Here is a 71436-nt window from a genome sequence, read left to right on the forward strand (position 1 = left end):
AAAAAATATAAAATAAATTTAGTATTTATGGCCTACTAATCCTGCTTCATGATTTCTTCAATTGCACCCCTATTAAAGTACATGGAATGTTTATATACTCATTTGTTTCCAGCAATTTGAATAAATTAGGCCTAATATTATTAATATGCCTCGTTTTATAATTCCGGTAGTCTTTAAATGCTTTATTTTCTTTATTGGGCACCCAATAATTTTTTGAATTGATTTTATCCAAAAAACTATGCCTCTCTTTCGTGACCTGAATATCCCTGCACCTAATTTGTTGGTTTTCTATATTGCTTACATGTTGCCCAAACTCCGATAATTCTTATTTAATTTTAAAGGTTGTCTTTATCTACTGTTAAATATTTACTAACCTCTCTAGTTCTAAAAAATACCTACCATTTTATAAATGTACCTATTTGCTTGATGTTAGCCAAGAATGCCCCAAAATATTTCTTCTATCTTGTATTGTGTGTTTTGTTCCTGAAGATGAAAATAACAGATGCAGTTTCAATGTTGTTGTATATCTTATGACAATACTAACCAGAGTGTATGCTAGACTCTGTATATAGGATTACACGGACGCCAAAATTAAAGTAATGCATAAGTCATCGAGATTTTCTTCTCTACAAATCATCAACAGCTGTAAAAGAGATACCGGGTATAGTCGATACATCTTCAGTATATAGGCCGCTTTTCAGTTATCCAGAGCATCCGAAAGTTAAAAACCGGTGATATAGCAAATACACAGATTTATTATTTTCGCACATCATCACCTTTCTTCACAAGCTTAGCGCCTAACTAGTTAAACCAGTAACTATAATTTTATATATTTTAATATTACTGTACACAAACTTAAAAATATAAAATATCATAATTATAGTTTTAAAAATGTTACAATTACCCCTTGAAGTTAGCTTCTTACAGAAACCCGATCTCCCTTTAAAAGCTTAATAGAGTGAAACAGAAATTACCAGCCAATAATACATGAACATTAAATTACCGTTACATACACTCAATGCTTCGTACACTATACAATGGGGTCTTTAGGAAGTCAACCCATATGTTATGTATAAAGTGAAGTGAAAAAGAAAGAAACATACAAGTGATCAGAAGCTAGATATGAAGAGCTACTACGTGACATAATCGCTCTATCTCCAGTGTGTGTGCCACTTTTCAGTTATCCAGAGCGTCCCAAAGTCGTAAACAGGTGAAGAGTCAAAATGGAGATTTATTATTTTCTTTCGTCATTATCTTTCTTCAACGAGCCTAATGCCCGCCTAGTCCTAGCAGTAACTATAGTTTTATCATAATTTCATAGAGCAAAACAGTCTTTACGATCTTTGACGACCTATTTTAATATTACTTTATGCAAAATTTATAAAGCTTTAGAATACACTCTACAACTCATGTACGCCATCCTATAAAATAAACAAACAAATATTAAGAAAAAAAAATAGATAAATAACAAGCTGTATAAGGTTGACTGCTAAATTTCAAAAAAAGGAACCATTAGTGAGGGATGGAAGTGGACATATCACTTGATCCTTCTAAAGATCACATGACAGAGTCTAAGCCGTCTTGATTTTAACCAGCTTAAGTGATATGTCCACTTCTATCCTTACCTTGTTTGGTTCATTTTTTTTCACGTTCAATGACTAACCCTTTCTCATTTAACAATACTTTTTTCCTGATACTTGTGATAATAAAAGTAAGGGAAGAATAAGAGGTTCTCTCACTTGTTATTTTAACTTGACTTGTGTGTCTTGGTTCTCAGCTTCATGTGGCTGAGTTCTTTTATAATTTGTAGTTTCTCACAACAGCATATAAGGTACAAAACTGACATAAAACGATCCCTTTCGGAAATGGTGTGTATTACTGCTCTGACTCTGTATTTTAACTCTGTATATGTTAGAAGCATTTCATAGCTGTATATAAACATATGCAGATGACTACGATGATCCTAATTTTATGTATCCTTTACAATGTTATATTACAGATGAAGTACAGTATTTACCTATAGTTCCATTTACGACGGCATTAACTAACCAATCAAGTGTTTCGTAGTCCTTCAGGATATACACGTGATCTTTCTTGGACGAAGCAACCTCTCTTAATTTATTGATATCATAGTCCCCTGTCAGTGCAATACTGTAAATTTCAGCTTTAACGTCTGCTTTCAATCCTTTGCCACCTGCTTTGGATCACCTCTCATATTTCGCCTTCCCTGAAAATAAAAGTATACGTTCAAAATTCCTCTTATTATAAAACTGGTGAAGGACTTTTTCCTTATTACAAAGATCACCATGTCATTCAATAGCCTACTGGTTAAAGTGTCGAATGCACATTCCAGACACACTAGCCACATACAACATAAGCCTAATTTGATTCACAAGAATAAGTAATTGTCACTGATTGTATAAGTTTACTCTGGACCAGTAGGCTTAAAATTTTTGTTCATGAATTGGATCAATATAATTTCAGGCTTCTTCTTAAAATCCTACGGTATATTGGGAAATACTGAGAACTTATTAATAATTGTTCGAATATTACAACTGATATTAACATTATGGTACAAACTAAAGAATTGAAGTAAAGTACACAGAAGGTGAAGAAAGATGGATTACCTGATAAAGACACAGAGTTATTTTCAACGTGATTTAAAGTTTGTTTTAAGATGAAGTATTTGCCACAACGTCAGGAGGGCCTGGCAATGCCAGGTGGTAAGGGCGATTTACTCATACTCTGACGGTCGCGGGTTCGAATCCCCTTCGAACCAAAACAAGCTTGCACTTTAGCCGTGGTAGCGTTATAATGTTACGATCAATCCCACTATTTGTTGGTAAAAGTGTACCTCAAGAGTTGGCGGTGATGACTAGCTGCCTTCCCTCTAGTTTTACACTGCTAAATTAGGGACGGCTAGTTCTGATAGCCCTCGTGCAGCTTTGCGCGAAATTCAAAACAAACAAACAAACAACATCAGGAAACTTATTTGTATATATGTAACTCGAAATGTTATGTAAAATGTTCCAATCAAGCGGATATAATTGAGACTAATCAATCTCTTAAATGTAATGATTAACTTCGTTTAATAAACATCTTTGAGTTTTGACAGTCTGAAAAGTTTTTCGTTTTTTTAAAATACATCATAAACGAATACGATGAAGTTGTGTGTGCGAAAATGAAGCCTGTGGAAGGTTTTAAAGTAATTACTGGGTTTAGCGTATATTTCAAGTCCTATACATATCAAACAAATAGAAATATTCAGTTCATTTTTAAACAAGTAAAGTAAAACTATTCTTATGAAAACCTACATTTACTTATACTGGCATTAATTTTGCTTTATTCATGTTTCAACAAGAAACTGTAGTTTGAGAATACAGTTGTAGTTAAATTTACATTTTTTTGTCAAGATTGGCAACCAGTGAGAAAAAAAATGAGATATAAAATAAGGATACTTCCAGGAAATGAATTTTGTTTTAAAAAAGCTGTTCGTCAGTAAGCATGTCGGTGTATAACGCTTAAAACTGGGTTTCGATGTTCGTTGCAAGCACAGCACATATTCTCCATTGTGTAGCTCTGTGCTTAACAATAAAGCAAACAAAAATTGTTCACTATTTCCAAGGGTATAAATAGCGTAAGTTTTTGTGACTCCTTCCTCCATGGAAACGACACATATATAAAATGGCGATGTTCTTTCTAAAGATTTGGTTTGAATTTCTGCGCAAACTACACGAGGGCTATCTGTGCTAGCCGTCCCTAATTTAGTAGTGTAAGACTAGAGGGAAGGCAGCTAGTCATCACCACCCTCCGCCAACTCGGGGTACTCTTTTACCAACGAATAGTAGGATTGACCGTAATAGTATAACGCCCCCACGGCTGGGAGGGCGAGCATGTTTGGTTTGACGAGGATTCGAACCCGCGACCATCAGATTGCGAGTGCAGTGCCTTACCCATCTGGCTATGCCGGGCTTGCTTTTCGAAGAAATAACATCTAACAATATTGGTACACTTCTTTACTGATAGCACAAACGACCACCACCCACTCTGTGCATACACATGGTGTGAATATGTCAGATATGTTCAGGGCAGGACAAGTTTTTTTAATAGGATTGCGTTATTTCATTATAAACTGACGAAAGCGAAAGAAAAGAAATAAGCCAAAACTTTTCAAATTATAACTTCTGCTTGTGTCATTACATGATCAACAACCGTTTTAAGTATACTGGAGAAACAGAAATAATTATTATTATCTTTAAGTGGATGTAAGATTACAAAATATAGAACCAACTTACCATCTGTCAGAAGGAATATGATGGTTTTCATTGGTCGGTCAGCAAAGGTATGCTTCGAGAGCGGAATCATCTGAGTCTTAACAAAATCTAGAGCTGAGCTTATAGCTGTCCCGCCCTCTACAGGTAAAACAAAACATTTGTCATTCTTTAAAAAACTCAGGTTACTTGAATTAGGTAGATCATAGCTTATAACCCTGAATGTGTTGTTTATTCAATAATATGGTTAGTAATCAGATAATTTTTTAGATCTTTCACAATAACTCAGTGGAATTTTTTTCTCAGTAAAAGCTGTGAGTGTGTAACATAATACAAGTAATTATGAAAACATCAAGTGATACATATTAGAAATCACAAACAACCAGTAAAGGTAACTAGATGGTAAATTTGTTAATGGTAAAGACCATAGTCAAAGAAAATATAAAAGTGATTAAACTGTGCAATGTGCTAATGTTCTGTATGTGAGCTCTCTTTACACAGACCATTACGACGTACTTTCATGCTGCCGTTTCGTTTACAAACGTATTAATGAAAATATTGTTTCAAAGGTCCATTATTACACCCCACAATTTCTGCCTTTTAACCCTCCCAGTTTTTAGGTACGTCCATACAGTTTCAACAGTATTCATATCGAAACTTTATGCATACCAAATCAGAGCTGTAAGCATTTCATTGGTCCTTTTTACTGTGAAAACACTATTTCGCCCTGTTTGAAAATCACTGTGCTGCTAGAGGATGATTCCTCTAGAGGATGATAAGTTTCTCATAGAATTATATAACGGAATAGAATACGTCAGTGCTTTCAGTAGTCACGAGTACTATCAATTCACCAACACTTCTTGATTAAGTTTCAACCCTAAAATTGTACTGATCCTTCAACATACTTCGCTGTACATGTCGTATATTAACCACGATACCGTCCTGCTCTTTGCGAACAATCGGACAAACTGTCACTGACTGCTGTTAAATTATTTGAACTTGGATTCATCCTGCTTCTGTAGCTTTGGTTATTGCAATGTGTGTGGTCCTATACTCATTCCAAGGTATTATTTTGCCTACCTCTTCTCAGCGGCAGTTTTCGAGCATTTACACACTCACCGAGAACATTATATTAATGTGCAACTTAATATTCTCGGGATAAAAATTCACACCTACATTTATAGCAAGATAGTTGGTAAAATCTGCACTTGTCTCTCATCTACTTTTAAAGAACGTCACAAGATAACAAGCATCATATCCGGAGAATTTCCGTTTTCTTTCTCTATCACTTCTATTACTGAGGCATTTATGTTCAGGAAACCTTGATTAGTTCAAATTACCACTACTGGTATACCTACCTATACTTTTATTGACTTCATACTCGTGATAGAACACTTTCTAATTGGTTATATTACAACCAATCATAATGTATTCTATCATCAAAGAATTATTATCTACAGTAGTCACTTCTTATAGGGTAAAATATTAATAAACGATTACAATATTGCGCAGTTAAAGAGGTAGGATGCCCTTCATATCCCTTTTCCTTGCCGTAAATCACAGTAACGATACCATCAAGATACCACGAATATTTTATATTTTTTTTGCGTTACATGAGACATTATGGAAGAAGTATGAATCAGTTGTACTCTTCACATCTCTGATCCCCGATTTGACGGCAATAATTCTACGGACTCAGGACGCTTACATCTGGAATTCGATTCTCCGCTGTAGACATACCAAACAGACCAATGTGGTTTTGCTCTAGAACAAACAAACAGCCTTTACGTTTACCTAAGTAACGACATGAAACTTTTATTAAAACAAAAAATGCTACACATTAGTTGAACTGAAAGTTCCAAAATGTCTTATCTGGAATACTTTTCTTTAAATACGATGACTAACAAAATCTATCAATCAGTGAATCGAATTAGAATATCTGTAATAAACTGTTATGATAAATATGGTAAAGGCATGTCGTGTGCCAAAATTCAGTATTTCTACAACTAGGGTTCTACAGACGTTGAAAAAATTCAAATAGTCTTGTTTTATATAAATACACACAAAGGAAAGAGTTAGGAATATGTAAAAGGCATACCTTTAATAGTTAAACTGGTATTCTAATATACGCAAAATTAATACGTAAGTTGATACTAGGACCTGAACATGTTTAGAGTTTATATACCAATGACAGCGTTTCTTATTAGATAAACAAATATCCCTGTAACAGTAATTTTTTACTTGATTAAATTAACCAAGGAAACGTAAAAACGTATTCTGTATATTCTTAATTTAAGAAAAAAACTGTTCTTTTACACGTTTATTTTCTCGACTTCGGTATTTTTCTCCATCAAACTGTTGACTTCAAATACCTCCTAAACTTGATTGATACGGCCTGGTTAAAACACCAAGTCGATTTCTCTGGCATTTCTCTCCTGAATATCTAAGTTTTCATTATTATAACTTTCGTAGCTCTTGTCCACCATATATTCCTTGCTTCACTAAGGTATTTTAATAGATTCTGGTGAGACACCGAAGCTTTCTAATCAATTTTCAATACATGTTTTTCAAAGTGTTCTTTGACAAATGATAACGTTCTCCTAACGGTAAGAAAACAAAATATGACAAATATTGTACCATCTTTTTTATCAATTATGTTTACTGATTAAAATATGCGCATAAACTATGCATTCCATATAAACAAAAGTCAAGAAGTGAATAGGTTATCGTCAAAACCATTATTTAACACGTACACCTTAACCCACAAACGGTAGGGTGGAGTCAGGATGACCCAGGTCGATTAAGTTTCAACCCATATATTCCTTGTTCTTCACCCGGTACTTTCTGTACCACATCCTCAATAAGTTTTTCAGTCAATTATTAGGTGTTGAGAGGAACAGATGCGCTGTCTCATTTCTCTTTTTCACTGGTATAATCATTTGTTTTTCGTCTGAAGTTAATTTATACACGGGTCATTCTGGCCCATCCTATCACTTATATCACTTATCAATTCAAGGTTAACTACGTGCTGTTTTAGAATTAGTATGTTCAGCAAAACTTCATAATTTTCTATACTTCCCAATTACAATAGGTTTTGTAAGCGATGGGTGACAACAAGCATGCTTTAACAATAAAACGAAACCCATGGTAGGCTTCTAAAACGTTATGATATAAATACTGTACAATTAGCCATAGATACAACTCCAAAATAACCAAACTCCTGTAATAGGATTTTGTAATGATAAAGATTTAGTGCGCAAGACAAGTGATGCTACTGGATTGTAAAGCTGGGGACGTGAGTGCATTATAAAAGTAACAGTTAATTTTCACTACTCGTTTGACAAAAATTAGAGGTGCGTCCTGTTGATTGGCTTCCTTCTAGATTGTCACTACAAAATTAACATGGGCTGGTGCCGATAACCCTCGTGTAGCTTCACGCAAAGTCCAAACAAATAAAAACATACCATAATGATAATGTACAATATACGTATAAGAGTTTAAACCTGGTGTTATCGGAGTTTTTCTTCGTGCTATAACTTTCACCAACAAACCATAACGATAATGTATAGTATACGTGTAATAGTTTAAACCTGGTGTTATCGGAGTTTTTCTTCCTGCTATAAGTTTTCACCTACCCGTAAAATCAAACTGATCCAAAGCATTCAGCACTTCTTCCTCAGTGGTGTAATCTTGTGGAAGAAAAGATGCTGACACGGTTGAACTAAAGCTAACTGCTCCAAATCTTGTTCCAAACTCCTTGACACCCATCTACCAAAAAATATTTGTTCATTTTTTTATTATTATTATTCATTACTGACCAAAGTACGGAATATAAGACCTGAAGTACTTATTATATTGTACTGATTAAAGTACGAGATAAAATAAGACAGGTGGCAGCACTGTGTAGGTAGGAATGGCTCGGATTGGTCAACTAAATGACATTTTAAATATACTTCTCAATAGGTCATCAGGACTTTATAGTATTATAATATTATTTCCTTTTACAACGATGTCTATGTAACGACTGAAGAACAAGTTCTGGTTATATCTGTAAATATCACAGTTTGAATTTATTGAAGTTAGTTTCCTCACATCAATTTAGTGTTCCTTCAAAAGCTCAAGTAGAGTGAAACGGAATTAACAAGCAATAACAGATACAATAATACATATTACAATTAGAACCTCATTCTATTTATCAATACAACCTTTCTATCTCTGTTGAAATGCTGCATTAAAAACAAGCAAAGAAGATAAATTTTGCAAAAAAATAGTACACATAAGGATGGCTAATATCAATGCAAATGAGGTATTAGGGATGGCAAGAATTAACATACAGTAATATATATGTATATCTTCCATCACAATCGAGTTCAATTTATCCTGCTTCTGTCTGTTAACGTTCTACTATACAGTGTGCCTGTAAGTACGAATGGTGCCAATACCGTCCCTACTACCTCGTTTGTATTGTCTTTGAAGGATTGATACCAGCCATCCTTACATCTACTCTCTTTTTTAAAAGTTTTCTTCACTTATACCTAAAGCACTTGTTAGATTGCTTTACGAAAGTATTACACCTAAGATGCTAGATAGCGCTAACGGATAATACGAGATATTATCACACCTACGGTGCTAGATGGCGCTAACGGATAATATGATATTATAATACCTAAAGTACTCGCGAGGTTGTACTGACAAAAATACGGGATATTACAATAACCAAGGCACATACTAGACGGTGCTAACGATAATACGAGATATTATAACACCTCAGGTACTTGCCACATGATACTGATAGTATGTGATATTATAACGCCTAAGGTACTTGTACATGGTGCTGATGATAGTATATGATATTACAGCACCTAAGGTACTTGCCAGATAGTATTAACGAAAGTTCGGGATATAACACCTAAGGTATTTGTTGAATCGCATCGAAACTAAAGGATATTAGCCTAGAACACAAGCTGGACTATTCTTGTTTAAAACAAAATAATTGGTGACGAAAGATCGAAGTTTACATAAGTTGTAAATTTCATGAAATTATTCAATAAGTTATGTATGGAAGAGAAGGTTAACTCTAATTTTAAGCCTAAGTAGGCCTAGGCAATCGAAATGAGGATTATTTAAAAAAAAAACACTAAAAACAAAAACATCTGAATAAGGAACGAATGTCAAACTAAACTACTTTCTGCATCGCTTTGTAAAACCATTTACATCCTCTAACTGAAAAACAAACGTACAGTAAATACGTTCGGTAATTTTACGCTACATACAAAGTTGTTTCCAAAGTACACTTATTTGATTCCCCATCGTAAAATTACTTAGCAGCTAAAGCTCCGTCAAATGGCGATTACTTATATAATGAATAAACACAATATGTGAAAAAAAAGGGCTTTTCAAAATTGTCCTATAACGCAAGAAAATACATCGCAATAAGTGAGTGCTTCAGATACTTAAAATAATTGTATGCCACGAATCTGGAAGATTATAACCTGTATTTTATGTATTTAATGCAATAAATATAAACAGCTAGAGACAATTATCTTTTCTGCTAACAGATTGCTTTTTTCTAAGTTTTTAAATTCAATAAAACAAACTCACACACTGGTAAATAATATATGACTAAGTGCATATATAATATGTAATAACATAATACATAAAATATAATAATATAATATATAAAATATAATAACATGTGAAATATATAAAATACTATAATATCGTATGTAAACTTCAGAAAAAAAACTTACACGTGTTACTAGGCCCTTCGCAAACTTTATAGCTGAGTTAAAATACTTCCTTCCAATACTTCCGGAAGCATCAAAGACGAAATAAATTACCAAACGTCCAGGAAAGTTCAGATCAATTCTTCGTCTTCTAGGTTCTATTCGGGGCGACATCTGGAAGATCCTTCTGCTTGACATTTCGAATGCCTTGTTGGCCAACATTTTGGATACCTTATTGGTCGACATTCCAAAATTATTGTTGGATGACGTTTTGAAGATATGCCAAAGTGAGATTTTGGATATCGGCTTTTGTTCGCTTTCTTTTTCGTCCAACACGTTATTCAAACGAGTAAGGGCATCTGTAGGACTGTCACTGTAGTAAGGCTCTGTAAAATCACAACAAATACCATTAAATGAAAAAATCCACTTGTGCATTTGAAAAGTACATTATAATCACAAAAATCGTCACATTCAATCAAAATGTGAACAAAGCAATATGACGTAACATTGGACATTAGTATTAGACCTATCTTCCAATAACACATCGTATATATAGTCCCTTAGAAATTTCCAAGAGTAAAAGAATGTATAATAATAATGTTCGCCATTTCCACTGCGAACGATGAGTTTCGCTCAATCCAGAGCTAATTACACCGAACAGGCGCTACAAACAAAGCAGTGGTCGGAAAACTATTCATTTACGCTATATGTTACAACAACAACGGTAACGATGTGAACACTATTTTGTTTAAACTGGTAACACATGGTTATAATTAAGTTTCCAGTAAAGCGTGTGTATGCATATATATTTATATGTTTGTATAAATAAAATACCCATTCTCGTCAACACTACTCTCCAAATACCAATGGATTCCATGACTCTAGCAATCACCACAACTATTTTTTCAAAGCACCAAAGTTCCTTGAATCTATTGATCAGTATGTATGTGGTATCAAAATTAATAAAATTAAACACGAGATTATGCTAATCATTCAGAAATATTTAATACAACAATCAAATTTTATAAAAAATTATTAAAAGCGTGAATAAATCATACGAAACGATGCAAAATCAAAACTGATAAAGCGAAACATAAAACTAATCAAAACTACACAAAAACAACAACTGGGGAAAAATCAAAACGAAAGCAAACATAACGTTTGAAATTATCAGTACCTAGGTCAAATCCACCACCCACCGCCAACTTTTAGGATCGATTGTTACATTATAACGACCTCTAGGCTGAAAATGTGAGCATGTTTGGTGGGCGGGGAGGAGGCGGCCCCGAAACCCTCAAATTGCGAATCGAGGGCCCTAAACACCTGACCATGCCAACTTATAAAGAATGAAGATATTTTTGTGGCAACTATCAACTACCGAAACGTTTGGCTTTCCGGTTTAAAATTTGTAATTTATTATTAGAATATCCCAGAATTTACAAATGATATATTTGAAACATAATTATATTAAGTTAAAGACTGATGTTTAAAACCATCGTTGACTGATAAAATATCTTGTGTTAAAACTTATCTGTAATAATTAATAGAGCGTTTCTCAAATTGAGGACTAAAGGGCACTCCAGGGAGTATGCCAGTAACATTCAGAAATTTTCTAACGATTTTTAATATAACACGATTTACAGAATAAAAAATATTTTCATAAAATTAAATTTACATGAATAAAACATTAAATTTTGGAATACACCTTTCACTTACAAGGGACCTTTTTCAAAACAAAAAAAAACAATCGATAGCTTCGGAAGGTTCGCGAAAAAATATTAAATTGAAAGGGGTACTTGTTTTTTAGGTTTTTAATACTTGAATAAAATATAATATAAAGCAATTATTTAAATACGAATTATACATCAGGTAAGACAACATATGTCAGGATACCTGGTAGGTCCAGGCATGGCCATTAGTTAGGGTGTTCGACTCGTAACCTAAATGTCGCGAGTTCGAATCCCTGTAACACTAGACACGCTCGCCCTTTCAGCAGTGGAGGATGGTAGTGACTAGCTGTCTTACACTGCTAAAGTAGAAACGGCTAGTGCAGTTAGCCCTCGTATAACTTTACGCGAAATTCAACAAACAAGCAAACCAATATATGTTGTTCCACAGCATAGCATCACGTTTATGATTTATCTTAAATGATAAATAAAAGTCCTATTTTCATAATACACGAGATTTTGCTTTTCACTAAAATGAGCTGTAAAGGCATCTGAGTAAACAAAACGTGTGAACCACCTAGAAATATTCTATAGCTTTCACCACCTTGGGAAAACACATAACATAAGAGAACGCAATAACAGGATTTATTACATCCCTAAACCGCATTTACAAACACGTGACTTAAAGGGAAAAAAGATCTCCGTTAATTAAAAATTGCTACAGAAACATAAATGTTACAACTCATGAAAAAATAGTTTAAGCATTCAAAAATAGTCATTGCATCTTCAGACACTGAGAAATATTAATGTTTTCAACCACATTTGGATCGCGTTGCCTGCTGTACACTGAAAGGTACACTAAAGGTTGCGAATTCGAATCATCGTAACACTAAACACGCTCGCATTTTCAGCAGTGGCGGCGTTATAACGTAACGCTCAATCCTACTCTTTTGGTAACCAGAGTATCTAAATAGTTGGCGGAGGATGGCAGTGGCTAGCTATCTTACAATGCTAAAGTAAAAACGGCTAGCTTATGCATACTTACATAATCAGTTTTTGGGTACGTTCTGTTTAAGTTATCGCGTTATAAGGATAAAATATCACGCTACTGCTTATAAAATGCTGGATTTTCATATGCAAATTTGAAACTCGATTTTTAGTGGCTAAGACAGAAAAATTATCGTAAATTTGTCAAAATAATATGGTATATTGTCTGGTTCATTTCAAACAAGACGTGTTTGTTCCTCATTCTTCACTCTCAACAAAAAGGTCCCTTTTCTCCATAGAACTGTCACCTTTAACGAAAAATGGATTCTTTTCGACAATCGACGACGATCACACAGTGAGTTGACTATGAAGAAGCAGAAAAATATATGCCAAAATTAGCTGTTCACCCCAAGAAGTTCATTGTCAGTGTTTGTAGGTCATCAGTAGGTGTGATCCATTATTCATTCTTAAACCCAAAATAAACAATCACAGCAGAGCAATATTGTTGTGAACTTGAAATTATGCCAAAAACGTTGTCATGAAAACAGTCAGCAATAGTCAATCTCAGTGGACCTATACTGCTTCAAGACAATGCTCGACCTCATGTCTCACATGTCACTGCCCAAAAACTGAACGAGCCTCAGTATGAAACTTTACTTCATCCAACATATTCACCAAATCTTTCTCCCACAAATTATCACTTTTTTAAATATTTGACATTTTAAAAAAAAAAAACGTTTGCAAATGAAAGGTCAATTGAAAGTGCATTATTGTACTTGTTTCGCATTTTCCTTTAAAAATCCAAGATTTCATATGCAACAGCCTGGTATAAAAAACAAACAGCCTTACCTAAACAAAACACCTGTTCTCCTGACCACGTGTGGTTCATCTGACAAGTTCTGTTTGCTGATCCAATAAAGCTATAACCCGGCTTACAGAAGAAGTGAACAGTGTCTCTTAAGTCATATGAACTTCCTGATTTTATTCCACCGACGGGGACACCAGGGTCGGGACAGTAGTAGTCTTGAAGAAAAAAAAAAAAAGAATTAAGTTAAAGATATATTGATATAACGAATGAAAGAGTGAAACAATATCAGAACCATAACACCAACTGTTATAACAGTATATTAAATAAATTACAATTCAAAGTTTCTGTTACTGTTTGCTGTTAAGTACGAAAGCTATTTGTTCCGACCACGAGTATCGAAACCCGGATTCTGGCGTTATCAGTCTTCAGATTAGGGATTGGCAAATTTCGAAGAAGACTTACAAGACAAATACAATATAATGTCAAAAACATTACACTATTTCAAACATGATTATAACGCCTTTTCCCAAGTAAATAAGTAGTAGACTTAAGACATTTATAACGCTGAAATTAGGGATTCGACCACTACTGCGACCATAGCGCGGATAACCAATTCTGAAGCTTTACTTCCAAACAAACAAATAGTTAGATAGGTCATGTATGTACAGATTCCTACTTGTATTTATAAAAATTTAATTTTTTTTATTATACATGTTTATTTCCTTTAAATTAGCTATATTTTTGTGCGCCACCAATACCAATCTTGGGTATACCCAATTCAATTATATTACTCATCAGGATCTCTACTAATCTACTCTCAAATCTAATTATGTAGCGCATAGTCAGTTCCATACATTTGTGTGTGTTTGTATATATGTATATATACTAGTATCCTTTCCGTATAAAAAAAAATCATTTGGACCCTAAACGAAAGAGTCCTATGAAAGAATTACAGCTATAATATTCATCGTTTTTCCTCTAAGATCGTCCGGAAGAGATCCTTATTTACAGTGGCTTATTTAGGTAGAGGCTGAGGGAGCTCAGTCCCAGGGCTCATGGGCTAAATGGAGGGGTCCATTGATAATTTTATTCTATGTAAAATTACATTGAACGCAGGGTCCACCAAAGTTATTAGCCCTTGGGCCCACACAACCTGAAATTCGCCACTGCTTATTTACTTACTTAGATGAAAATTCATCGACATACTGAAATTTTGATTAACTCCCTTAAAAGATATATAGCAATTTAGGCGGCTTCATAAATTCAGTAAGCTTTAATTTTGTTCAGCCAATTCTGTGAAATAGTCGTTGTTAATATTCAGATGTTTTAAACATGGTTTTAAATGAACGACTTTTTATAGCCGGCATTTTGTGTCATCTCGATACCTAATATTAAATACTACCGTTCTTAATGATAAAAAGGCACGACTTATAGTAAATGAGTTAAATCCATGTAAAGTGTTGCGAACTCTATATGGGTTAAATTTTGCCACATTAATTTAAACATTTTAAATCGTCATACCAAGCCTTGGGTGGTTACAACTGGTAAACATTCCTCTCCAAATGGGCCCGGCATGGCCAAGCATGTTAAGGCATTCGACTCGTAATCCGAGGGTCGCAGGTTCGAATCCCGGTCACACCAAACATACTCGCCCTCCCAGCCGTAGGGGCGTTATAATGTGGCAACCAATCCCACTATTCGTTAGTAAAAGAGTAGCCCAAGAGTTGGCGTTGGGTGGTGATGACTAGTTGCCTTCCCTCTAGTCTTGCACTGCTAAATTATGGATGGCTAGCGCAGATAGCCCTCGAATAGCTTTGAGCGAAATTCAAAAAACAAACAAACAAACATCCTCTCCAAACTTACTTGGGTGGTTACAACTGGAAAGCAACCCACTCCATCTTCCATTGCCTAAACATATTCTTTCTTCTGATCCGATTATTTTATACTGTGGGAAGCAGGAAAATATCACTCTGTCGCCAATGTTGAATGGCCCAGCGCCTTTTCTTAATCCATTTTCTGGGACTCCTGGATCGGGACAGGTAATGACTGGAAGAAAGAAACAGAAACTTAGCTATTTTTAAATTTTCTTGGTGATGCTTGTTTCAAATATCCTTGCTTCAGTACGAAAGCGCTAAACTTTAAGAATGTTGTTATTATTGTGTATCATAATATCTCATATATCATTATTTCATCTTCTTTTTAAAGAATATATGTTGCAACCTAAGTTTATAGAAAATTAAACAGGGCCCAATATCAGTATTCAATATATTGTTTGCAATAAAGAAATCGCCTTTTTTATACGAACTGATCTCCCCATGGCTCACAAGTAGGTGTAAGGGCTTATGGTACTAAAAGATATCGTTTCGATACATGGGAGGGAGTGCACAATACACTTAGCTCATTAAATAACTTTGTGCTTATCAACAAACAACCTGCATGAATTGGATAATGTGATGCTGTCACATTAACTTTATACTAACAATCGTTACATTTCTCTTTACAGTACGTATATTCTATTTTAGTTGGGGTTTTTATTCTTTTGTTTTCTACTACTAAAAATCTTTCCATGTATATTAAAGTACCATAAATACATGCTAAACTGACAAACCGCTGGATTGGCTTGGCTTGGTAGTTTGTACATTCGATTCGTAACCCATGAGAATGTTTACCTTTCCAGCCGAACTACGACCAGTAGTTTGTTTATGAATTTCGCACTATGTTACACAACGACTAACTGTGTTAGCCGTCCCTAATTTTGAAGTGATAAATTGGACAGAAGGCAGCTAGTCAATACTACCAAATTTTGGGTTATTCTTTTAACAACGAATAGCAGAACTGACCGTCACATCTACTTTTAGAGAAGCCAATAATTTTAAAATCAGAATCAAAAACCCCACTCCCCGGTGGGTCGGCGATAAGAGTATGGACGTAAAAAGCAAAATTCCGGGGTTCTAATTCTCGCGGTGTACACAGCAGATAACCTGCTGTAACTTTCCTCGGAAACAAAACTAGAACCAAAAGGCTGATTTACTGGTCCGTCAGTTCTGAATGATAAGAAATCACTATTGATAATAAACAATATGGTGTCAAAATTAATAATAAACAATATGGTGTCTTGTTTGTTTTGGAATTTCGCACAAAGCTACTCGAGGGCTATCTGTGCTAGCTGTCCCTAATTTAGCAGCGTAAGACTAAAGGGAAGGCAGCTAGTCATCACCACCCACCGCCAACTCTTGGGCTACTCTTTTACCAACGAATAGTAGGATTGACCGCCACATTATACACCCCCACGGCTGGGAGGGCGAGTATGTTTAGCGCGACGCGGGCGCGAACACGCGACCCTCGGATTACGAGTCGCACGCCTTATGCGCTCGGCCATACCGGGCCCAATATGGTGTCAAAATTAATAATATTAATAGTAAACATAATGGTGTCAAAATTAATAATATTAATAATAAACAGCGTAGTGTCAAGAATTATTAGTGTTAATAACAAACAATATGATGTTAAAATTGATAATATTAATTCAAAATAATAAACTTAATTCGGATGTGTACTAACATAATTGATAAAAATTATAGTTGACCATCTTAATTTGGTTAAAGTGAAACAGTTGTTCTGACAAAAAAAAAAGGTTCATTATCTTATTTGATACTTTTTGGACCTGAAATCTGAAAAACAAAAAACAATTCTCAATATTAGAGTCAAGTTATTAATTTCTACCAATCGGCGTCTTCTCGAACACAATACTTCAAAATTCGATGCGACGCCTAGAATGGTCTATTTTTCGTAGATGATTTATGAGTTATATAAAAATATATGTATAATGTTTTCTTCTTTCTAATATTAAAAACTTCACAAGACAAACAGGTCATACAGGACAAAACTGACCCTTCTTTTTAGTGTGTTTTTTTTTCAGATACTTTCTTGAAATTAGTTATCACAAGTCTGTCTTTTGTTTTTCTATACTGACTCGGCATGGCCAAGTGGTTGAGGTACTCAACTCGTAATGTGAGGGGTCCCAGGTTCGAAACCCCGTCACATCAAACATAATCGCCTTTTTGTCCGTGAGACGTCATAGTGATACAGTCCAACCCATTATGCGTTGGTAAAAGAGTAGCCCAAAAGGTGGGGGCGGGTGGTGATGACTAGTTGCCTTCCCTTTCGTTTTACACTGCTAAATTAGGGACGGCTACCGCAGATAGCCCTCGTGTAGTTTTAGGCGAAATTCAAAAACAAACAATCTCTCTAAACTTCTCTGCCATTGATATCTAAGAAAAACCTACAAGTTTTGATTAATGCTGCCCTCTATGATCGAACTAACATTTTATCATAATTTCGCTATTGTGGATTATAAGTACATATGTTTTAAACTATCTCGATTAAATTCATCTACGGTTATAAAAGCAGGACCGTCTAATGAGCTCTGACTTGTAATGGCTCTCTTATTATAAAGAGTAAAAAATTTTATTCTTGACTAACTCACGACTTTAGTATTACCAAAATATTTACAATGGCGTGTGTGTTTTCTTACAGCAAACCCCTATCGGACTATCTGCTGAGCCCACCGAGGGGAATCGAATCCCTGATTTTAGCGTTGTAAATTTGGAGACATACCGCTGTACTAGCGGGGAGCTTCACAATGGTACTGGTTTGTAAATTTTAAAACTATGCGATGAATGACATGTGGTTAACAGGACATTTATTATTGGAAATATAAATGAAAATAAAAAATTTTAACGCCATAAATAATTAACACTACGAGTATAACATTCATATCTTACATTTAAATGGAAAACTGTGCTACAACTGTAAAAAAGAAGGCATAACGAAGGTGTAGAAAATAATATTACTAGTATGGTAAAGCTGCGTTGAACATTAAGAACTATAACAAGAAAATTTAAAGACATTATGATACAAAAACATGAGCTTTTAGGCCAACCGAAACAAGCGTTTCATTGTGTTTACTTTATCTAGATATTACTGACAGATAGAGTAGCAGAACTAAATCAAGTATTTGATTGGTTACAACGTCGATGAATCGGTCCTTTAGTGTTCAATACTCTCATTACACAGCGACGTTATGCTGGAAACATTAATAATCAAAACACAAGATATAACGGTAGGTCATAAGACATTTATGTACATGTAGTATTTGGAAATAATACTTAAAGTGGATATAAAATGTAAATGTTCATTATCTGGCAACCCTTTATTGTGTGGAGCCTCCCTCCAGTGGCACGGCGGTATGTCTGTGGACTTATAACACTAGAAACCGGGTTTCGATATCTGTGATGGACAAAGCACAGATAAATATTTGTGTAGTTTGTGTTTAACTGCACATAAACAAATTTACTGTTTGGAAATAAATTACATCAGAGTACATTCACGTGCTCATAGTTTGTACTATGATTGGCAGTCATCCAACGAATCAGAGAGTGACACACTAGACAGTAGGGGTAGTCATATCCTTCTAAGCAGTAGTGTAGTTAATGCACTGGTGGCTTCTAAAACAAACATGCCGCATGACAAACATATAGATATAAAAGTTTTGACTGATAAAAGGTATTCCATGCGACACGTTGAGGCAAAATTTGCTGTTTTTTTCAGTAAAAGCTGTATAGAAACTCTGAAAAAGATATCTACTATTGATAATAAAAGTCGTCAAGGTATAATGCCCAATCATACCAAAAGTGACGTTAAATAATTCGGAGTATACTCTTTACTTCAAACACAATAATCCAGAAAAGACCTTGCCAAAATATAACCTAACAGAAAGGACACTGAAAATGCACATTACCAGACTTGCTAAACTTTTACTACTGAAGAATTGTTGCTCACAAGAGACAATCAAACCAAAAGACTAAAATAGCTAATTAGCATTAAATCAAATATTGGATGATTAAATAGGGAATAAGGTGCTCTTACAGATGATTATAAATTCAAACTGTGTATGAACAGAAGTGGAGACTGCACCTGAGGTACCACTACAAGTGTGAACCGTATCTTGGGAACCAACATACGTGATGGACAGCGTCTGGAATACCAACATACGTGTGGACTGTATTTTAATTAATTATGATTGAGATCTATAACTTCACTGAGGACAGGTACAAACAAATCATTTTCCACTCTCTTTGTAACAAAAGTTGTTGGGCAGAGATTCATCTTCCAGTAAGAGAATGATCTGATCCCATACGCATTTAGTAAAGAAGTAAAAGGTCAATGGAGCCCTTATTACCAAGGGTTAACTTTACCAAATTCCCAATATAAATATTAAGGCTTTATGAGTTTATATGGGAAATAAAAAGGTTAAATGGCAATAAAAAAACTTGGCTTAATTATGAATAGTAAGTACTGTAGGAGATTCGGAATAATATTTCACAATCGTCAACTGATAACCACATGGTAACATAAAAATGACATACTCTGTTTAAAGCCAATACAAAATACACTGTACAAGTTTTGTTTTCCTTTGTATTTTCTCTAATAACATTATGCAGTACTGATGAACTGACCGTTTAACTGCAATTCCTCAATGTTTACGACTCCATTATGTAAATCACTTCCGGGTTTTCGTAATTATTTGTTGTAGTTCCTCATCGTCCCCGATCGTGGAAGTTTATTTATTTGTTCCTGGGAATTTTCCTGTATTTTAATTTGGCTTGTTTGAGACAATGAAGTGAAGTGGGGCAGTTTGAAAATGTGGGGGGAGAAAGCAGAGCGAGACAAAGGCAGCAAAAGGGAAATGGACAAGTCTGGAGCCTGCCGGCAGGAAAGAAGCAAGCCGCGGACCAACTCCACATCAATCAGTGAAACGTCCCGCGATCAGGGCCACGGAGTGGCTGGGATCTATAAATCCAAGTACCTCAGATTTTTTTGTGGGGGAAAACGAGAATGCCCCGAGAAAACCCACTTTCACAGGACAGGAAAACATAAGTAAAGGCATTGAAAACCTTTTTAAAACGTAGAAAAACCACAGTAACCAGGTTATGTTAATTACTTCATCTCACCCGTTGACTCAACAGTGAGTCTGAGAGTCTATAATGCTAAACGTAGGGCTTCAATAACAAAGGTGAGAATAGCAAAGATAGTCAATTCATTGTATAGCTTTGTGCGAAACAAAAAACATGAAATAAAAACATTCCATCAAAACAGAGTATTTCCTTAAAGATTATCTTGACTTTTAGTATAACAAATCTGCAAATTTATTTTGTTTGTTTGTAATTAAGCACAAAGCTACACAATGAACTATCTCTGCTCTACCCATCACGGGTATTGAAACCTGAATTCTAGCGTTTTAAGTCCGCAGACATACCGCTGTGCCAATTTCACATGAAATTTCCCCCAAACCATATCAAAAGAATATTTAAAAACATTGCAGTCATATACATTTCTGAAACAAACAAGTTATATTTTCCCAACCTTAAAAAAATATTTTTCTAGAAATAAAGATAATGTAGCACATCTGTCTGACTTACGCTGGCATGTTGGTAAAGCACTGGACCATCCTAAGTAAGTGCACTTGATCCATGAGCTCCCAATAAGTCGATAGTTTTGATTGCAGATGAAGTTTAGTTCAAAATTTTCAGGGACCAACGTCAGATTAGTATCCTGTCGTTCACTGATTTTTCCATTTTCTAGGCCTTCTGGTACTTTACATTCAGTTACTATAGAAAGATAACAATTTGTATGTAAAAATACTGATAATGTATGAAACTCGAAGCCACTGTTGACAAAATTCATGTTGCCTTTAAAAATCATAAACCGTTTCAAATTCGTACTTTTTATCAAGTGGAAAAAAACAACAACAATCGACAACATTTCCTTTGGATCGTTACTTTCTCGTGTCGCATCTAGGAATTACTCTTATCCATCTAACAAGGAATTTTAATAAATAACCACCATAGCCCCTCCTGTTACAGCATTCACCCTAAAAATTGACTTTTACAAATCTCTGTATCATACTTACCTCCACACACAGGAAACTGTGAATCCCATTCTCCGTTTTCTTCACAGTATAAATACTCGGAACCAGATAACAGACGGTAACTGGTTTCACAGTACATCTCGACTTCATCACCAGGTAAATAGTAATCCCCCGATTTCCACGCAGTCTTAGTGACTTTGGGTATTTCCGGTGGAAATGGGCATATTATGGCGTTCTTTGCTGACAAACATTCAAATAAAGTAATAGATGAAATTGATGTTTTAAATTATTTAACATACAGATTTACAAATTAAGGTAAAGCAATTTTCAAGTTCATCTGATACCTTAAGTAAGTAGTTAGTTACTCTAGAAGTATAAGGATTCACAACATTTATATTAAGTATTCCGGCCTTTCGTGGTCTGGTGGTTAGCGCTCTCCAATCTGCGGGTTGCGAATTCGAAACCTGTTACCAAACATACTGATCCTTTCAGCCGCGGAGGAAGGGGGGGGGTGATATAAAATTACGGTCAATTCCGCTTTCAGTTAGGAAAAAAGTAGCCCACAGTTACCGAAAGGTGTTGTTGGTTAACTATCTATCAGGAACGGCAAGCGAAGATAATCTAGCCTAGCTTTCAAGAAATTCCTAAAACAAACAAACATTAAACACTATCATTATACCTAAAGAAGTCCAACTTAATAATTGGAATGATGTTAATTTGTAGCCATTGAACAATAATTTAATCAAAGTGTAATTACTTATATTACATTCAATACACTTAAATAAACAACGTTATGAAAGCTTCATTCCAAAACCGTATAACTCTAAATGACATATCTGCATACGTTACACAAAGTAGTGCACACCTTGGTAGTTCCTTAAAGGAAATTAAGGTTAGAGTTGATAGCTTAGTATCAAACTTGTTGGCGAATTACTCCGATCAACTAAATATTCATCAATGTTTAAAGTTATACGCTTAATACATATACTGTGGATGGATAGCCAAATGGATAAATAGTTTTTTATCTGAAATGGTAGCGTACGTATTTTCTTATAGCAAAACTACATCGGGCTATCTGTTGAATTCACCAAGGGGAATCGAACGCCTAATTTTAGCGTTGTAAATCCATAGACTTACCGCTGTGCCAGCACGGGACTGAAATGACAGTAAATAGCCTTAATAGCCTTACGATGCCTGTGTACAATATATTGATGTATTTTGTATTTCATTGCTTTACTGTCATTTTAGTCCCACACTAGTACAGCGGTCAATGAAATACAAAATACATCAATATCTCGTACACAGGCATCGTAAGGTTATTAAAATGTTGTTAATATGTGTATCACAATAACAACAACAACTACATTTCGGTTCTATTAATAAATATATATATTATTTATAAATATGACGTTGCAACATACACACATGAAAAAAAAAAATATTAATGTATTTCATTGGCAGTTCTAGTAAACTAACTAGTGATTAGTCGAATACTAGAATATGGCTCATTACAATTCCTGTATGAATTCGCATTTAAGACTTTTTTCCTCTCTCTCTTAGTTTCGACGAGGCAATTTCAGGCCGTTCATTAAAATTTATCATAACTTTTTATACTTTTCGATTGGTTGTAGTTATATAATTTAATCTCCTTTCACAACCCATATCTCAAACTAATATTTTATGGATTATCTAAAAACAAAACATAAAGCTTTATTGTTGCTTGGCGGTTAGGGCGCTGGACTCGTTTAGTTGGTAAAATAGTAGTTCAATGGTTGGCGGTGAGTGGTGTTGAGTAGTTGCCCTCCCTCTAGTTTATCACGTCTAAATTAAGAGCAGCTAGCGCAGATAGCCCTCGAATAGTTACGAACCACCAAACATAAAGAAATAAACCTTCTTATATTTAAAGCTTACGTTTACATAATGGACGAGGACTAGTCCAGACTCCACTAGGAAGACATTGGAGAAGAGGATTACCCACAAGATCAAAGCCTTTCTTACAGGAGAATATTAACTTATTTCCTGTAAAACAACAATGTCCCTTTCTTTCACCGTCAGGGGATACTCCTGGATCTTTGCATTTCTTTGTAACTAAAAAAAAACACGTTTTAAGGTGAATAATGTGGAAAAATACAAACAAAATTTCAAAGTGTGATATTCTAGGTAAAAGGAAAATTCGCTCTGAAATAAGTTAAACATATAATAAAAAGCGTTAATTACGAATAATAAAATATCATTTTTAAACAAAATCTTTGTAAATACATACTTCCCAGGAAATAAAAATAGAAAGTTTTTGAATAATTTAAACATATATAGTATTAAATCATTACATATATATTAAGTAGGATCTATTATTGACATATATGAAAAAAATTATTATTTAAATATATTAGCCAAGATACTTTAGGTAATTAACAAAATGATACTAGACATACAGTAAAAACTGCTAACGTTCCTTGTATTCAATAACATACTGGGAAAAGAAGAATCTCCCACTAATTAACCATTTGATAATAGCGTTTAAAGTGGTCATTCGTTCATGATATACATTACATTACAGTAAATTCACTCGTTGAAGAAAACGGGAAGATAAACTTGAATTATTTTAACTTGATATCGAAACTGTTATCAAGTCTTTTTAAATGTCACTTTTTAGGTTATGTTCAAATTAGTACTTTTTAGCTCATTTCAAATAAAAAAAATGTATTCAACACAAATTATACAATGTAAGAAAAATTTTACTTTTTTTCTTGTTCCTGGGCAGAAAGTGTTATTTTCCAATTGCTTATGCCTAAAATAAATGGAAAAGACCTATTTTCCTCTTCAAACTTTGCTTTTGTAACCTGGGAGAGTATAACGAAAACACGATGGGAGACTATATTTTGGGGCTGATACGTGAAAGTGGATTTACATTACAGTCGCAAATCTCGAAAAACTAGTCACTTCTAAACATTTTTGTATAACTTCAGTATAAATACATGTAAATCTTGATTCATAAGTTGTTTTATTCAGACCTCATGTAAATGAAAATGTGCAAATTTGCCCATTTTTACATAGAAAAATAGGTTAATTTCTAAATTTCATTATCCAGGTGACAAAAGCAAAGTTTGAAGAAAATAATGGCCATTTTCTGTACTTTTACAGCATAAGCAATTAAGAAATAACACACACTATCCAGGAACAAAATTTGTGTTACATAGTGTTATCAGATATGGTAATGTCAGCGACACATTTGTTGACTAATTTACAGATTATGTAAGCAGTTTATTAGTTAGACATGATTTAAACGGAAATGAAATAATAAAATTATTTATAAGCAGATGTATACTTTCACGATCCTTGATTTTCTGTTACAAATTGCAGTCATTCTAGATCGAAGGAAAGATCATTTAGTCGATTAATACATTATCATTTCAACAGTAGTAACAGTCGATTAATACATTAATATTTTAACATTAGTAGGAGCCGATTAACACATTATTATTTAACTACTATTAAGGGCCAATTAGTGTTTAAATACTCGTTGCACATCGTTAAAATACCATCATTTCGTGTTTAAAGCTGAGTGTCATGTATTGTTGTGATGCTATACTGTACACACTGCCCCATTGCACAGCCTTGAGTTTAGCAAAAGTAATTTTTTGAGTATTCTTAACTTTGAGCGTTCTGCCTGGAACGTCGGGCTAATAAAAAAATTGTTTCCAAGTGATACTGATATTACATTTTGTCATTTATTCTAAACCATTTTCAACCACACCATTCTCTCAAGTTTCATCTTGTTATAAAACACACCTATAAACGGGTTTCCAGCATATTAAAAATATGTATTTTACTCACAAGATTTAAATTCCGCTTTGACTTTTCCAAGTTGTTTTAAAACTGTCTAATGAAAATTTTAAAGCCAAGTCAGTGTACTTGACTCAGATCGTTACTTAAGGATAAAACGATGAGAACTCTTTTTATTATTCTGATATATAACTTTTAACAAAAAAGAATGTTTATAGCACAATGTTTAAGGCTTAACACGCTAAAAGTCAGGGTTTAATCCCCTGGATAAGCAGAGCACAGAAAGTCAATTGTGTAACTTGTGCTTATAAACAACCAAACAGACTTTACAACATAATACCAAATTTAGACATTTTAATCTAAAGGGAGAACCTGACGTAAATATACGTTTGTACCTATATTTAACACTGAAAAATACCTATAATAATTTTTAAGAAAATTAACACTATGAATATCACTGTCTTCCTACTAAAGTTGCCCTTTAATTGATGGAAGGCCCCATCAGATGACCTTACCAAACGAACGGATATACTATTGTCAACCCTGTCGGAAAAACCTTTACTATGAGATTACGTTGTTTCCAGCACCGCTTAGTTTATTCCATCCTGCATGACATCCACACGTTATTCTTGTTTTCGAAATTTTCCTGTTGGTTGAATTATTCATTGGAAGCAGAAACGCCTATAAGGGTGTGGGGGGGAGTAACGGACGAATTACGCCCGGGCCAGAGGGATATCAGGGGGCCCGAAAAAAATTTCGCTAAATGTAGAGTGCAGTAAAAACTTTGCAGTGCAAAAGACTCGAAACGTTGCATTTTACAGTTAACTGATATTATGAAGACCGATATGTACAAGATTAACCTCAGGCCCCTAATAACTTTTGGCAGTCGTGATAGTTAGGGATTTTTAGAATTTGTTAAAAGTTGTAATTATCCCCACAATATTCGAAGAGGGACGTTTCTCTGTTTCACTAGCCAATCAAATAACCATGTACGGGTGTACGACAAGCCAACGGGGCCATAACGCTTTGGTTTTGTTTGGTTTGAATTTCTGGACTTGTAATCTGATGGGCGTGAGTTTGAATACCCTTTACACCAAACATGCTCACCATTTTGGACATGGTGGGCGTTATAAATGTGACGGTCAATTCCACTATTTGTTGGTAAATAACAGCCCAAGAGTTGGCGATGGCTAGTCGTTTTCCCTCTAGACTTACATTACTAAATTAGGGACGGCTAGCGTAAAAGGCACTGGTGTAGCTCTGTGCGAAAATATCTCCTAAAACGATGTACACTCTTGCTCAAAAAGTTTGTTACATGTGATATTGTTTGTCCCTCATTTGTTATTTTTCTTGTGTTTATAATGTGTGCAATGTCTTTCCTTTGGTAATTATTGGTAAGTATGTTTATAACATAAACATTCATGTGATATTTCATGATTATGTCTTTTTTAAGGAAATGTCTGTGAAACTCAAGATCTGTTACCACCAGAAATGGACGTTTTTCTCCACTTCTAAGTCAAAACAAATAAGACCATCATTGTGTGAAAATATTTATTATCAATCTGAAACTTTCAGTAAATGTGCAACAGTTACATTCACATCAGAATATTTAACTCAATAACGTGTGTGGCCCCCACGTGCTGCCATAATGTCCGCTAGGCGGCGTGGCATACTCTCGGGTAACGTTCCGAGTCTTTGATTTGGAATTATGTTCCACTCTTCAGTCAGTGCTTGGCGTAACTGATGTAGGATTGTAGGGGGATCATTCCTATTCCTAACTGCATGGCCAAGTTCATCCCTGAGATGCTTTATCGAATTAGTATCTAGGCTTACAGGAGATTGCTCAAAAATCAACAAACCACGCTGTTGCAAGAAATCTTGCACATTGCGAGAATTATGAGCCGGTGCATTGTCCTGCTGCAGCCGGAGATTGTCCTGGAAAATACCCTGGGCAAATGGCAGTAACTGACGATCCATGATATCCTGATACACAGCACAAGTGACGTTATGATCCAGAATGACCAAATGGCTGACAGCTGCAGAACAAAATGTACCCAGACGTGCACTGAACCTCCGCCACCTGCGACGTTGGATTAAACATTTTCAGCTGTTCTCCAGGAAGCCTGCGCACTCGTACACGTCCATCAGTGGGGTAGAGCAGAAATTTCAATTCGTCAGCAAAACCTACACGATCCCAGTGTGCGATCGTCAGATTACGGTATCGCTGAACCAACTGCAGCCTGTTGTTGCGATGTCTAGCTGTCATTTTAGGTTTCTTGGCCAGCCGTCTTGCTTTGTATCTAGCTTGCACCAACCGTCGATGAACCATCTGGCGAGAAATCCGGATCAGTTGTTGCGCACGTAACACAGAAGCAGTCGACCTGGATGACATCGTAAGGTTTCGACGAGCATTGGTGAGAATCCGGCGACCATCGCGTGCTACAGTGGCACGTGGACGACCTGTGGGTCTGCTGAGTCTCACACTTCCGGTTGCAGCTCTTCTTCTGAGAACTCTGTTGACGATCTTCCTGGATACACCAAATCGTCTTGCAATATCGCCTTGTTTCAACCCAGCGTTGTCGTAGACAACCATTTCATTTCTCAAACCTACGTTGGTAGGACCTGGCATAATGTCTATATTATTTACGGATTTAAAAACGCGTCGCCAACAGGTGGGGTACAAAAGTAGTACCAAAATCCCTGGCTTTTATACCTCACTCACCCCAGACACTGCGTTTGGAACAAGTCTCAGAACACTCCCATGTTCAAGAGACTAAACCGAGTCAAAATGAACTCAGGTAATACAGGTAAATAGAAAAATAAAACACGAATGTTTAATGGCAATACCCAAAGTGAATTTAGTTTTAAAATGATATAAATGACCAAAAATCACATTTTCAACCCGTAACGACTTTTTTGAGCAAAAGTGTATATGCAGTAAAATATTTTAAAGTTACGCTTAAACATCGAAATATGCGAAACATTAAAAACAACCAACCTAACAACTGATAAACATAACATTACACATGTGAAAAAATTCTAGAGTTTACGCGATTTTTTTGTTTTTTCCAAATTGCTGTCTTTTATATAACGCACTGTACGAATTTTAAATACAGTTCTACTGATTACGTTAAACGTATGTTTCACCATATTTTCTTCTTTGCTAATTTCCATCAACTCACTCACACTGTATTGTTTGTTTGTTTCTGAATTTCGCGCAAAGCTACACAAGGGCTATCTACGCTAGTCGTCCCTAATTTAACAGTGTAAGGCTAGAGGGAAGGCAGCAAGTCATCACCACTCACCACCCATCGCCAACTCTTGGGCTACTCTTTACCAACGAATAATGAGATTAACCGTCACATTATAAAGCCCCCACGGCTGAAAGGGCGAGCATGTTTTGTGTGACGGGATTCGAACCCGCGATCCTCGGATTACGAGTCGAACGCCTTAACTCACCTGGCCATGCCGGGCCCTCACATTGCAGCTATCAAAAATAAAATTTTAGTTTAATATATTATATGTTTCAAATTAAAAGTTGATTTTTGAATTGGTAATCAAATGGAAACACCCAAAAAATAGTGCAAGAAAATACCGAGATAATATATAGTAAAGATATCTATTAGATCACCTTAGTAAACGAACTATGACATAAACCGTTACGTCAAAACGTCTCTCAGGAGCCAATTAACATCTGTGTACTACAGTTTATCGTACTTTTAAAGTATATTCAACTCAGAATTTTCCAAAGAGGGTGGTTTTGCACGTATCTTTAGATGTAGCACCCTCAAGTCTCTATACTAGCTTGTACTAAAGTCTACCTCTTGGAGTAATTTCAGTATATATCAATAAACCCACGTTCTCAGAATCATTAATTAAGCAACTGCTAACCTTTAATGCTTCTCTTATTATTTTTTTATGTTTAGCTTTAAACTAAGATACGAACAATTTCACCTGTGATTCGGTAAGGAAGATCCAAGTATCACGATAGCCAGCAGTAGGATAAACAGACAGGGACATTTTGAAAGCAGCTACAGGCATGATATTGTACTTGGCTTGCTGTAGTTCTAAATGGTTCTTGAAGTGTCATATGGAGACTTCCATGCTTCTTGTATTTGACCATTAACAATTCAAATCACTTTTTGCAGCGCCAGTAGTGCTGGAAATGCCTTCTTTTTTAGCCAATGGAAATGTGCAAAAATATTTAGTTTAAATTAAGAAAAAAACGGATTGGGTAGGGGTTGTTCTTTCCCCAACAAAATGTCATCCAATGAATTGTGAGGGGCTTGTATGTTTATCTTAATGTATTTGATTTTCTTGTAGAATAAAGAATACTAAGCAACTTACCTTCAGCACTTTGAACCAAATCTATGAAGGATCCAACCACCACCAATATGAAGATAGTATATAAACAGTATATTAGCGTCATATTGTTTTTCATTCCTGGATTCCTAGAAGTTGAAAAGAGCTTAGAAGAACATACGGTTGTATTCGACAAACTGATTAAACATGTGTAATTTAATCTCCCCAAGTAAACAACACTTTACAACACATAACACCAAAATTATTAAATCAAAATATAACCAGTAGAAGAACTTTAACCATCGCTTTGACTTGTTTTTTCTAACCAATGCAAAACACAATCTACTTAAACCACACTTTCTAGTTTACTTTTCATCATGATTCCTTTATTGATGTGCAATGTTTTAGTGAAACTTCAGCGAGTGCGTTACAATTATAAACTCATATTTACAATAACTTACATGCGTTGTTTTTCCAGAAATTCAATTACACCACTCAGTTTATGTTCGTAAGTTATACACAAATGTTACTATGAACGTAATTATATAACACCTCACGGTGGTTTACTGGTAAGCTTAAGAACTTATAACGCTAATGTTCATAGTTCGATCCCTAAAGTAGTTTAAACACCGACAACTAATTATGTTAGCTTTACCCTAAACAGCAAGCAAATAATTATGTAGCAATCATTTCCTCACTCTATAGGATATTTTGAAAATTTGGTATCTCGGGTTTAGCCCCATAAGATAAACATGTTCTCTTCACGGCGGCCTGGCATAGGCCAGGTAGTTTAGGCACTCGTCTCCTAATCTAAGGATGTACCCCAAGGCTCTGTTCTATCTCCCCTATTATACATAATCTTTGTGAACAACATACCTTTCCCAGACCTGACTTACACATATTTTTCACAATACGCTGACGACATAGCTGTCTGGAGTGTATCGCGAAATCCAATAATTGCAAGCAATAGAATACAAGGAACACTTAATGCTATAATCAATTGGTGTAATGACTGGAAAGTCCTGCTACATCCACACAAAACCACTGCTATTGCATTTCGACACAGCCTCAATAAGTATCATAAAAACTTAAAAAAATAAATCTAGAATTAGGAAACAATAAAATTAAATTAAGCTCATGTGCCAACTTTTTAGGAATAACATTTGACACGCGACTCTCCTGGACACAACATTTGACACACGACTCTCCTGGACACAGCATTTGACACACGACTCTTCTGGACACAACATTTCAAAATGGTCAACAAATCTGTTAGTAATGGAATATAATCATTCAAAACTCATAACAGGAAGCGACAAAGGATGTACACCTAACACAATCATTAAATTTTACAAAGCCTACATTCGTCCTCTAATTGAGTACGGAGCCCAAATCATATACAACTTGCAAAAATCCACAGCCAGATCACTTCAACAGAACAGAGTACTAAGAATGGCATTTAGATTACCCAAATGCACTCCTATAAAATACATGCACGAAATTTGCAATATACCTCTTCTCACAGATCGTCTTACGACATTAGCATACAAATACTGTAAAAACGCAGAGACATGTAACTCCTTAACCACCAAATTACATATCATAACAAGCGCCCCACACAAAATAATATCTCCATACAACGCATATCTTGCCTCCAAGACATCATAAAGTAACACTGAACACAATATATTGATTGATTGACTAATCATGATTTGATGTTTTATTGTATATTCTAGCACTGGGCACAATGCAGGTAGAATATTCGGCGCGTGTCTTGTGAAAGTGAGTATTCTCGGGGTACTCCCGTTTACCCCCACAGCAAACTCTGAGGCATTTAGATTTATAGATCTCGCATTTGGATTTATAGATCTCAGCTACCGCGTGGCCCTGATCATGGGACGTTTAATGTATTGTTCACCTGATTCTCTTCTTTTCGTTATTCTACATTCAAGCTGGATTATCTCCTCTCCGCCGCCTTGAACCGACTGGACTTTTTCCGTTGCTTTTCTCTGAAACTGCTGCCTTCACTAGGTCAATCTACACAATCAAAATTCTATCGCGAGCGGGGCGAAGAGGGATATAAATATCCCTGAACATCCCAGTTGGGAAGTTCATCTTCCTTTAAAATAAAATACTTGCCACGGATTTTTCGTTTTCTAATCTGAGAGTGGCGGGTTCGAATCCCGTCACACCAAACATGTTTGCCTTTTCAGCCGTGAGGGCGTTATAATGTGCAGTTAATTCCACTATTCGTTGGTAAAATAGTAACCCAAATGTTGGCGGTTAATGGTGATGAGTAGCTGCCTTCCCTCTAGTCTTGCACTGTTAAATTAGGGACGGGTAGCGCAGATAGCCCTCTTATAGCTCTGTGAGAAATTCAAACCAAACAATTCTTTCCACCTCAATATATTTTGTGATTGATTTTTGTCCTTCCCAATATTTATTTGTGTTTTTATATTTTTATACTAAAAGTATTTTTGTTTTCTTTTTTACTTCATCCCTTTAAAAAAAATCACAAACGTTTTCACCCCTTTACATGGGTCCCCCAGTGAGTCAGCTGTAATTTTATAGACTTACAATGATATATTGGGTTGAGGAATAATTCGTGAGCGTTTTTTCAAGTTAAAAAAATATATTCATAAATGAAACGCTTTCGCAAAATATTTCATGTCATTTGGTAGATAATTTTTTTGCTCTAATAGATGGTGTGTTTGATTTTCATATGTCTTTTTTGCTTTCATTTTCAGCTCATTAAATGGAATGTCAAGTGGACAAAATCGAGCATTTTCGACACCATCTGCTTTTCGCATTTAATTTCTTGCAATTTCGTTTAAAACAATGCATACTATATACCTAGGTATTACATGAAATAAAGTATCATAATAAATGTTTTGGGTGTAATGTGTTCATGCATTGAAGTATTGTATAGTCTTGCATGTAATGCTTGAATGAAATTATTTAAAAAACGCTCACGAATTATTCCTCAACCTAATAATTCGGAGTTCAGTGACGAACAGAGCAAAATTACTCCATTATAGAGATATGCTAAAAACAAACACAATTCTTTACGTAACATATAACCGTCATTATAACTGTTTTTGAATTTTGAGTAAAGCTGCACGAGGGCTATCTGCGCTAATCGTCATTACCCATCGCCAACTCTTGGTTTACTCTTTTACCAATAAATAGTGGGATTGATCGTCGCATTGTAACACCCTCACAACTGAAAGGATGAGCATATTTAGTGACGGGAATTCGAATCTGCGACCCTCAGATTACGACTCGAGCTCCTTAACCACCTGGCCATGCCGGTGCTCATCACTATGAAAACAGTCTATAGTCATTTTGAAACTTTGTTCACATTTTACATAATATATACCCTACTAAGACCTATTTATCAAATCAAACAGTATATACATTCTTATAAGGTAATTGTTTTTCGTAATCTCTTCCTTTCGGTTTCTAACTTCCTTTATCACTATAATAACTTCTTTAGAACGCTTTATCAATTATATGTTAATAAGTTAAAAACATTGTTGTAAAACTGGTTGGTATGAATAAAATATATTTCTCTGTTTGTTGATCACATATTAATTAAGGTTCATTCATTTATACATGGATTACTTTTACTTGTAATGATTAATTCTTTTTGTTTCAATTCTTAATGTCATTTGATCAGACCAGAATGAAAATTGTTAAACTGCCATACTATAAGAAGTCTATTTCTAAATAAAAACGTTTACTATCTAAAAAATAAAAATTATTTGAACAGTTGAATTCATAAGTTTTGTTGTTGCTTTTGTTTGTTGTTGTTTGTTGTTTTTTTTAATGTATTAACACATACGTGACTGTTTTTTAACACACTGGTCGCAGTTAAAAGAACTGTTAATTTCGTCCTTTCATAATCTTTATTCAGATATATTTATATTATTTTTATTTTACTTTATAAGTTTCACGTATTCTGCACACATATTTAAGGTAAACCAAATGTATAGGAATTATTAACTTTCACTAACACTCCACCTCAAGTAAAGGTTACATATTTCAACAATTACTCTATACAGCTTGTACTTGTTTGGCCCTCTTTCTGTATGGCCCACTGAAATAAAGTTTTGCTCATTTCAGGCGACAGTACAGATTTGGACAAGTTATTATCAATCTAGAATTTATCTTTCTGATATGTTGGTTTTAAAATGGTTGTTAACGTAGATATTCTAAGGACTAAGGGATTGTACACTGCGTTTAACATAAAAGTGGGAGTATCTCCATGATTCTGAGTTTCACTTTTGATTCTTATTTTTGTCTTGTGGAAATCTCAGCTCTCCACTCCAACAGCAAGTTCAATTACTGAATTAAAAACTAGAAAAAAATTGCAATTTCACTATTAATAAGTATACCGTTTATTTTTCTCTAAATCTTATATCATTTTTTTTTTTCCTTTGCTATCAGTGTTTGAAATTATTCTCACCATAAAATATTCAGAACCTACATTTTGCGGATACTTCTAACATGCTAACAGATGTCATTACGTCTTAATAACACACATACCTAAAATAATCAGTTGTAGGTCATTGCAAATAACCTTTACTTTACAAACATATTTCCGAAATTATCCAAATATTACTGCATTCAAAATATTTTGTAAAATGATAGTTACCTACACGATTAATGGAGATAAAGGTTGTACTTGTTGTCTATTCGTAAGAGTTTACTGTTTCTATGTGATTGTTAACCACCAACTGGCATACCGCTAAGACACATAATTCAATTCTATCTACTTATACTGTTTATTAACTTACAACTGTAGAAGTATATAATACGTAGATTCTCGGTTCTAATCGACTGTATAAACTTTCATACGTCAATTTTTTTTTCGTTTTGTACTTTGTATTATCCAAACAATAACCTATATGTTCTATATTACATAAAACATTCAACAGAAACTAAATAATTATGTTACACAGGCAATTTCGGACACACTTGGAGTGTTTAACTTGTCCACCGATAGGTTTGTTTGTTTTTAAAATTCGCGCAAAGCTACACGAGGGGTATCTGCGCTAGCCGTCCCTAATTTAGCAGTGTAAAGCTACTCTTGAGCTACTCTTTTGCCAACGAATAGTGGGCTTGACCGTCACATTATAACGCCCCTACGGCTGAAATGGCGAGCATGTTTGGTGTGATGGGAATTCGAACCTGCCATCCTCGGATTACGAATCGTGTGCCTTAACCACCGGACCATGCCGGGCCGTCACCGACAGGTTAGCGGTACGTTTACAGACTTACGACGTTAAAATCCTAGGTTGAAAGCCCCACGGTGGACAGGATACAGACAGTCCAATGTGCTAAACAAATCAAAAGATTAAATTTGTTAATATACTTTAAAAATTAAACTATCATATCTTTATGAGCAAAGTAAATTACGTTTTTTTGTTATTCTATTACTCCTTCCAGGCCCAGCATGGCTAGGTGGTTAGGACAATCACCTCGTAATCTGAAGAGCGTGGGATCAAATTCCCCTTATACCAAACATGTTCGACCTTTCGGCTGTGGAGGCGTTATAATGTTACGGTCAATACCACTATTCGCCAGTAAAAGAGTATCCCAAGAGTTGGCGGTGAGTGATGATAACTAGCTGCATTCCCTCTAGTCTTATACTGTTAGATTAGGGACGGCTATCACAGATAGCCCTCGTGTAGCTTCGCGTGGAATTCAAAAACAAACAAAATATTCCTATCAAAATTCTGAAAATGCTTTACTACCTTGTTTACTTTACATTTTCGTAACCAGTGAACATTGTTTACATTTTATTTTCCAATCAGTGTTCAAAAACTCTCGTTTACATCAAGTTTCTATAACAAGTATATAAAAAAAGATTACTTTTCCACAAACTCAGTATAATCTTATTCCACACACAAAGCTGCAAAGTAAAATTTATTTGTTTTGCTAACTTAATTTAACGGAAAGCTACACAATGAATTACTCGCCCTCTGCGCACCGTAGGAATCTAGCCTCGGAGTTTGACTTTCAAAGTCCGTACACTTAACACTGACTCACAGGGGGACTATCAAATAAAAAATTTAATATTGCTTTAGTATACGATTGTGAACTAGACCCATAATTTCATACATACAGTACATAGAAGAGATGATGGAATTTATAAAGCCTAAGTCGATTTTTAGGAAAGTAGCACATTATTGTTCTTTTACACTGAAACTATGTTGGTTTATAATGCAAGAAACCTGGTTTCAATACCTGTGGTGAGAAGAACACAAAGAGCTCAATAGAAACATACGCTGAAACACATAATCTAACTATTCAAGTCTATTTATGTGTTGTTTCGTAAAAGGAAACTTAACACTGTCAAGAAAGTCCTTTCTGTTAAGTGTGGTATAGACTGTTTAACTGCCACTGGCATCTAAACCAAAAAAATTAAATCTCGACACACGGTAAGTCTGAGGATCCATTGTTTCCGCATCACACATGCCCCTTTATGTTAAATAAAGTAGTTTAATTCACATCAAAATTTTAAATGTGTTTATTCTTCCTTGGATATACAAGGTAATAAGTGAACAGAAAAAAAAAAAAAGATTAAATAAACACTGAAAATTCCTTTGATTAATCACACGTTATGTAAAATTATAAATTTCATAATGCATACAAAAATTATTTGAAATATACTCGAGAAGGAGAAAAGAAAAATCAAACAGTCGATGCAATACGGAGCAGTCAACTGTTATCTATTTGATGATCTTTCCGTTTAATACCTATTTTATGTTCTCCTATATTTATTAACATAGGTGGACTGGACTATAAACCTTTATTAACTGTGGTATCGCTGAAACTAGTCAGGCCTAACATTAATTCATCGTTTTACTTGTTCTAACATTCATTTGTCACATTAAATACTTGTGTTACCGATACTGAATTGCTATTGTTTTTTAATATTTCATCCTTATCATAATAGCAGAATCGATAAACAACAAAATAAAACTGTCAAAGAAAGGAAGCGGAAGAAGTTTACAAGATTAGTGGACTGAAAAATATGGTGTTATTAATACGAACGACAAAGCTCTGTGCATCCTGTGTACTACAACAGTTGTAAGAGGAACTTGGAATGTGAAAAGGCATTCCGAAACTAACCACCAGTGGCTTCTAGAAAAAAAACTGAGAACGTGAATAATTTATATATATATTACAAATAAAAAAATAAACAGTCTCAGTCAGACAACTAACTTAAATTTGTAAGTGGGCCTTCAAATTTAGTGTCTGTAAGCTTCTGTATTTCACATACTATTGTCCAGCATGGAAACTCACTTAGTGATGGAGTCTTCAATAAGAAAACTTTTGTGAAATGTGCACCATTTGTATTTGATGACTTTCAAAATAATAGTTGCTTTATATACTATTAAAACAGAGTGATGAAGATAAAATATGATATAGAAAATTAATTGATTTATTTTCTATTTGTCTCGGTGACACTACCGATGCTACGTCATTGGCTCAATTAGCTATTATTGCTAGATATCCCAGTGGCAATGCAATATATGAGGAATTACTTAAATTAAAAAATTTGCTTCTGAATACAACAGGAGCAGATATAAGTGAGGTTGTTGTTAGAATGCTTCGTGATAAACAGATATATGTGTCTAAAATAGTGTCAGTTACGACAGATGTTGCCTCAAATATGATTGGACGAAATGTTGGATTTGTGAAGAAACTGTTGGTCATCTGCTTGTATGCTTTCACTGTATTATACATCAAAAGATATTGTGTGCAAATGTAGGTTTAAAATAAGTCAATGATGTAATGGCAGTTGTGACAAAAATAGTCACTTTGATAGATTCATTGGCTGTGCCCGAAATTATGTCACTGTCAAATGAAGTTAATTCAGTTTATAATTAATTACTTATGTACAATAAATAATGTGCGATGGTTAAGTCGCGGTAAAGTACTTGAACGTTGAGTGGAATGCTTAAGTGAAATCGGGTTATTTTTTTTATATGAAAAATACAAAACAGTTTCCTTACTTTAACTGATGTGGCTGGGCTTAGAAGACTTACGTTTTTCACTGATCTGTCATTACATCTGAATGAACTCAATATTAAATTACAAGGTTTTGGAAAAAACAGTTGATGTAATGTTTGGCTTGATCAAAGGCTTTGAAAGCAAGCTCAACATTTTTAAACGTGACTTGGAAAGTAGAAATTATAAGTAATATCATAGGTTAAAAAACATTTTGATGAAATGAAGTGTCAAGACAGAGATGACTTGGAACAAGCTCGAAAACAATTTGTTGAAATTTTAACGCTATAATTGAGCAGTTTTCAACAAGATTTGTGCAGTTCAGAGAGTTATAAGGAACAATACATTTTATAACATCTCCTGATAAAGCTGTTTTTACAAATCTGAAATTAGATTTGTTTGAATGATTAGATTTAAACGACTCTGAAATGCAGTTAGCAGAGTTCCAATTCAGCTTCCAATCTGGAAGCAAAAATTTATTGATATCAGATCTGAGTTAGAAACACTCGAACGAGACCGCTTGTGAATAATAATTCTGATAATGAAGCTCTGAAAGTGTGGAACTGCATCCTGGAAAGTTTTGACACTCTTAAAAGACTTACCAAAGCTATAGTGACAATTGTTTCATGAGCTTACTCTTGCGAAACTTTGTTCTCAACTTTGAATAACATCAAAACGAACAAGAGAAACAGATTGGTTGATGATGTCAGTGCTGCTTCTGTAGCATTATTATGTACGAATTACACTCCTGCTATAAAAGAGCTTTCTTCAGGAGTACAGCAACAAATAAGTCACTAAATAACAGGCTCAACATAGCCAGATGGTTAAGGCACTCGACTGGTAATCCGAATGTCGCGGGTTCGAATCCCCGTCACACTCAACATGCTCGCCTTTTCAGCTGTGAGGGCGTTATAATGTTACGGTCAATCCCCCTATTCGTTGGTAAAAGAATAGCACAATATTTGGCGGTGGGTGGTGATGACCAACCACCTTCCCTCTAGTCTTACACTGCTAAATTGGGGACGTCTAGTACATATAGCTTTGCGTGAAATTCAAAACAAACCAAACTAAATAACAAGCAAAATGGTAATTTTAAAACATTTTATTATCATTTTTATTTTTCCTGTATTGTTCAAATGAACTAGAATATAGTTTTATTATTAAAATTGCTATGTTCTTTTGATAACAGTGACACTTTATGTATGATACACGCCACTTAATTATGATCATGAAAATATTTAATTTTTGACACCCAGGGTTAGAAAGGATCGCTATCACTAATCTAGTGCATGAAAACGATCGTTTCTCATAGCTTATTTCAACACTCTAATAGTACAGGTATCTATCGGTAGAGTTTTTTAAAAATATAATGAGCATTGTAAATGCTCTTGCACTATGTTTAGATTTTATTGACATATTAAACTTATAATATTTTTATTCACGAAAAATATATATTTAAAATTTATAAACCAATTAGAATGGTTAAAACTGTTAGCCAATAACTGATTCCAGTAATCTAATTGTTACTGTTAGCTACAATTGGTTTAGAACTATTCTAAATACTAATCTATCATGAGATAGAGCAAACTTTGTTTTCTCTTAATCTAACTTCTAACTTACAAATTCTTCGCTTAAATAAAACGTAGCCCTATAGCTTTTCGCATGTGCAGTTGATAATTAAACTCCGTTTCACAGGAATTTGAACTGAATTCAAAGTTTTGAGGTTCTGTTCATACTGAATGTACTGGCGCATGCAATAACTTAAACTTGGTAATTCATCATTACAGTAATATTGATAACCAAAATTATTTGGTTTAGTAATGATATAAACTTACTACAACGATTAAATGAAAAGATGGCAACTCATATAAAATAAACAAAATATAAATATACTATTCCTTTTGCAGAATTATGTTTTAGAAACAAATATTGTTTTACATTACAGAAATAACTTTTAAGTTAAAAATAAGTTTTTTGTGGACAAAACAAGTAATATGGTTTTAACATTTTATTTTGGTTTTAAAATCCTTTCTTTCCATTAGGTTTCTCTTAGTATGGTTTTAATGTTTTATTTTGGTTTAAAAACACATTACTTCTCGCTAGGTTGTTTGTTTGGAATTTTGCTGGAATTTAAGATTGGTTAAAAGACTACCCTATACTAAAGCGAAGTATCTAAGATGTATCTCATGAAAACTATCTCACAATAACATTTTTCTCGTATTTGTCCAATCAGTATTATTTAATATTAAGAAAGCTTGACATGCACTTCTATGCTACAACATCGAATACACCGAATAAATTTACCTGTCACTCATAATTAAGACTAATCATTAACAATAGTAATTTTTATCCACTCTTCTAGTAAAACGTATTACATAAACATTATGAGTAAAGAAGATACTACTGTATTATGCTCGCGATTTTATCATTTTAAAATTACAATAATTCTTGTTATTTACGAAATATATATACTTATTTAACATTTTTAAACCAATAAGAATACTTATCACTGTTGAGCCAAATACTAAAGCAAGTAGGCCAAATAAAGTCATTAGAATTATGGAAAAAATCTCCTTTAAAACTATGGTGATATTTATTTAGCAACGTTACTATCAGCCTGTCATCAATGTGTGCACATCGTATTATTTCTAGTCTAGACCAAACTATAAAAATTCTACATTTAAACAAACCAAGGCATATAACGTTTTCACTGCCATTCAATAGATAAATATTTATAATTCTCCCATGTGTAGTTAAGTTGATAATTAAACTCTTACTTACGGGGATTTTCAACACTTTAAATCTTTGTGTCACTGTTCCTATTGCATGCACTCGAGCATGCAATTACTTTAAACTTGGTAATTAGTTGTTAATGATACTCATAACCTAAATTATTTGGTTTGCCGTTTGGTAATAGATAATAATGTCAGTGTCATCACCACAAAACAACTCCAATTCACCATAGCGTAGGCCTAACTTATAATTCACATGTATTTATATATAAAACGGAAAAATGCAAGACATATAAGAATATATATATAAATTAAAATATCAAACCTACCATTAAATCATTTAAGAATATTCTTCCTTCCAAGTATATCGAATATATACTTTCTAATATTACACATGTACGTTCTAATTCTACGTGATACACCACTACTGTTGCTTACTATCAGGAATATTAGTTTTAACACTGGGTGGTGGTGTTGAAAGGACTTTGTGACGCTTAGTCACGTGATCCAAGACTGATTTGCTCGTTCAGAACACTTCCGAAGAATCTCACACCCAGTTTATGTCATAATAAAATTACTGAATCTGATCCAACCAACATTACAATTAATACATATAGTTTATTAATCATATTCTTGAGGTACGTGTACTTTCATATGCAATGAAATAAACTGCATAGAGCAAAACAAAACAAATTGTTTGTTGCTAAGCATAATAAATAAAACAGAAAAATAAATATTAATTTAGTTATGCAGGTGAAATTTTAACATCACTACAAAATAATTAAAAAGGAATATATATACCTTATCTTAGATGATTTTGTGGGAACAAGATAATTATCTTGTACGAACGACACAGACATTTAAGTCATACAAACTACTAATATCGTTCTCACGATGTAGATTTTTTCGTCCTCAGGATGACTGATCCCGTACGAACAATATAACTGTGATAAGTCGTAAGAACATGATAATTATCTCGTGACAATGGTTTAGTAACTCGCGAGCAATGATCGTTTCTCCGTGTTACATGAATTTGGTATTCCTTATTTTAATTTAATATTGTAATGGTAGCTTAAATACTTTTATTGTATTCGTTTTTGTTATAATTCTACAATTACACATAACAACTGTAAAAACCTGTGATCAGCTCGAAAACGAAACTTTAAATAAACTTACGGTATACAACATTTTTAATCAAAATGCTGGTTACGCATATACAAAAATTTAACTTTAAGTCATCTAAATGAAATGAATGTATTTTATCTCATTAACTTATTGGCCTTCATAATCAGACATATGCATTGTATCTTATGCCGTCAAAACGAAATTGTTAATAATATTCTTTCTTTCTCTGTCTAATTCCTAGAATAAAACATTTAATTTGTAAATTACAAGTGCGTTACGCAAAATTAGTTGAAAAGGAACAAATTAGTGACCCTGAAGTCGCTCCTCAAACTTGGTAAAAAACGTTTACCGAATTTCAATGGCATTAACACCTTTAAACATTTGCAGGCATTTTAAAATTATAAGATGGATAAAGAGCTATTACCGTGATCTTTATAATCCAAATGATGAGATCCATTCCCACAAACAAGTCTGATTCAAAGTTCCATCCCTGATTCGAATGAAGTTCCACAAACACACTAAATTTTGCGACAAAGGCGTTGAAGAATTTCTGCTTCCTGGTTGAGAACAGTATATGTTTTTTGCTGATTTGGTAAAATATTCGGTCTAAATTGTGATGTCTCTGTGCGTAATATTAATCTGATGAACTGGTCAGTTATTTGTTTGTTTGGTTGGTTGGTTTTTTGAATTTCGAGGGCTATCTGTGCTAGCCGTCCCTAATTTAGCAGTGTAAGACTAGAGGGAAGGCGGCTGGTCATCACCACCCACCGCCAAATATTGTGCTACTCTTTTACCAACGAATAGGGGAATTGACCGTCACATTATAACGCCCCCACGGCTGAAAGGGCGAGCATGTTTGGCGCGACGGGGATGCGAATCCACTACCCTCAGATTACGAGTCGTACGCCTTAACACGCTTGGCCATGCCGGGCCGGTCAGTTATCTTCTGGAACGTGATTCAATAGTGCCATAACTGGATTAATCCAGGCTAATGAAGTATCTTCCTGGATTACTCCAGCCCAGGTGGCTTAGAAATAGCGATAATAAGTGTAAACCAAATACAATTTCCTAATCCATGTTGTGTAAGCAATGACATTCCAGGTTAGGAGTATTTCAACAAGCTAAAAAGAGGTGTATGTGATTTAATATTTGTATTCTACCATTTCATTGCTGAAACGAAAATATGCTCTCTGATTTACTCTGCAGGTTGGAAATAAGTGTATTTTCTTTACCATTTCTCAACTATCTTTATTGGTTACTTTACTGAACCTTATATATTATCTGCCCCCCTAATTTACTATACACTTTGGCGTCAAATCTTTTAGACTTTTGTGTGCATTCTAGGTTTGTTTGTTTGTTTGTTTAACTATAAGCACGAAGTTACACAATGGGCTATCTCTGTTCTGCCCACCATGGGTATCGAAACCCCGTATTTTAGCGGTGTGAGTCCGCAAACATGCCGCTGTGCCAATGGGGGCGCCATTTTAGATAGTGTTATTCAAATTCTCGATCTTACCTTCATTAGTATGATCCGTAGCTCCCTCTAGCTAACATATAATTCCCAACCTTAATAAATATAGCTTAATTAGAATTGTATTTTAAATAAAGGAATACTTTTAGCAGCGCTATTTCACATTAAAATACTAAAATATTTAATGCAAGTTGTAAAGCTTGAAAATATCACAGAAACAAAACACTTATACAAAAAAAATTTCGAAGGTTGGACTCAGTAAATTTTTAAGTCCAAAATTCACAATCAAATATTCAGCATGTAATTATGAATAAACGTTTCATCCATCTCTTTACGTTTGTTAACCCCTGATCACTAGAAGTATATAACATACATGAAATATAAAAAGATTGGTTGGTTTACAAATTATTAGATACAATAGATACAATATAGCATGTCACATGTGATTAGTAGGTGATAGAGAACTATCATTGCATAAATAACATATTCTCAAATAATATTCATGGAAAATATTTCATTTATCTCATGAGAATGGAAACGCAATAATCTTTATTGGCACTAATTGCTTAAATACTAGTCACTATGTTTTGGACTGCTTAAACATCAGTTAATCAACACAAACTTACAGGAAAATATGTTCTGGCCATGAATGCATATAGACTAGAAAACTTAAAAAATGATATTATCCTTTATTATACGACAAGATAATTTGATCTATCTATTTTTAGTATATTCATACAATGTAAAACTAACATATGTGCTAAATGCTTCTTATATTTTATAATTTTAACATAACATATATGATAACATTAAAGAATAACAAGGGACCTTGTGGTCCATTTAAACTGTCCCGTCCACTGAATCAAACTAACTCCTAAAAAGATATCTCGAAGTCATCGTTTATTATTCAAATCTTTATTCAATTAACTGCATCCACAACATCCGCAGGAAAACTGTTCCAAAGGCCAACCACCCTATTAGAAAAATAAAGCTGTCTTTGTCGTTTATATTTGTGTTCTTTTTGTAAATCAATAGCATTCTCCTCAAAGCCAGCATCATCCAAAACCTTAATATAATCAGCAGATTTACTGGCCAGTTCCTTATCTATGTCAATGATGTAACTCACAAAAAGTAAAGGTACTGACAATGAGCCCTGAGGTACCACAATTGTGGCTTTAATACGGTTTGACTGAACTTCATTTGTAATAACCTTCTGCTTTCTTCCATCCAGCCACTCTCCTATCCAATTTGCTAACTCTTCTCTTCCTCACACCTAGAAAGATTGTTTTTACAAGTCTTTTAAGTGGCATCTTATCAAATGCTTTCTGAAAATCTAGAAATATTATATCTATACTCTCACCTACATAAGCAATAACATTTTCAAAAAATAACAAAAGTTTAGTAAGGCAAGATTTTCTCCTGATGAAACCGTATTTATTATCCATAAAAATTTAAAACTTTGTCAAGCGCTTTTTATCAAACTTCTAAAAACTTTCTCCACCACTGACAAAAGACTATCAGGTCTATAACTGCTAAGACAATTTTTACCTCCTCCTTTGAAAAGAGGAGTAACATTAACCAACTTTCAATCTTCTGGCACCTCTCCACTATTCAAGAACTTTGAAAAAAATAATAGCAAGTAGTTCATCTATCCAATTCTTAACCATTTGCAATATTTGTTGAAGATATTATCTACTCTACGTGTCTTATCGTTCTTTAAACTTCCCAATTTTTTTAACAAGCTCGAATTAATGTGATAATCTTGTTCAGCGTTGTTTTTGTCTGGTAACTGTTCAGATTGAAAAATATTGCTTAGGTTTTTATTATTAAAAACGAAAAAACTGCATATAATAACCTGGCCATCTGAAAATCATTAAATATTAGCCTTTTGGTATCACTTCTCGAAGGTCGTATCTGCATTCTGATATTTTATCATCAATGTACTTGAATAAGTCATTACTATTTATTTTTATATTTTCAGCCAACCTTTTTTTAACTGTTTTCTATTTCTTAATTTCCCGTTCGACCGACTCTCTTGATATCCTATAGTTCTCCTAATTTCCCATCATTAGAGTAAAGTTAAACTTCTCAGATGTATAACGAATTTCCCTGATTTATATCCTTTATCATTTATATCCTTCGTAAATTGGCCCGGCATGGGCAAGCGCGTTAAGGCGTGCGACTCGTATTCTGAGGGTCGCGGGTTCGTATCCCCGTCGCGCCAAACATGCTCGCCCTTTCAGCCGTGGGGACGTTATAATGTAACAGTCAATCCCACTATTCGTTGGTAAAAAAAAAAAGAGTAGCCCAAGAGTTGGCGGTGGGTGGTGATGATTAGCTGCCTTCCCTCTAGTCCCACACTGCTAAATTAGGGACGGCTAGCACAGATAGCCCTCAAGTAGCTTTGTGTGAAATTCAAAAACAAACAAACAAACCTTCGTAAATCAACCTAGTTTGTTACCTACAACCACTCTGTCTATAAGAAACATGACCAATTCAAATTTTTAATTTTTTAATGTTTCCACATTTTATTAGCATCCGAAACTAATTAAGCTACCCAAACTAAATCAACAATATGTGTCTTTTCATTTTAAAAAACATTTTTGAAACTAGAAACCAAAATTTCATTATTCCCTATTTACATATGCAGCAAAACATCGATTTTTCTAACCACTTGTACCATTATACAGCAGTCTGTTGTTTGTCACTCAGTCGGTAGACACTAAAATGGCGTCACATAAGTGACGCTTAACTCATTTTATACCATTGTAACATCAGTAAAACATGCGCATGCCATGAATCACAAGAACAATTACCCAATATGTAGTTTATAACACAGCATGACGTATGAATTTCAAAAAGAAGAAATAAAAATATTTGTTGCTCTTAATTTTAGTTTTATATACTCTTGAAACATAACACTTCCAGAACTCTCCTAAAGTACATCTAATTGACAGTTCAATCATTTTTCTTTATATAGTGGCCGTCGTTAATTTCATCAGTTTCTTCTGGTGATGTGCAATAAATTCCAATTATAAGCTTTTCCCTCTTATTACCGTCAACAGAAACTCAGATATATTCAGTTTCATTGTTAATATCTTTGTTATCCTCAACTTTAACAGAAAGTAAATCATATTTTACACAAATCCATTCTTCCGCTTCTTTTTCAGTACTCTATCTTTATTAAATAACTTATAAACTTGTATTTTCAAAGAAATTATTTTCATCATAAATATCTTCAGTTAGCCAGGTTTCAGCTGTTTTCATTATATCACAGTCCACTGTTCCAACCAGTGTTTTAATGTCATCGGTAGTAATTTTTATACTTCTAGCGCTACAATACTAACCACCTGGCCATGCCGGAGCCTACCTCCTTTGAAATTGGAAGACTAGGCCTATTCATTGAAAAAAACTACATACAATAAGCAATTAACGAACACGAAACTATTCGATTCTGCATTCAAAGTCATGTTAACACTTAGCCTTAACATTGTACTAAATAACTCTACCCTTAGAATGTACAACATTTTATTATGGTCTTTACAGGCTTCTGTATGTAGCGTCTGACTTAGCTAAATATCCTTACCTTTTCTCGGTGACACTCTTGTTTATTGATAATTATCACTTAAGTAATGTTGCTCCCACAGCTTTAAACTGCTTATAACTTATATTTTGCTTTCATTCGTGTGCTCTAAATATTTATAAGTTATACACTATTTTCAAATTTTACATGATTACTCATAGATACTTCACTACTGAGTTGGATTTGACTCTTGTAGCTAACCTGCCGAACAATGATACACAATTCACGTCTTGTAGCATGTAATTATATTATAAAAGTGACTGTCAAATCCCACAAACCGAACAGTAGTCTAAGAATAAATGGTCAGCGACGTTGATTGTCTTTTTTCTAGTTTGTCAGCTGAAAATTAGGGACAAGCGGTTCAGATAATCCTCATGTGGGTTTGCTCGGATATCCGAAATAAACAAACTTTGCTTCTACCACATAAGTAATGACTTCAACATTAACCACAGTTTACAACACATTGAAACCACTTTGTTTCTGCAACTCTGTTGAGCCGAGTTACGTTGAAAAACACCTTTCGTCTTGTTCATGAGTTCCATACCTTTCGTCTTATTCATGAGTTCCAAATCTTTTATCTTATTCATGAGTTCCTCCATAAATCTTGCTACACCTAGTGCTATAAGTTAGTGTCGAAGTCTCAAGTAATTTTATTTAACTTGTAAATTCATTTCTGCCATATCAATTAGATACACGAGGTATTTCAACTGAGAAATTTGCTTATGTTAACGTCCAAAAGAAAAAGTTTTTTTTTGTTTTTGTATTGCGTACAAAGTTGTTAAATGCTATTTACGCTAGGTATTCCAAACTTAAGTGATAAACTGAGAAAAAGCAGCTAACCAACATCGTCCACCGCTAATTCTTGGGCTCTGTTTTACAAACGAAAAGTAAAATTTGCCATCACATCATAACGCATCTATGATTCAAAAAACTAACATGTGCCATGAAATAATTCGAATACACAACAGTCAAGTTGTGAGTCGATCGCCTTAACTACCAGGCCACGCCTCACAAGAAATGCAACTTTGTGGATTATTTAGCTGTACTCGATTTCAAACGTGCTGTGTATACGTCACAACCTATTTACATTTCTTTCATGTCAAAATTTTTGACTCTACTTCTATGACAGCTTTTGTTTTCTTTATGAAGTTTTAATAAAATATGAAGGAAAGGAATTGAAGGCGAATGACAACAGGTTCGTGGCCAGGGAGGAGGGAAGAGAAGACTTATTATATCCTTCAGGATAAACACATATTTATTATTTTAACCTTACTCAACAACAGTTTTTTAAATATCCAGATTATGACGACATTGTTGCTTCATGATCGCGAAACTAATATTTATATACGAATACTTCATTTTATTGATATGTTACAGTTTTTGACTTATAGCATAGTCGTAGAATGGTCCAAATGAATAAACATCTATATATATATATATATATAGAGAGAGAGAGAGAGAGAGAGAGATAGAGAGAGAGAAAGAGTTTGTTTGTTTGTTTTTTTGAATTTCGCACAAAGCTACTCGAGGGTTATCTGTGCTAGTCGTCCTTAATTTAGCAGTGTAAGACTAGAGGGAAGGTAGCTAGTCATCACCACCCCCGCCAACTCTTGGGCTATTCTTTTACCAACGGATAGTGAGATTGACTGTCACATTATAACGACCCCACGGCTGAAAGAGCGAGCATGTTTGGTGCAACCGGGATTCAAACCCACGACCCTCAGATTATAAATCCAACGCCTTAACCAACCTGGCCATGCCGGGCCCCTGTTTGGTGTAATGGGCTAAAATATAGCTCGTTGTTGTATCCCAAATAAACATCATAAGGTCCAAAATATTTTATTTATTTATCAAGTGTCTTAAGAGACGAATGTTAGAAACTAATTAACTGAAATGTGTAAGTATCAACAAATATATTTAAAAAGATATAAAAGTTTAGAAAATAAGAATGATTGCGTACTTAACGATTATGAACGGAGAATATCTAACAGAACCAAAAGTTTTAAAAAGGAAGTAAACATACAAAAGTTTATAATTTAAATATTAGATAAAATTTTTAAAAATCTATCAACTATAAAAGCTTTTATGCTTCACTGAAAGCTTAAACACTAAATTTAATATCATGTAAACTATGGTAATCTATCAATGTTTTATTAAAATTTAATAGTGGAATTGGATGCAACAATTTTTGTTGTTTTTTACCTATTCACTCCGTTTTATGGTACTTCTTGTTATAAAATATTTCGTTTTCAATCTGTTGAGACTAATCTAGAAATTCTTTCTGTTAGTCGTATGCTAACAAGCAATATTATCAAACTTCTAACACGCCCCTCACTAGTACAGCGGTGTGTCTCTGGATTTACAACGCTAAAGTCAGGGGTTCGATTCCCCTCGGTGGGCTGAGCAGATAACCCTTTGTGGCTTTTCTATACGGAAAACATACACACACAAAATTAACCAGTTAATATTCATGTTAAAAAATAATAACGTACACGACTTAAGTGCTGTTTCATAACAGCTTGGCCCGGCATAGCCAGGTAGTTAAGACACTCGACTCCTAATCCTGAGGGTGGCGGGTTCAAACCCGTGACCATCACACCAAACATGGTCGCCGTTTGGTTGAAAGGACGTTATAATGTGCGGTCAATCCTGCTATTCGTTAATAACAGAGGTGGCGGTGGGTGGTAATGACGAGCTGCATTTCCTGTAATCTTATACTGCTAAGCTAGGGACGGCTAGCGCAGATAGCCCTCTTCTAGCTTTGCGCGAAATTCAAAAAACAAACTGCACCTTTAACTGGGTCCATAAATTGGTAAAACAAGCATTTTTCACTCGAAATGTATTTTCACTAATCAATTCGCTCTAGATCCGGAAAACGAAAGTTTATGTTATAAATGTTTTTATATCTTATTTAATGAAAAATATCAATTTTTCCTCTGGCAACTAACATACTAAGTGAGGTGTTGTTCTCATTCAAATATAAGGAAAACTGTAGCCTCAAGATACCATTTGTCCTCTCACTGGAGGACATTGGCTGTTGACATTCTTGCATAATGTAGCATTATAGTCGTATATTGTTAATCAAGCAAAATAGGTCTAACCCTAGTAGCATGACGACAAAAAACAAAAGCATATAGAATAAAATCAAATTGGCAACTTTCTCGGCCATCTGTTATGAAAAAAAACAAAACTGCAAATGCTAAAATAAACGAAAATTTAAGAAAAAGTCGATTTAAAATGAAGAAAAGTGAACGCATGAAAGATTTCGTACAACCAGAATATAACCATTATCACTTCTGAAATATATAGGTCACCCACTAGGAATTATACATGAAAACGAAAAGCAAACACTTAATCCATTCCTTATTGACTATCCTTTATTCACAGGCTTAATACTAGCGACAATAATTTGCAATATGGTACCAATTTCAAAACAGTGAGTTTGTATCATTTTTAAAATTCAAGCTAATTTAACATTGTTTGTTACATTCGTTACGTGTTACAATTTAAAATCTAAAACTGAGTTAAATTATAATTTAAATTTAAAAGTTAATTAAATGTCGATATGTGTCAAATTTATGATAATTGCCAACAAGATTGATACACATAGTTTTCTTTCTTAAATGTATTCTATTATATAAACAATGGTTCAATTTATAATAACGATTTATATACAAAAGGTTTTACAAACTTACAAACAATATTAGGTATTTTATCTGATCCGGAATTTCATTGATATTCTTTCGAGGCTTAACGATCAGTAACGTGGAGCTAATTTGCTCTTTACTAATCACACGTGAGTTTTTCACAGCTCAAACTATATATTCTTAAAAATACAAATATCTTATGTTGATACACTGTCGTTGACGGTTTGTAATGTTCGAAATTTACAAATGTTACTTGTCAAATATATGAAGTTCCCGATTAATAAACGTTAATAAGTTATACCCACAGTTATATCTTCCGAGGTTTAAGGTATACCAGCTATAGCAAACCAGTAATTTATATTGTCTCTTAGTGCGTTGTGTTGGCTAATCGTATGTGCTTGAGGCGAATTTCTACAAATTTCAGCTGGCCTAACAATACTAACGATACTGTTGAATCTTACACTCAAGAATCGTCTACAAGCTTAGTGAATAGGCGAGAATTTCGCAATACACATTTACCAGTATAAGTGAAATGCATTTCTAAACATATATTTAACTAAAACAAATATCGACATTAAAATAAGTATATAATAGCAAATTAGTCACATATACAACTTAAGTTTGAGACTCACAATAATTATTACATAGATTGTTTTGTTTACAAATAGAAAAAAAACACTCCTTTTTATTAATATAATATACTATTACAGTAACAATTACATTTTTCTTTTTGACATAGTTTGGTAACTTATGTGATATTTAAAATGTTTTGAAATTTATGATTTAGTGCCAAGTACTACCCCTAAAATAGCTCATGAAAGTCTTCCAGTAACACAGTGGTAAGCTTCAAAGTTTATAAAACTAAAATTCTGTTTGTCTGTTTTCAACTTTGCGCACAGTTATACGAGTGTTTTCTGCACTATCCGTCCATAATTTAGCAGAGTGAGACTAGAAAAAAGGCAGTTAGTCATCACTACTCACAGTCAATTCTTGGGCTACTCATTTACCGACTTGTTTGACCACTTTGTTGGTTAATTGGTTAAAGAAAATTTAAGAAACTACAGTCGGTGAACAACACTTTTTATCAGAATGTGTAACTAAAATCACGAAAATTTTAGGTATTTACGAAATCCAGTGTTAAAATAAGGATTTGAGATAATATTTGAACAGATGTCATCGAATACGTTTTAAAAAACATACATCTTTACAGATTTTTCTGTTATATAATAAAATATATAACAAATTAGAAGCATTTTCATTCTCTTTTTATCTACCCCCCTGCATATAAATATGGATTTTTTTTTCCAACTGAATGCTTGGACCCATTCTTACAAACTTTTCTGTGTATTTGTTATTTTAAAAGGAAGTTTGGAATTTCGCACAAAGCTACTCGAGGGCTATCTGTGCTAGCCGTCCCTAATTTAGCAGTGTAAGACTAGAGGGAAGGCGGCTGGTCATCACCACCCACCGCCAACTCTTGGGCTACTCTTTTACCAACGAATAGTGGGATTGACCGTCACATTATAACGCCCCCACAGCTGGGAGGGCGAGCAGGTTTGGCGCGACGCGGGCGCAAACCCGCGACCCTCGGATTACGAGTCGCACGCCTTACGTGCTAGGCCATGCCAGGCCCTGTTGTTTTAAAAAGCGTTGAAATTTGTAAATCCGAAAATATCAAAATACTATACAATTACTATAGCATCTTTAAAATATTTCACGATTTTATTTTATATAAGTATCGAAAATAGCAATGAAAAACACGATAAGCTTTAACCAATAGTAGTTTTTTATATTTTACTCGAACCCATCTTTTTTTTCAATTTTACTTTATTTCAATTTTTTTTTTTTTACACAATATTCAAAGTATTCTTTCGTATGCAGTTAATTGTTATACACCACACATATGAATTAAGAAATTTCATATATCACAGCTGTTTTGTTGTTGTTTTTGGAATTTCGCACAAAAGCTACTGAGGGCTATCTGTGCTAGCCGTCCCTAATTTAGCAGTGTAAGACTAGAGGGAAGGCAGCTAGTCATCACCACCCACCGCCAACTCTTTGGCTACTCTTTTACCAACGAATAGTGGGATTGACCTATACATTATAACGCCCCCACGGCTGGGAGGGCGAGCATGTTTGTCGCGACTCGGGCGCGAACCCGCGACCCTCAGATTACGAAGCGCACGCCTTAACGCGCTAGATATATCACAGCTATTTTGATTTTGAGAGTAAGTAAATTTAAATATCCTGTTTCTTTTTTATTTTTTTCATAATGGGAAAACGTTTCTGTTTTTTGATGTTTTAAAACTTAACCTAGGGATTTACAATCCGTAATGAATCATTTTTGTTTTCTAATTTTGAGCGATTTTACTGCCGTCTGTCCGCTCTTTTTGAAAAAAATATTGCTTTTTTTGCCTTTTATTTTTGATAAAAGATAAATGCAATATTCAACAAAAATAAAGTGTATTCAGTAATAATAGTTAATATCCTATGATGAATAAAAAACAGTAATTGATTAGTATAAAAATTTAAGATATATTATGTCACGTGATTATTGTAAGTTTTGGAGACAGGGTGAGAGGATGAAGGCTTGTGTGGTGGAATGTAGCTAACAATTAATAATATTGTGGACAATTAAATTTATTTGTGGGTGTAGTACGTTTGTAGATGCCGTAGTGATGAATAACATCGTACATTTTTTAAGTAAAGTACTTCTTATGAAAATAACATTTGCATTTTATTAGTTTATATGATTATGAATGAAATTGCTCACGAAAGTATCTAGCTAAAGCCTAAGGCCTTAATTTTAAATTGAAGAATGATTAACTACTAGGCCTAAACAAGAAAGTGACTAACGTTAAGGATTTTGCTAATTTTTCGGGATTAAGTTGTAAAGAACCGTATATCGAAGTTTAAAAGTATATTTATGTAAGGAAGTTAACATTTAAGTTACTGTCGAAAGTAATAACCGTCTTAGAGTTAGACTAAATTCATTCAGAGTTGTGCAGCCCACCTTGCTTTGGTGACACTGTCATTGCCAGTGTCACTTAGCTGTAGTCTTGATCGTATTCATAATAACTACCGTGTTGGCAGTGTAAAAGACTGAAAGTGTACATACATATCTATTACTGAAAGATCACGTTTTACCACCACCATTTCTGTTAGCCTGCAGTTTTTACCAGGATTTATAACTTCAGAGAAGTGTAATTTATAAACGGTAAGTTAATTAATATTCTAATTTTCTTGTCTAGAATATTTTGTTTCATGCTTTACAGAAAACAGAAATGTGGACCAACTAACAATGCAATGAATATGCTAAAATTAAAAAACATTTAATAGAAAAAACTTAACATAGATTTTGGAGCTGGTTGTTATTGTATTCTTGCTGTGCCAGTTTCAGTATTTATTATTGAAATACAAAGGCCCCATACAGCCTGCTTTTTATTTAAACATTTTGAGATTAGTTTTAGTTTTCTGAAGTTTATGCTTAAGATTTCAACATTCATACACCTGATGAAACTATTTTTGTTAGAAAATGTGTTTGTCAGTGGTGTTGATTTATAACATTAACTTAGTAATGCTGTTTCTTCTATTTGTTATTCCAGACAGCTTCAGTTCTGGTTTATATTACCTCTAATCAGATATAGTTTGCCTATAATGAGGAAAATATAGTATTAAATGTTCTGCAATATTGTTCAGTATTTGATCACTTAAAATATTTAATGTGTGAAACAACTTGCATAATGATTGTATCATCTGGCAACAGTGTATAAAATAATAGTTTACTACGGAAATCAACTAGCAAGAGTAAAAATGAGAGATTTTTCATAGCATAAAACTACTTAAGCACATTGCTTTGAATAGAAAATAGAGTAGAATTTCAAAGTGTTTTTTGTTTTTTTTTATGGTAAAGCAAAGTATAATATTCTGAAAGTTAGTAGATTTTCATAAAATAGTTTATTCTCTCAGTAATAGAAACCATAGCAAAGTATCGAATGTGGCAATAAAGGTATGCAAATGTTTCCTTTGGTGTATACAAGGCTTGCAGTTTTATGAAGTTTACTGTTAAATTGATTGTGTGCGAGTTTTTATGGTACATTATGTAATGACATTAGAAACAATGAACTTAAGCTCTTCCAACATGTGACTGAAATTTAAATAATGTAGAAAAAATATTTTTTCCAAGACAACAGAAGATTTTTACTAGTTAAAAAATTCAAGTTTAATAGTTAATGTAGAAATGCTGCAATTACTTGATGCTGTGTACTGTACATGTTATGACTGTTTAAACAAATCTGAAATGGAAAAGGATGTAAGTTATGTACTTCTTTACATTACACCATTAATTTACAACAATTTAGCTTCTTTGCTAAGTTTGAATGATTGACTGTACCCAATATAATTGTACAACTTACCAATTAACCCAGGTTTTTCTCCAAATATCTTAAATAGATATAGTGATACCTAAGAGTTTTATGTTGTCAACATATTTAATGATTTATAAATTATGCCTAGTGCTGGGTTATTAACTTAATTAAGCAATATAATTGATTCTTAATTAATGCCATGCAAAATAATGTAGTAGAAATTGCATTTAAGTCGGTATCATTAAAATAAACTAATTGAAATTAAGTGTTTCTGATTTTTATTAATATAGCTACCCATGTAATTTAATTATTATTATAATTTGTCATTTTTATTTTGGCTATTATATGTAACATAATGTTTAAGGACAAAAGAGGGACCTATTGGACCACCTAGGTTGTTCTATTGTCTAAACTAAAACTTTAGTAGTAATAATAATAATAAAACCTTCAAAGCCACCCTTTATTGTTCATATTGTTATTAATCTTTCTCTTAAATTTACTGTCTCCACAACATCTAAAGGCTAACCATGCTTTTAGAAAAATTTCTCAGTTGAATGTGACTCCTACTCTGCCAAAATTTAAATTTTGTCCCCTAGTTCTACTATTCTCACTGTTAAATATGAAAAAAGATGCATCATCACTATTAGTGTTAAACATCTCAATCATATCTCTTTTCACATTCCTTTTTTCAAGAGAAAACAATTTCATAGATCTTAGTTTCTCTTTTTGTGACAATCTTTCCATCCCTGGCCCCATTTTTGTAGACCTCCTCTTAACTTTTTCTTAAAAATCAGTATCCTTAAATTAAGGAGCCCAAGACTGAACACAGTACTCAAAATGTGGCTTAATCAGTGACTGGTACAATGAATTTATGAACTTTTTAGAATTGTATTTAGTATTTCTGTAAGTACAACTTGAAATCCTATTTGTCTTACTATTAGGAAAATAGCACACTGCTTGGATGTCTTTAGGGACTGATCAGCTCTTGCACCAAGATCCGTTTATTTACTGACATTGTTAAGGTTATTCCATCCAAATTATGCTTGCATTTCAAATTATGACAAGATAATTAAAAATTGTTAATTTAAAAAGAGGAATTGCTAAGAAAGTGCAGAAACAAACTGTCAAAATGCAAAGAAAATACTTTCAAGCCTACAACTAGGGACTCTTTAAAAAAAAAACAAAAAAACAGAATAGGCTGGAAATTATTACTTTATCTTCTAAAGCTACAAATCCTTATTTTGGCTCTATAACTACATTATGGATAAGTTTTATAGAATCAAAATAGGGATTTGTAGTTTGCGAAAATATCTTAGATAAGGCTTTGACAAATCTTGGATGCCAGCTCTCCATGGTGTCTAGAAATTTCACCATGGGGTCTTGTATTTTTTCCCATTTTGTGTGTGTGTATGTGGAGGGGGGCTGTGCTAAACAAACTCAAATCCAGAACCAGTTCTGAACCTTTGAAATTCTGGAATTATTTTTTTCATTCTTTGAATCCTAAATTAAACTTTGTTTCTGGCACTTTAATGGAGAATTCTGCACAACACATTACTAATTTCATACAATTTTTTTCCTTCTTTCTCTCAATTCAACCAATCAGTGCACATATTTAGACTTGGGCAGGACCAAAGGAGTTAGTCCAGGCAATGCCATCAAGTGGTTATTGATATTGTGTGATCGTTAGCATGTACTTTTTGCTGTGAGAGTAAATAAATATACAAGCAATCAATTCCTAGTATACATTGTAGTGAAGATATGTTAGGCTCTCCTGGCTTCTAGATCTGAAAATATTTGTTGAGACCTGATTTTGATGCTAGTTTGTTTACTTTTTTGGTCTAGTTGTATGCTTGAAGATACAATCTTTGCATTTTGATTCAACTTACTTGTATATATTTTTTTACTATCCCTATTCACCTTGTTAAATTAACAAATTTTAATTATTTTAATCTTCTCTTAAACCTCATATGTGCATTCGTTTAAATGTTACATTTCACAACAGGTTACTGCTCCATTGGGGTTTTTCCACCCAACTATTATTTACTATTTATGGTTTTGTGCCTGAGATTTCATGGATACATGTTTTTAACAAGTGTTGTATAAAAAGAAAGTCACTGACACTAATATTGCATATATTATGTATTTATAGCCATATAATCAACTGTCAATAAAAAATATTTTTAAAATAGGCTAAATACATTTGCAGAAATTCATATATATGTCTAGGTTTGGGTAAAAAACACCTATTTGATTTTGCTGTGGACTTGTGAAACAAAAATACAAATAATAATGAAGTAATATTAAAATATGAATTCACAATTTCAATAAAGTCCAAAAATTAGTAGAATAAACCACCACTCATAAGAATAGAGAAATCTGCTATAGTAATTGTCTACTATTAGAAAACTCACTGAAATAATTGCAGAAAACCATGTAGAGACAAATTACAACAGCCAACTTAAAAAGTAATGAATCTTCAATATAGCAGATTCAATTTAATATGCTTTAAGTTGAATGGTTTTGAAGAGAAACATGGACAGCAGTGATGGAAAAAAGTGATAAAATTTCTTCTCTTTCAAGATTCAACATAAAAGTAGTCCTATAGCCTGTGCAGGAGTTTGAATGGTTTTGAAGAGAAACATGGACAGCAGTGATGGAAAAAAGTGATAAAATTTCTTCTCCTTCAAGATTCAACATAAAAGTAGTTCTATAGCCTGTGCAGGAGTTTTTTTAGTATGTTAGCTCAGATTTGTGCCCCCTAGCGGCTCAGTGATGTGCTTGCAGACTTACAACGCTAAAAACCGGGTTTCGATACTTGTGGTGGGCAGAGCATAGATAGCCCATTGTGTAGCTTTGTGCTTAATTCAAAACAAAAACAGCTCAGATTTGAATAAAATATCCATATTTGCTTTTTCTACAGGCTTGTGAAAGAGGAAAGATAGTAATATGAAGAACAAATGAATGAATTTTGTCTAACAGTTGGAAACTCAACTTTTTTGCTATTATCAATATTTTGTTAGCTTCAACCATTTAAATAGAAAGTCGTAGGTGTTATTTCAAGAGTTAGTGTGCTTTTTAAGATGTTTTTTCTTTATGTTCCAGTATGATTTTTGCAAAATTCATTGGTGATCCCTATTATAAACCATTTTCATGGTGTATGATAACCAAAATGTATTATCTTGTGTTTATTGTAATTAAAATGTCATTTCTTTTCCCAACTCACTCAGTACACCAAGTAACGTTTTTCTATAAAGAGTAATCACATCCAAAAGTTCTTTCAGTTAGAGTAATTTTTAATTCTTTACAAAGAGAAGCACCAACAATTTGTGGCAAAAAGTAAATTAACTAGTTATGAATTAATTTAGTTGTCAAAAGGTGAAATTGGCACATAATTAATTAAGAAAAATTAAAGCACTAGATGATATAGTGATAATAAATACTTTTTTTTTTTTTCACAAAACTGAATCATTCAAAAGTGCATCAAAAAAAGCACTTATTAGTATGAACTATGCAGAACTTCAGAACTACACGAATGCATCCATTAATTACTGTACTACTGCTAATACAGCAAGAAGTACATTGACTTTACTGTAGCAATAAAACAATTTAATATTTTTAAAGGCTTTAAATGGATGATTTCTTATTAGGAATTATGCTGATATGTACCATATCTGAAGCATTGTAAAGCACCTTCCTCCTCACAGCCGGTAGCATCCAGAACCTTAATATCAGTATATTTAAGTGAATTATTGTCAATTCCTTCATCTATGTCATTGATCTTAGTTGAAAAAGTCCTAATATGGAAACCTGAGGTAGTAGTGGTATTAGTTCTTTCAGCATGAGCTTGGTCTCTGGGACCAACCTCAAAACCTTTTAGTGCTTGTTTTAGTTTTCATTCTATAACTTTTATATTAGTAAGTATACGTTCACAAAATGTGGTAAATTATCAGTAAACATTACAAGGCTTTCAAGTGCAAAATATTTTTTAATTAAGTCATAATGACTGTTAAGCATTGTTTTTTCATGCCATTTTTTTTCTTTTCATGTGTTGACTATGCAACAGGCAAATAATTTTTATTTTAAGATCAAAAATACTTTTATGCATCAGAAACTTTACAAATTTCTTGTGCAAAATTTTTATAATATCCAGATTATTATCAGATATTTCTAAGAAAAATTATATATTTTCAATAATATATTTCTGTATAGGTTGTAGCGAGTTGATTAATCTTGTAATCACCCTAAAAGTTAGGAAATAAATATATGTTATGCCATTTTCTTTGTTCTGAATAGGGTTCCCAACCGTCGGTCATGACCCCAGGGTCGCAAAGCCTTGGCAGGGGATTAGCGTAACCTTGTTAGAAGTAGCTTTGGATAACATTAATTTTATTTCATCAATTACATTTTCATGCTCTTACATTTTTTTTTGTTTCGGTGCAAAGCAAAACATGTGCTACGTTAGTTCAATGTCATTGGGTGATATTATGGGTGTATGTATGCGTGCCTGTGAGTGAATGTGCCTGTGCGAATGTGTATGTCTGCAACTGTATGTTTGTGTGTACCAGTGAGTGCATGTATGTATGCTTGTGTGTCTGTTTAACTGTGATTAAGTGTGTGTGTGTGTGCTCGCTGTCAACACGTGAGTCACACGTTCGTTGCTGATTGGTGGATGATGAATCGCGTGACTGGCCACGCTCCCTTCCCTCCCAATACTTACCCCATCATTACTGTACCTGCACCCCCAACAAGTCGTCAGTGTAAGATTTACAGTTGCCAAAACGTTCATTATTCAACATTTTTATTTTATTTTAACAAGGAGATAAGTAAGCAGTAGAGGTGAGTTGTGTCCATGCCTAAATGGCACAGATACTCAGAATGCTACCTCAACATTGGCTTCACCACTGTGCTCGCCAGAGACGGCATCGAGAAACCACAGTGTGTTTTGTGCCATGCTGTCTTGAGTGCAGAGTCAATGAAATCATCAAAACTCAAGCGTCATCTTGAGACGAAACATCCAGAACACCCAAAGAAGGGTTTGGATTTCTTCAAACGGCATGAACAGTGTCTTAAAGCCAAAGAATCGATAGAAGTGGGTCATTTCAGCAGCAGAGTGCAGCCATAGTGGAAGCTTCATATGAGATTGCATTCGAACTTGCTAAACAAAAAAAGCCTCATACGATTGGAGAAACACTTCTTAAACCCTGCATGATGAAAGCAGTAAATCTTATTCTTGGAGAAGCCAGTGCAAAGAAGATGCAGCAAGTATCCCTGTCAAATAATACTATATAGAGGCGCATTTCTAAAATGTCTATGGATGTGAAAAAACAGGTTTTGACTGAAATCAAGGATTCCCCTTTGTTCTCCTTTCAGCTCGACGAGTCAACAGATGTACGTTCATGTTCTCAGTTGCTTGTCTTCATGAGATACATTAATTCAGGTGACATCAAAGACGAATTCTTATTCTGCAGTGCACTTGAAACCACAACAAAAGCCGATGATGTCATGGAAAAGTTTCAACTTTTTTTCAAGAGGCAAGATCTTCAATGGGAAAACGTGTGGGGTTTGTAAGGATGGGGCAACAGCTATGCTGGGATCGAAATCAGGATTCCAGTCGAGAGTGAAGAAGCTAGCACCTCAAGCAAGAAATATATGTTCTTTTTGTGAATTCAGGTTGGACCAATGTGATTTAATTTGCTAATAAATAATTACAGAATTTTTTAAATATTTTTTTAGATGTTTCTTTCCCTCTCCTTCACAGAAAATAAAAGAAAAATTAAGCTGCTGATAGGAAGCCCTAAGTAGGGGTTCACATGGATTTCAAACTTTTAGGTAAGGGGTCGCGAGTGCCAAAAGGTTGGGAATCCCTGTTCTAGAAAGACTACAGATCATAACATGAAAACATAAATGTCTAGACTAAATAGTTTCAATCTCATAACATTATATATTTATGTATATTATTTTCATTGTATTGAACTTTCAGCTAAATACAACATTAACATGGATGCAGCACGTGCTCTCGTGTTACTGTATCCAATAATATAAAAGTGATGTTTATGAAGTGACCTGTCTTGGCTGTGTTTTAATGGGCTAGTATTTTGTAAACAAAAGTCACATTACACAGGTTTATAAATTATTACTATTTATAAAAAAGTTATTAAACTTGTTTTACTTAAAATAAGAACTGTAAATAAAGAATTATAGCAAACAGTTATATCTTGTAATTGACCTTTGTACTCTTGCTGCTTGTTGTACCTTGATGTACCTGAAGACATTTTGCTTGTGGAAGATGTGAAATGAAACATTTCTTTAGGTTTTGTATATCTATTTGAAATAACCCAAAATCATAAAATACTATATTGAACCATAGATTCCATTATTATTTATCAAGTTTAATAACTAAGCTGTAATTAGGTCTTAAAACAATATGAAATATCAAACAAAGTAAAGACTCAACTACAGCATGAGCATTTGTATTGAAAGAAACACATTACACCACTATATTTCAAAATTGCTCAGAAAGCCACTAGGGGACTTTCTGAGCTTTTGGATTGGTTATTCACATATCATATGTAGAAGTAAGTGAATATGAGGGACTGTTTGCAAAAAATGGAAAGAGGTGATCAGGGCTGTTGTGTTTGATTTGATACATAAGTGATATCTTGACAAATAGAAACAATATGAGGTTCTTATTTGATAATTTAACTTGTCAGTAAAGGTAATTTTTATCATTAATATGAAACTATAGACTTAGTATTTTAACACCACAAACATCTAATTTTAACCAGTGCTACATTCAACATACCATGTGACACAAAAATTTATTTTTAGATGTTTGCTGTAGTATTTTCTTTTAAATTAAGGAATTAAATGTGTAATACAGTAAAACCTCTCTAAGGCAGAATCGCACTGGACCAGCTTAGACAGTGAACATGTATTTCCTCATTTATATATAATTTTTGAGTTGATTGTTATACTTACTTGTAGTAAGAGAAGTTAGACGTTTGTGAGTAAAGTTATTTTACTGTTTATGATATTTATTAGAATAAAAACAAAAATAGACATACAAAATATACACAAGTACACAAAATCTTAATTTATTTGAAGAAAGTGTTCAGTTTCAACTATTTCATTTCTTAATGGGCTTTGTCATGCAGTTAAAACAGAATGCCAATTCTATGGCCTATGAAGTTCATTCTCCCCTTTTTTTGCATACAATTTGATAGCATTAATATAACACTTGCAATGAAGTAGGAATTTCTATTTCTTTACTATCTTTTAAAATTATGGAAGATAGGAATGTATTTTTGTGAGAATTATTTAAAGAGTAGAATTTTTCACTTAAGACATATATATTTCTACAAATCATGAATCTAATTTAACTGCAAAAATAATGAGGGCAAAAAAAAAGAACAGAATATATTTAACCAATACTTACTGCAACAAAATATCTGAGGATTTATTAATATTTAAAGAAGTTGTTAATTAAACAAGAAATTAATATTAAATCAATTTTTTTTTTTCTGCTTTACTCGGGTTCTAATCCTATTTGTGTGATAGACAAGGTAGGTGAAAGATAGTTTTCCATCCACATTACACAGATTCTGCCATATAGAGTGCCTTTTATAAGAGAAATCTTGGGATAACATTGCAAAGTTTTGATAATTTCAGCTTGTACAGGTTTTACTGTATAAACCTTTTGTTTATAATTTACTGTTTGATATCAAACTTAATGACATAAGTACATAAACTAGCAGTTTGCAATTCTTTGAATGCAAGTAAACTAACACGTTGAAAATGGCCTTTGACCCATGGCTCGTCTCAAAAGGATTAAACTTATTTGACTGAGCTGTATTTATGACAACCCTATGCTTTCATCCATTAAGTTAATATTCTATTGAGATACTGAGTTACTTTTCAACAAGCCTTTCAACCCTGTTCTCACAGGTCAAATATCAGGTTGTTTCATTTGTTGACAAATTTTATGAACGACTATTTTATGAATTTATATGAAAAAGTTTGATATTAAACTATAAATTATAATCCAAATGTTAGTATTATACATTATTTAATTTCTTAATTTAAAAGTAAATATTACAAAAAAAAATGCACCTAAATATCCATTTTTGTGTCACATGTTATGTTGAATGCAGCATTACATAAAATTAGATGTTTGTAACGTCCAGATAAAAAATACAGTTTCTTGTGAATTAGAAGCTCAAATTACCAATATTTACAAGTTATAAGATCAAATAAGAACCTCCTATCTTGTCTATTTTCTAAAATTCTGCTACTTTTACTGAATCAAACACAGTGGCCCTTTCAATTTTTGGAAACATATGCTCACATACACTTACTTCTGAGGCCCAGCATGACCAGGTTGTAAAAGCACTCTACTCATAATCTGAGGGTCACAGGTTTGACTCCCCATTATACCAAACATGCTTGCCCTTTCAGCCGTGGGGGCATTATAATGTGTCGGTCAATCCCATCATTCATTGTAAAAGAGTAGCCCAAAAGTTGTCAATGGGTGGTGATGACTAGCTGCCTTCCCTCCAGTCATACACTGCTAAATTAGGAATGGCTAGTGCAGATAGCCCTTGTGTAGCTTTACGTGAAATTCAAAAAACAAACTTTTGTCTCTAACTGTGAATAACAAGTTTAAAACTTAATGTCCTCCTGACAGCCTTCTCAGCTTAATGGAGTTATTTAGGCAACAAACCTGTCATTTTAAAGCTTAGATTCAAGAATGTAAGGTGAATCTTTAGTCTGCTTGAAATACAACTTAGTTACTACATTTGATAAATTGTAGTGGAATTCTGTTGTATTGAAATAGCAATTTATTTTTGGTTATTTTAAAATGTATATCTAAAACCTAACAAAATTATTTCATTTTACATCCTCCATGTGTGAAATTTAATAAGACTAGCAACCTATGGTAGCAAAAGAATATAAAGTGTAATAACTAGAAGAGAAGATACAGTTGTTTGCTGTATTTCTTTATTTACTGTTCTATGTTTCAAGAAAAATGAGTTTAAGAACCTATTTGTAAATAGTAATGATGTATTATAACTGAAATGTGAAAGTATTTTACAAAATATTTCACTAAAACACAGCTAAGACAGATCACATTGAAAAGGTAATTTTATTTTCTTGGATACAGTGACACGAGTGCAATGCACACATGCTGTGTCAGTCTAACTTCTGTAACGTTAGGCAGGCACAGCTAAAAGGTCAATATAATAAAATAATAAATATATATATATATATAAATGAATAATGTTGTAAGATTTAAAGCTATTTATATCAAATATTTGTGTTTTGTGTTATAATTTGTACTCATTCTCAAATTGAAGGAGTATAATTTATATTCATTTCCATTTTTTTTATGGTGGTTATGAGATTAGTCATATCTACTGAAACCAAACAAGATTCAGTAGTGAAAATGACAGATAAAATAGTGTTTTTTCCTTAATAAACATTTGATAACTTTCTGGAAATTATAAATCTTCTGATACCTAGTTATTTTTAAGTATAAAATCAAAATTTCTTTGCATGTTGATTAGAAAATCATTACTTAAAAATGATTAAAACTTTATAAAAAAAAAATCTGATATTTTGTATACAAAAGCTTTGTAATGTTTAATGATAATATGCTAAATTACATGAATGTACGTTTATTGCTTTAAACGTTATGGCATGAAAACTGTAATGAGTGGAAAATGGTTATGAGGTTGGTTGCAGGGACCTGGCCTGTGTTGAAAGAGTTTTGTGGTTCATCATCAAATGCTTTCCAACAATCCAGAAACACTACATCTACACCTGCTCCTTCATCTGCATAAGAGTAACCTCCTCAAATACTGTCAAAAGACAAGATTATCTCCTAGTGAAACCATATTGACTACCAATCAAATCTATCTGGCAACTGTTCAAGATGAAAAGTGTTGCTTAAATCTTCATTCTAGTTTATTAAACTTAATCTGTTAGTGTCACAACTTACAAAATAATGTTGTTGGTTTCAACTATTACAACTATCCAAGTAATAGAAAATTCTCATTATGACTTGCAGTTGCTGTATTTTCCACTTAAAGTTTGTTTAGGTATGGTCCATAATGGCATGATAATTAGGAAGGTGATTCATAATTCAAGATTTTCAGGTTTCCACCAAATGCCCCTCGGTGTGGATTCCTGTACGTGGTGAGGGGACCTCCCAGGGAAGGTTCTGTTATATCTGGTTACCTTCTCTGGGATCTAAACATCCACCCACATGTTTGCCGCATGCGTGCACCGTGAAGAGGAGGAGAGTATCCTGGTGGTTGAGGGGTCCAACCCTAAAACACCACTTTGGCCTCGAATTCCTGTAGACGGGTGGCCTTGGGTGGCCCCTTGGGTCAATCGGCTGGTCCACTTGGGCTAGAGTCAACCAAGTACCAGTGTTGGAAGTTCTCAACGGGTGTTGTGGACATTGTGCCTGATGCTGGTGTTTGGGTATAGTGCTCACGAAACCCTGGTGTTGCTGCATTGTCCTTGCGTGGACTTTGTAGTGCCCCTTGTAGGGCTCCATGGTGGGTGGGGTCAGTGGGTACCGAAATTTTTCTTTTTTCCTATGGATCCTCTAAAAATTTAAATAAAATTGTAAAGAAACAGTCAATGGGTAAGTGACCATGTCTTGAATACTCAGAACAGCAATCTTCAACATCAGGTTACACCTCATGCTACCTTGAATTCTTCACGAGGAGTTATTGTTGAAAGGATTTGAAGAGCGCTCCCTAGTCAGAGATTCTCGCTGGTCTCTCCACTCAAGGAGTTTCTGCAGTGAGGCGATCTCCACTGCAAAGATGGAGTTACACTGCCAACAAATACCCTATTTTTAACATTTACTTCACCGTGCACCTACCACCATCAAGGCAGGTTATCTCATTTGCAGGGTTCGCCATACATACCAAACCCTCTTCGATGTTTCCAGTGTCAGAGATTCGCCACTCAAAGACATCTTGTCGTGGTTCCCTGACATGTGCTTTCGTTGTGAGGCAAGGACCACGATGCCTATGACTGTGACATGAACCCACATTGTGTAAACTGCAATGGTTCTCACCCCTCTTACTTTCATTCTTGCCCAAAATGGTTGGAGGAAAAGAGGTGCAGCATTTGAAAATGACACATAACATTAGTTATCCTGAGGCTCGGAAATTGCTGTCCACAACTCCATCTCGACATATGCTGCTGCACTTCATTCCACAACTACAGTGGGAGTGCAGACAGATCTCTCTGTGCCTCCAAGAGAATCGTTTTCAAAACAACTGAAAAGCCTTTTGACCTTCGTGGTTAAAAAGGTTGATGAATCGACTTCCACACCCGCCTCTGTTCCTCCCATACCTTCCAACAAACCTCAAGATCCACGTCCTTCAGTTTCAAATACAGGCATTTCTTTTGATACATCTTTTCTCCCACCACAAGAGACAAAACAATTATTCGCTCGCATCCTCAGTCACTGGATTCCCCTTCCAATAACAAAACCTGCCCACCCCACCCAGAGCAGGATCCATGGAGGTTGATAGACCTCCTTCGACTAAACACAGTAAAGAAAAAAAGACGCGTGGTCGTAAACGAAGGGTTCTCCAGCCACTTCACCTACCTGTTCTTAAAAATGGCCACCTTGATACAATGGAACTGTCGAGGTTTACGTTCTAATCTGGATGATATCAAAACGCTGATTGCTTCCTACCATCCTGTTTGTCTTTCTTTACAAGAAACGTTTCTCAAAACTGCTGATACTGTCTCCATTTGGCAATTTTCTCTGTACAGAAATGACAGGTTGTGTGATAGTCGAGTACATGGAGGGGTGGCACTGTTGGTTGATCAACACGTGCCCACCCTGTCTTTGTCACTCAACACACCCTTGGAGACTGTAGCCATCCGTGTTTCCTTGGGTCATACCATCACTGTTTGTTCTCCCCTGGAGAGACATATGATCAATCAGATCTTGATGCTCTCGTTGAACAATTGCCATCTCCATTTCTAATCCTAGGGGATTTTAATGGACATCATCCCCTCTGGGAAGTGCTATTATTGATGGGAGGGGCGATCTGTAGAGCGGATGCTCTCTGATCACAATCTTTCTCTTTCAATACTGGTTCTTCCACTTACTTTCATGCACCTAGTCAGTCCTTTACTGCTATTGATCTCTGTTTGCTCCCCTTCATTATTCTCCCATTTTTCATTTTTGACAGTAATCCACTAGGCAGTGATCATTTTCCGATCCTTTGAAAGAGACTGGCCACGGTCGATGCCACCCTGCCTCGCGTGCCCGTGGAAGCTGGATCAGGCAGACTGGTCCACTTTCACTGCTCTCACAGAATTTGATCCTGCCATCCTAAACCAGCCATCAATAGAGACGACTGTGTAGCAGCGGTAACTGACTGTATTACACCATGCAGCTGCTCAGTGTATTTCTAAAACCTCGACACGTTTTCCACGATATCCTCGTCCGTGGTGGAATCCTGCTTGCCACTTAGCACGGAAGGCTCAAAGCGGGCCTGGGATACTTTCGAGATATCCCACACTTTCAAACTGGGTTGCTTTCCAACGGCCGTGCACATGCTAGGTGGGTAAGACGTCAAAGCCAGAAGGAATCTTGGATTAAGTTCACAACCAGCATATCTTCTACCACCAGTTCCAAGATCATATGGGACAGGATTGAAAGGTTAATGGGCACTACAATTCTGTCCCCTCTCGATTTTACTCTCTGATGGTCAGGAGGTGACTGATGTTCGGAACATCGCTAACACTCTAGGTGAAAGCTTTGCTGGGTATCTAGCACTTCTGCTTGTTCCTCAACCTTCCTGGCCATCAAGACTCGGGCAGAGTGATCACCTCTTTCCTTCCGAACTGACTGTTTCTTTGACTATAATTGTCTCTTTTTCCCTGGTGGAACTAAAAATGGCCCTTCATCGGTCTGCCAGTACGTCTGTTGGACCTGATGATATTTATTATGACAGGCTGCACCATCTATCTCCTGCTTCTCTTGATGTCCTTCTGATTGTTTTCAACCGGATCTGGCAGGAGAATGTTTTTCCTGATGCCTGCTGCCAGGCTATTATTTTACCTTTCTCTAAGCCAGGGAAAGATCCCAAGATTCCTTCAAACTACTGTCCAATTGCTTTGACGAGCTGTGTCTGTAAGACATTAGAAAGGATGGTTAATGCTCGTCTTGTTTTGTTCCTTGAATCAAACAACCTTCTCTCGCCCACCCAGTGTGGGTTCCACGGTCGACAGCACTCCACCACAGACCACCTAATTCCTCTTGAAACATCTATCAGAGAAGCCTTTCTCAACTGCCAACATCTTGTATCAATATTCTTTGACATAGAGAAGGCTTCATTGACACAACATGGAGGTATGGCATTTTTGAGACCTCCATACATATGGAGTTACGTGGCCATCTACCCATGTTTATTAAAAAAATTTTAATGGACAGGAGATTCCAAGTTCGTGTGGGTTCGACACTTTCCCGCTCTTTTGTACAGGAACTTGGAGTCCCTCAAGGCTGTGTGTATTGAGTGTTACACTCTTCAGTATAAAGATAAATGCCATCACTGAACAACTCCCTCTCACTGTTGCGAATGGGCTGTATGTCGACAACTTTCACATCTCATGTCAGTCGTCAAACATGAGATATATTGAGCAGCAACTACAAACCGCCCTCAATTGTGTGCGGAAGTGGACTCTGGCTGAACGGCTTTTATTTCTCTCTCTCCAAACTGTATGCATGCACTTTTGCCGTCGACGGGGTATTCACCCTGATCCTGAACTTCATATCGGTGAAGTTTTGCTGCCAGTGGTCCCAGAGACCAAGTTCTTGGGGCTTATCTTTGATCGTAGAACTGACCTTTATACCACACTTAAAGCAGCTTCGGGTCAAATGCACAAGAACACTGAACTGGCTCTGCCAGACCTCGGCCTTAAGATGCTGGACTCCATTCATCACCAAGGACTTCGACTCTGCACCGGGCTTTCGTGCACTCTCCAGTTCAAAGTATATACATTGAATCTCATGAACCTTCTCTACACCTTCGCCGTTTGCAACTATCTTTACAATATACTTCAAACTTCATTCCTTATCAAAGCATCCCACCTGGAAATGTGTTTTCCTTCCTCGGTGGGCAGTACTTTTCAGAACAGATGATCTGTCATTGCTCCGCTTGGCCCTCATCGTGGGGCAATAATGGATGAGTGGGTCTGTCCTTGGATAACATTGCAGATTCCACAGGTTGGCCCATCCCACCATGGTTATTACAGCCCCCAAATGGGACATTTCTTTCAGTTAAAAAGGCAGATACTCCCAATGGAAGTACTGTCTTTATTCAATGAATATCTTTCAAACAATCATTCAGTTCCCATTTATACAGATGGTTCCAAATCAGGTAATTCAGTGGGCTCTGCTATTTTTGCTAGGGTCAGTAGTTACAGAATCCCTTCTACAGCTTCTGTGTTCACTGCTGAACTGTATGCCATATCTCTTGCCCTGGATCATATTGCAGCTGAGCAGTACTCCAACTGCACTATTTATACTGACTCGCTTAGTTCTATACTGGCCTTGGAATCGCTACACATTAGCTCACATCCTATTCTCGCAATATTCAAACCGACTGGCCCATTTCTCTTTAGCAGCTACTTCAATCCAGTTTTTCTGGATACCAGGCCATGTTGGTATTCAAGGGGAACAAGCTTGCAGACATGGCAACTAAATATGTCTGCTTCAGCACCATCACTCCTATGCCTATTCCGACATGGACTATGGTGTTGTCTTCAAGGCTCGGCTCCGTGCCAGCTGGCAGTCCACTTGAGTGAGCAACGACAACAAACTTTTTCAAATCAAACCCACAATTGGACTTGGCCATCTAGCTTCCGTAAAGTTCAGAAGGAGGAAGTTGTTCTCACCTAGGCTACGCATTGGTCACAGTTTTAACTCATCATTTCTTTTATCTGGAACTGATGCACCAATGTGTAGTTTGTGTAACACTCAAATCACTATCAGCCACGCTTTACTTTCTTGCCATTGCTACAATTCTCAACACGGCAAAATTTATAACATATTTTTTCCCAGGGTCAGTCTGTAACATTGGACAGAGTTATTGGTGATGGTGACTCTGTCCACCTTGATAATGTTTTTAATTTTTAATGGCCATTAATCTTTTAATTTCATTTAAGTGTTGCATATTTATTCATTACACCTTTTAATTGTGGTTCTTTTTTACAGTTTTAATCTCTCCTTCAATTTGACATTGGACAATGGCCAGAACATTAAATAACTCTCACACCAGGACTGGAAAGGCCAACTTCAGGTGACTAACGCTACTGTTTGAACTACTCGTTAGTCGTCCTAGCGAGTTGTCATTATACTTTTGCTGCATATCATTTCACACTTTTACTACTTAACTTTTTAGTACTGGCCATATTGACTCATAACCCAGAACCAGGACTGGAAAGACCAACTTCAGGTGACTGACGGTGGTTTTATACTTACCTGTTAAGTCTCTCCTGGCGGTTTATGATCATTACCATTCTGCAGGTAGTTTCAACTTTGTTGACTGGATGTCAACATTGGTTTTATGCCATTTTCTGTTTTAATTGCCGTTTTGCTTTTATCTTCAATTACTTTTACAAATTTTACTCCATTTACTTGACTTTATCTTTTTACTGGACATTTGGCTACTCTTGTTACAATTTTGCTATGTATCTTTTAAAACTTCTATTCTTTATATTTTGATACTGGTTGCTATGACACATAACCTGAAACCAGGACTGGAAAGGCCAACTTCAGGTGATTGACGGTGGTTCTTGAACTTACCTGTTAGTCTTCCATGGGTTATGATCATTACCATTTTGCTAGAGTAAATATTTTACAACTTTGAAGACTGGATGCCACCATTGGTTTTACACCATTTACTGTTATAATTGCTGTTTTGTTTTTTTACCTTCATTTACTTTTACAAATTTCACCCATTTACTTGACTTTTTTCTTTTACTGGACATTTGGCTACTCATTGTTACAATTTTGCTATGTATCTTTAAAACTTCTATTCTTTTACATTTTGATTAGTTGCTATGATACATAACCTGGAACCAGGACTGGAAAGACCAACTTGAGGTGACTGACGATGGTTCTTGAACTTACCTGTTAGTCTTCCCATGGTTATGATCATTACCTTTTGCTAGAGTAAATACCTTACAACTTCTTATACTCTGCCTTCTATCTTAACATTGTAGACTAGGTGTCAACATTGGTTTTATACTTTTGTTTTACCTTCATTTCCATTTATGTCTATTACTACATTTATTTATTTTTATTTTTTTTGCATTTTACCAATGTCTGTGCAGATAGCCTCGCTGCTTTGTGCTATGAAACACTAAATCAATCAATCAATCAAACTTTTATCTGGAACTAATACACCAATGTGTAGTCTGTGTAACACTCAGGTCACAATAAGCCACATTTTACTTTCTTGCTGTCGCGGATGACTCTCAACGATGGCACCATTTTAAACATGCTCTTTTCTTAGGTTTGTCCATATAAAACAGTTTTATTGGTGATGGTGACACTGTCCACCTTGATATGTTTTTTTTAGTTTTAAAGGCCATTAATCTTTTAATGCCATTGAGGTTTTGTAATTTATACATTAGACATTTTATAATATGATGCCCTTTTAAGAATCACAGTTCATCTACATCGATGTGAAATTAGAAAATGGCCATAATGTCAAAATACTCAAACCAAGACTGGAAAGGCCAACTTTAGGATGCTAACACTGCTGTTTGAACTACCAGTTAGTCATCCTGGCAAGTTGTATTGAAATTTAGCTTCAAGTCTTTTAAAACTTTATTACATTTTGAAAATGGCCAAAATGTCAAGTCGGAATCAGGACTGAAAGGCCAACTTCAGGTGACGAGCAGTGGTTTTGTACTAAACCTGTTAGTCTTCCTGGCCGGTTATGATAATTACAATTATGCTCCAGAAA

General features: G+C 34.6%; 1 protein-coding gene and 1 long non-coding RNA gene across 2 annotated transcripts; one reads left to right on the forward strand and one right to left on the reverse strand.

Annotated features, from left to right (window-relative positions):
* Nucleotides 1-4170: 4170 nt before the first annotated feature.
* On the reverse strand, nt 4171-44076 carry LOC143249993 (complement factor B-like). Its single transcript, XM_076500627.1, has 10 exons — nt 43970-44076; nt 29520-29623; nt 23301-23477; nt 21432-21629; nt 20941-21129; nt 15323-15505; nt 13501-13674; nt 10022-10383; nt 7907-8039; nt 4171-4412 (listed from the first exon to the last, which is right to left on the reverse strand). Exons 2-10 carry the CDS (start codon nt 29611-29613, stop codon nt 4171-4173), a joined length of 1752 nt encoding a protein of 583 aa, XP_076356742.1. The 5' UTR covers nt 29614-29623; nt 43970-44076.
* An 8542-nt stretch (nt 44077-52618) lies between these two features.
* On the forward strand, nt 52619-57637 carry LOC143248217 (uncharacterized). Its single transcript, XR_013026816.1, has 2 exons — nt 52619-53271; nt 57002-57637. It is a non-coding gene; the product is annotated as an uncharacterized LOC143248217 (long non-coding RNA).
* The last annotated feature ends 13799 nt before the right edge of the window (nt 57638-71436 follow it).

This window comes from Tachypleus tridentatus, chromosome 4, assembly GCF_004210375.1.
Source record: "Tachypleus tridentatus isolate NWPU-2018 chromosome 4, ASM421037v1, whole genome shotgun sequence".
Taxonomy (NCBI): domain Eukaryota; kingdom Metazoa; phylum Arthropoda; class Merostomata; order Xiphosura; family Limulidae; genus Tachypleus; species Tachypleus tridentatus.

Coding starts and splice junctions, on each gene's coding strand:
- LOC143249993 (XM_076500627.1), bottom strand. CDS start 29,613: ATGAAAAACAATATGACGCTAATATACTGTTTATATACTATCTTCATA. Junction 23,478..29,519: donor TTTGGTTCAAAGTGCTGAAG/GTAAGTTGCTTA, acceptor GTTTTTTTTTAG/TTACAAAGAAATGCAAAGAT. Junction 13,675..15,322: donor TTCCAGTTGTAACCACCCAA/GTAAGTTTGGAG, acceptor TTTTTCTTCAAG/ACTACTACTGTCCCGACCCT.